The 72,089-nt window shown below is 41.8% G+C and overlaps 1 protein-coding gene and 1 pseudogene across 1 annotated transcript; both read left to right on the top strand.

Moving 5' to 3' along the window:
• Nucleotides 1-11,918, top strand: part of LOC142863114 (polynucleotide 5'-hydroxyl-kinase NOL9 pseudogene) — a 13,650-nt pseudogene extending 1,732 nt beyond the window's left edge.
• Nucleotides 11,919-22,729: 10,811 nt separating this feature from the next.
• On the top strand, nt 22,730-34,436 carry LOC142863113 (MAP/microtubule affinity-regulating kinase 4-like). Its single transcript, XM_075996299.1, has 2 exons — nt 22,730-33,766; nt 34,197-34,436. Exon 1 carries the CDS (start codon nt 32,607-32,609, stop codon nt 33,750-33,752), a length of 1,146 nt encoding a protein of 381 aa, XP_075852414.1. The 5' UTR covers nt 22,730-32,606; the 3' UTR covers nt 33,753-33,766; nt 34,197-34,436.
• Nucleotides 34,437-72,089: the final 37,653 nt, after the last annotated feature.

Genomic DNA, 72,089 nt, shown 5'->3' with positions numbered 1-72,089 from the left:
AAGGAGGTCTCCGGTGATTCCCTCAGCTGCCCTGCAGAACTACTGCTACCACCACCACCACCACTATGGCAGTGATTTACATGAAGTGATACTGTCTTCATTCTAAGAGGATTGTGAAAAGTTAGATATGTCAATTATAATACATAGGGCAACCACAACGAATAAATGAACAAGATATTGCCACAATTCCAGTTGATAAAGTGAAGCACTAAAATGATTCAAATAATTCAAAAGAAAGCAAGAGAGGTACACAAAACCAGAAAACAACAAATGGCAGATCTCAATCCAGCCATATCAATATATACATTGAAAAGGCAAAATTAACAGCATGTATATAAAACCAAGACCCTACTATATGTTGCCTTAAAGGGAACACTTTATATATGGAGTGAAAGACATACATCATGTTAAGGGTGAGTCTATGAAGTTTCATGGGGCTTTATGAATATTAGATAAAATAGACTTTAAGACAAAGCATTGCCACAGGAAAAGATAAGCATGTCTAGTGATAAAAGCAAAAAAATGATCAGAAGATGCAACAAAGATGTATGTAGCTGTGACCATAGAGGCTGAAAATTTATGGATCAAAAATTGGCAAAATTAAAGAAGAAGAATAATTTCACACTCATGAGATTTTAAAATGCATCAGTCGATAGAAATGGAGAAAAAAATCAGTAAACTCCTGAAAATTTGAACGATCAGTCACTTTGTTCTAATTGAAATTTATGAAGCAGTGCATTCTCCAAACTACAGGATACACATTCTTAAAAGTGTACTTTAAACACATGGTACACAAAGATTGTATTCTGAGACATAAAACAAGTGTCAATAAATTTAAGAGGATAAAATTATATGGAGTGTTTTTTTTACTAAACAAATAAGTGGAATACCATGAAGTTAAAAAAACTTACTCATAAATAATTGGGGAGCCAAAGACAAAATACCAGCAAAATTATAAAATATTTTAAACTATAACATAACAAATTCAACCCAAGAAAGTTGATAGAATGCAAATAAAGCAGTAATTATGGGGACAGTTACATCCTTAAATTCCAATATTAGAAAAGAAAAAAAAATCTTAAATTTCCCCATGAAGCCAGGGGAATAAGAGTATAGTTATTTTGAATTAGAAGGAAGAAAATCATAAGGACAGTAGAATGAATCAAGAAAAAGTCGGACAATTGACGTAACCAACAAACCGAAGCTGTTTTTTTTTTTTTTTTTCTGAAGCTGTTTTTTTCAAAAGATCATCACAAATGACAAATCGTTAGGTATACTGCTGAATAGAGAAAGAGAAAACACAAAATGCCAGTATGAGAAACTAAAAGTGGATTATCATCACAGATGCCACAGAAATTAAGGATATTAAAATAATAATACTATGTCATGAATTTAACATCTTAGGTAAAATAGATAAATTTCTTTAAAATATGATTTACCAAAATTGACATAAAAAGAAATGGAAAATCTGAATAACCCTATGAATTTTTAAAAATTGAATGTATAAAGTTATTCCATAAGAGAAAACCCTGGCACTGTATGTTTTCACTGGCAAAAAGTATCAAATATTCAGAGGAGATACATCAGTAATTCTACACATACTTTTCTGAAAATAAAGAAAAGAAGGATCACTTCCTATCTCACTGTATGAGGCCAGAATAATCCTAAGACTAAAACCTGAAAGTGATATTATCCCCCCAAAAAGACTAATATTTTGTAAATACAGACACAGAATTCCTTAGTAAATATCAGTAAATTGAGCCCAAGAATATATGAAAAACATAATACATTATGTGAGAGTGTGGTTCCTTTGTGTCATCTAATTTGGTGTATTTGTTTAGTTGTTTTATATCTTAAGCGTATTTGTTTTAAAGTATAGTAATAGAAAATGCAAAGAACTAAGGAAATCAGAAAAAATTGTATACTAACAAAAATGAGAATATAAAAAAGGAGAAACAATTAGAAATACTAAACAAGTTCAGCAGCGTTGCAGTATACATGATCAACATATAAAAATCAGCTTTAATTCTACATTGTTGTTGCAATGAACAATTAGAAATTGAAATTTTTAAATTCCCTTTACCGTAGTATAAAAAGAATAAGACATTTAGAAATGCACTTAACAAAACAAGTGTAAGACTTGTACATTGAGCCCTCAAAAACTGTTCAAAGAAATTAAATAACAGAAAGACATGCTTTTTTTCTTAGGATGGAGTAATTGTAAAGATCCCTCAGCTGATCAATAGATTTAATGCAAACCATATCAAAATTCCAACTGCTTATTTTCATAAATGGAAATGCTGTTCCTAAAATTCATATGGAATGGCAAGTGATCCTACATAGCAAAACAGTCTTTAAAAATGCAAAGTTGGAAGACTTGCACTTTCTAATCTCAAAACTTACTACAAATCTACATTATCTACCTTAACCAAAAGTGAAGTACTGACACAGTGACACACATATAGATCAATGAAATAAAATTGAGTGTTGTCACATACCTATACATTTATGAAAGTTCCTCACAAGGTGAAATAGGATTACCATATCACTGCATGGTCCAATGCTAGGTGTGTACGCAAGTGATTTGAAAATAGATGATCAATGAAACTTTGTACATGACTGTTCATAGTCCCATTAGTCACAGTAGCCAAAAAGTGGAAAAAAACCAAATGTCCATTAACTTAAAAATGAATAAATAAAACATGCTCTGTCCATACAATGAAATATCCAACCTTAAAAAGGTGTTCGGCTTGTGTGACCGCTGCAGGTGAACCTGCATGGCAGACGCACGCTGCTGCACGAGCGGGGTCCTGCTGCTCCACGTGGCTACAGGCCGCAAGGCCCAGCCCCAACTCATGCTTAGCTGCAGGTCCTACGGCTGCCTCTGGAACCTGCGCTGGTGTGGCCTGCGGCGCCTGGGGCGGTGGTTGTTGCAGGCGCAGGTGGCTGGCGAGAACTGGAGGGAGGGTGTCTGCCAAGTGTAGCACATGGGTGAGGCCCGAGGCCCAAGACCGCGGCCTTTAACCCGACGACGCCCCACGCCCCCCCCCCCAACTTGCTCTGTGCCTCTCTTCATCCTACCCCTGCGACCCGTGGGTCCGAGCTGCGCATTGCTTCTGCTGCCAGTCCAGCAGGGTTATACTTTTAGCAGGATCTGCCGTGTGACTTGCCTCTATGGCCAGGTACGGGTGTTTGGTTTTAACATCAGCCAAGGCCTGCCCAAGATGTCTTCTCTACCTAGACCACTCCCACCTGACAGTCAAGGCAGTTCGTTACTCTATGCCTGAGAAAAGCAAGAAGGAAATCCAAAGGGAAGCCTGGACTTTGCACAAATTTCTTCTTAACCTGGATGACAGATGTTGTTCCATGCAGAATTGTTCTCCTCTGTGTTCTTTTGTGTTGCTAGAACCTCTGAAAACCTCCACTGTAAAGTTCATAACCAGCTATCCAGGTTTATCCTACATTTTTACACAAGAGAGTCCAACTTTCCAGATTAATTCTGAATGTTTAGCTTTGAGGTCTGTTGGCATCAAAAGAGAGAAGAGAGAAAAAAGGCCTTCTTTTATATAAGAGTAACCTTTCAACACTGGAAGAGTTAGTCAGTGTTTCTTGTGAAGAAGTAGATGGCTGCCCTATCATTCTAGTTTGTGGGTCTGAGGATGTTGGAAAGTCAACATTTAATAGATACCTGATCGACCAGTTCTTAAATAATGTTTCCTGTGTTGACTATTTGGAATGTGATCTGGGACAGAATATATTCCTCCTGGTTGCATTTCTTAACCTTACAGAACCAATTCTGAGACCACCTTTCACCCACCAGAGAACACCACAGAAGATGGTATATTATGGGAAAACTTGTAGAAACGACTATGAAAATTACATTGAGATAATAAAATATGTGTTCAGCTCTTACAATAGTCTCCTCTCAACATCAACACAATGGGCTGAGCGTTACACAAAGGGATTTTGCTTCTCATTGATCTGATCTGATTGCCGTTCAGTTTGGTTCTGCCCACAGTAAACACATGCCAACCCTCACTGTGGGCTATGTAGATGACAAGGGTGGCTTATACACAAAAAGCAAGTCCAAGATAAGAAATCAAGGCTTCAAACTTGCAGAATTTGCAGAGAATTTGGAATTTGCTGATGAAGATAAAGAGTCTGGTTGTGTTTACTGGACATAAACTAATGTGCATTCGTTCGGAGTTTGCATTCAGAATAACTCCAAGAGATAGAGAATTATATAACAAAATTCTTCGAGTCCTGAGTGTGCTAGGTTACCTTGGCCAGCTGCAGCCCCCCTTGCCAAAGCCACTCAGTCCTTTATATGGTCTGACACACTATCAGGTCCCCTTCAATGCAGTCACACTCAGTATGACACACTCTGATGTCACCCCTACCCACATCCTATACCCTGTCAGTGCCAGCTGGGTTGGACTTTGCAGGATCCTGGATGACGTCAGAGGGTACACCAATGGGCCTATCCTGCTTGCCCAGACTCCTTTCTGTGATTGTGTGGGGTTTGGCATCTGTTGAGGCATTGACATGGAGAAGCAGCTGTACCACATCCTCACCCCTGTGCCCCTGGAAGAGCCAAGAACTGAATTGTCTGCTTGTTGGAGCTGTTTCTGTTCCTCACTGTCTTCAAGAGCCAGCATGGGCTTCAAGGGACAATACCTTACATCATAACAGATTACAATTTTAAACTTCCTGGAGCATCAGAGAAAGTTGGAGCAAGAGAAGCTAAGGAAAGACATAGAGGGAAAACACCCGAAACCTAGGCTCTATTGAAAATAAACTGATGCTGATGTTTTTAGTGAGAGAAGACACTTTTCTACGGGAAAGCTTTGTCTCAAGCCTGACAACAAGAGACTTGAAGGGGTTTAGTGGTCGTGAATGGTGCTCTTATGTAGCAAGAGTGGTCAGTGTAACTTGTGTGATAGTTTCAAGTTTCACTTTTAAAGCTACATGAGCTAGAATTTTCCCTAGTCTTCTGCGTGGTCGCTCATGCTTGCTGTCTGGTGTGCTTTCTAAAGGGATTTAATGCAGCAGTGGAAGTTTGTATGCCATTGAAACCAGAATATAGTTGGAAAACAAGGTGTTCAGAAACGATACGTGCTTCAGCGTGAGTCATCCTTGAAAGCAGTATGCTAAATGAAGAAGTCAAACAAAAAGGCTGCATGCTATGTGATTCCATTTTTATGGCATGTCCAGAATAGGCAAACCCACATAGACATAAAGCAGATGAGTGTGACAGCATCTGGGGAAAAGGAACAGTGGAGAATGACTGCTTTCCTTTTGGGGTGTTGAAAATGCTCTGGAACTGGAAAGTGCTGATGGATGCAAAAAAATTGTTAATGTGAAAATTACCACTGAATTGTGCCTTTAAAATAGTTAAAAGAGTACATTTATGTCATGTGAATTTTACCTCAAACAAAGCAAAACAAAAAAATCTGAGCATAAGAATTGAGAAGACACATGTGCAAATGATCCCTGAGTATGTAATAAGATGTTCGATATCATGAATCATAAAGGACATGCAAATTAAATTTTAGTGGAATGCCACTACATAACCACTACACACATGTTGGTGGGAATGCACATTAGTATAGCCAGTACTTGTCTCAAGTAACTAAAAATAGAATTGCCATGTGATCCAGCAATCCCACTTCTAGGTATTTACCCAAAAGATTTGAAATAAGTGTGTTTAAGAGATGTCTGCACTCCCACATTTACTGAAACACTATTCATAATAGCCAAGTTACGGACTCGGCCTACATGTTGTGTCCATCAGCAGATCAGTGGATAAAAGAAAATGTGATATTGATACATATTTTTTAATTGTGTGTGTGTATATATACACAATGAAATACTATTCCGCCTTAAAAAAGAAAGAATTCTTGTCATTTCTCAACAACATGGATGGAATTGCACAATGGTACGCTAAGTGAAATAAGCCAAGCACAGAAGAAAGGCAAATACCACATGATCTTACTTATAAGTGGAGTGTAAAATCATCACACAGGTTACCAGAGGATAGGAGGTTGTGGGCAATGGAAAGATGATAGTTGAAGACTACAAAGGTTCAACTAGGCAGGAGGAATAAGTTCTTTTTCCTTTGAGATAAATTGCACAGAGCGATGTATGTATTAGGTAACGGTGTATACTGTAAAATCTCTGAGTAAATTTCAAATGTTCTCATCACAATAAGTATTTGAGGAGTGATGAATATGTTAATCAGCTTTAAATATTTCACATTGTATTCATAAATCATAACATCACTTTGTACCTCATAAATATATATAACTATAATTTGTTAATTTATAATTAAAGATAAATAAAATAATAAAATTAACTATTAAAAGAACAAATGTTGGTGAGGTTTGGGAGATTATGTACTATCCGCTGAATACCCCAATGAAGATATTTTACACCTGATTATAAGTAACTATCAGTGGTATACACATATTTACCTTAATTTATGTTAATATTTTGTTTTAGAGTGAAACATACTGGAATTTATAAGAATTAGGTGAAATAAAGTAGAAATTTTATCAGTGTCTTCTCACACCCTTTTATCATTATAAAATGTCCCAGCTCATTCCAAGTAATGTTTTCTTTCCGGACTTTTGCTCTTTAATTGGAGTGTTTATACTATTGCATTGAGACTGTGGCTGTCAGTGGCTATCAGTCTTAACACTTTGCTAGTTTTCTTTTACATGTCCTGTCTGGATTTTTTTATTTGTGTATTTGTTTTTGCTTCTTCACTTTTTAAATTCACATTTAAAAAGGCATAATTGAGTGATTTTTAGTATATGCACTATTTTGCACAACCATTCCAGCTATCTAATTCCAGAACATTTTCCGTAACCCCAAAAGTACCTATAATCTGTGGATCTTCACCACCTCACTCCACTCCCCACATATACCATAGCAGTGAAGAATCTACTGTCTGTCTCTATGGATTTCCTAATTCAGGAGATTTCATACAAATGGATTTATACACCACGTGTCCTTTGTCTGGGATCTTTCCCTTAGTGTAACGTTTTCAAGGATCATTTGTGTTGTTGCATAATCAGTACCTCATTGTTTTTTATGGCTGTATAGTAATATTTCATTGTACGGATATACTATTAATACTACCTTTTATTCATCGCCTCACCAGTAGGAAGACATTTGGACTGTTTCTACTCTGTGATCATTATAAATAATGTTGCTAAGAACATGTGTGTGCAAGTTTTTGTTGGAACAACTGTTTAAAATGCTGTTGACTGTATACCTAGGATTGGAATTGCTGGGTCATTTGGTAATTTCTTAATTTTTGGAGGAACCTCCAAAGTGTTTACCACAGTGGTTGCATCATTTTCCATTCCCTTCAGCAATGAATGTGGTTTCACATTTCTCTACATCCTTTCCAACACTTGTTATTTTCTATTCTCTTGAGTACGGCCATCCTAGTGATTTTGAAGTGATGTCTCCTTGTGTCTTTGCTTTGCACTTCTCTAATGGTTAATGATTTTTTGTATCTTTTCGTAGGCACGTTGGCAATGTGCATATATTCTTTAGCATAATGTATTTTTAAATAATTTTCACATTTTAAAATTTGATTATTTATCTTACTATTGTAATTGGCCATAGATATGTAGATTTAGTTTTGGACTGTCAATTCTATTCCATTGGTGTATATATCTACCTACTATTATGCCAGCACCACACTGTTCTGATTATTGCAGCTTTGTAATAAGCTTTGATATCACGAAGCATGAATCTGCTTTTCACACTATGCAAGCACATGTTAATATTCAAGAAAGACACAAAGGAGTCTGGTACAAATTTCTAACAAACTCTTTTTTTCTGTATAGTTACATCTTTGCCCACTTGGACTCTTAGTTGGCACCTGTGTCCCTTTAAACGTGGGCCTGTTATGATCTTTATTTTTTAGTACTTTGTTACGTTTGGCCTTCAGAGATGTTCCAGGCTCATCTTGTATATGTCCCGCCCCAGGGCTAGAATAAACCATTTTTCCAAGGACACTTTTATTAGTTGATGATGAGAACCCCAAACTCTGGGTTCTCTGTGTTCTTGTTGCTTTTGGTGTGTGTTTGCTTATAGATACTAAATAGACTGAATAAGGAAATCTATGTATTGATATTTACCTGTGTATATAAACCTTTTTATAATTATTTCTGTATGTATCCATCTATATATATTAAATCTGGGTTTGTGCTGATGTGTCTGATTCTAATGAAGTACTGTATCATATTTGTTTTAAATTTCATTTCCTAAGTGTTCCTTGTAAAGTCACAATTATTTTGGAACCTTGGTTACTGTATACATTATTTTTAGCATTTTGAACTATATCCCTTTATATTTTCTAAATACATGATTATGTTGTCTGTGAATAATGAGTGTATCAGTTCTTATCCAGCATTTATTTGTTTTATTTCTTTTTCATTCCTCTTTGTGCTGGACGAGACCACCAGTACCATATTGCATTAAAGTGATGAGAACTGAAACCCTTGATATTTTTCTTTAATGTAAGAAGGTAAGCTTTCAATACTTCACCAATGAACATGCTTTTAAATAGTTGTTTATCTATTGGGATATTCATTTTCAGGTTGAGGAAGTTCCCATCTCAGTCTGGTGTATTGGGGGTCATTTTTTACAATCATAAATTGGTGTTTTTTTGACTGCATAGACATCTCCTGACAAGATCATATGGTTTTACTTATTTATTATGTTCTTGGTGAATTATATTGATTTCCAATGTTAACTCAAAGTTGCCTTTCTGAAGTAAGTACCACTTATGATTTGTTATCCTTTTTCTATAATTCTGGATTGTGTTTTTAATATTTTGTTAATGATTTTTGCTTCTAAGTTAATGGGGATAGAGACCTCTACTTCACTTGTAATGTCATCGTCAGGTTTCGTGTCAAGATTTTACAGTCCTTGTGACAAGTGTCAACCGAAACAAACCAAACTGTAAAATTATTTTAAAGAGATTTATTCTGAGCCCAATTTGAGGATCATGACCCGGAGCCATTCCCAGGAGGCCTTGAGCAAGTGGACTCGATGTGGTAGGTGACAGTTGGTTTTATACATTTCAGGGAGACAGGGGTTACAGGTACAGTGATTAAGTCAATACATGGGAGGGATACATTGGTTTGCCCCAAAAAGGTGTGACATCTTGAAGGGGGGATGGTTACAGGTTATAGGTGGGTTTAAAGATTCTTTGGGTTGTAATTGGTCAAAGATATGAAGCTTTGTCTAAAGGCTTGGGATGTTTCAACATAAGGAGCTGTTATCAGAGATAAGTCACCGGACATACATTTGTTATATAAGTTGAGGACCTGCAGGTTTGTCTTGCATATGCTTAGGCCTGTTAATGGTTTACAACGGATTTCTCCAAGGAGAGAGGGGGGCATGGTAAGGCATGCCTGACCTCGTTCCTCTTGGCAGGCAATTTAGTTTTAGGATATTCCTTTGGCCACGAGGGGGTCCATTTAGTCAGCCGGTGGGGGGGAGGGCGCGTAAGCCTTAAAATTTTACTTTAGTTCACACAGGATTTGGCAAGTGAGCCTTCCTCCTCTGTTTTCTGAAGGAGTTTATGTAGATTTGGTAGTATCTTAGGAACATTTCATCTAAACTGTCAAATTTACTTATGAAATTGTTCATATTACCTATTTAATGTCTATATACTGTTTTCTCTCTTATTTCTCATATTGGTCATTTGTGCTTTCTCTTTATTTTTGACTCATTTTTCTAAAGGATTATCAATGTCATTAATCTGTTCCAAGAACCATCTTCATGCCTTATGAGTTTCCTTTGTTGTCTTTCTTCCTTTTCTATTTTATCGGTTTCCAATTTTAATCTTCTACTTTGTTCTACATATTTTTATTCAGTTTTGTTGCATTTTTATCTCTTCTTTATGTGGAAACATACATCACTTATTTTATTCTTTTCTCTGATACAAGCACTTAAAAATATTTTCCTTCCCACAGCTTTACTGAGTAGCTGCATCTATTGCACATTTTCACATTTCCTTCAGTTTCAAATGTTTTCTAAGTGCTTTTGTGATTGTTTTATTTGAAAAACAGTTATTTTGAAGTGTGGTCCTTAATATTTTAGCATTTGAATGTTTTCTAGACATTTGGTATCATGTATTTCTTCTTTGATTCTATATAGTTCATGAATAAAATAAGGATAATTTTAGTTTTTTGATATTGTGGGTAATGTTCAATGGCCCAGCTTATGAATATCTTGCTAAAGGTTTAATGTGCATTTAAAAAGGATGTACATTTGGCAGTTGTTGGCTGGAGTGTTAAATACCAAATAGGTAATGTTGGTTAATGTATCATTCAACATTTTGTTATCTTACTGAATTTTTGGCCAGTCGTTCTATAAATGATAAAGAAATGGCTTTTAAAATCTATGATTGTAGATTTGTCATTTTGTTAATTTTGTTTTGTCATATTCTTCATGTGGTTTAGAGTTCTGTAATTGTAGACATAATCAGTATAGTAGTTCCCCTTATCCCCTTACCCCAGGGGATGGACTCCAAGACCTCCAGGAAATGACTGAAACCATGGATAGTCCTACACCTGATTGCCATCAACCAGGACATGTTTCTGTTTCTGTTTATGTCTTATACCTACACATTTAATGCCCTTTTCTTCTTACCTAAGCACTTATTATGCACTGTGGCTATAAATTTTAGTTTGTGGTGCCACAGCAAAACTAGCATAAATTTCTGTTTTCCTCTTCATGATTTCACGGATAGAAGATTTATTCTTACCATAGGTCTTAGGAATCTCAGCATATGATTTTTTTTTCTTCCCTTATTAAGGCTAGAACTTACTATTTTACTTAAAGGAAGCACTTACTTAAAGCTTCTCTTTGGCATATCAGAAGTGCCAGCATCACTGTTCTTGAGCTTAGAGGCCATTGTTAACTAAAATAAAGATTACTGAACAGAGCACTGAGGTACCGTGATAGTGGATCTGATAACTGAAATGACTAATAATGACTGACAGGGTAGCACAGATAGTGCGAGATTCTAAACAAAGGATGATTCACATTCTTTGGGGGACAGTGCAAGATTTTACTGTGCTACTCAGAAGAGCACACAATTTCAAACTTATGGGTTGTTGATTTCTGCATTTTCCCATGTAATATTTTCAGATCTCATTTGCGCATAACTGAAGCATAGGAAAGGAAACCATGGGTAAGGGGCGACTACTATAGTCAAATCCGGATTCTGATACTGTAATGATGGTGTATAAATGACTTATGTCTCTAGTATAAAGGTTACTAGACAAAATGGTTAAAAATAACTATAGTCACAATAATTTGTTAAGCGATACACAAGTTATAAAGGTACAAACTGTAACACTAAAAATGTAAAATGGGGGCAGGAGTAACAATGTAGCATTTCTATGTGTGGCCAAAATTAAGTTGCTGTCAGCTTAAAATAACCTGTTATGAGATGTGTTATGTGAGCCTCATGGTGAGCAAAAACTTCTAGTGGAAGAAAAAAGAGAGGAATCAAAGTGAATCACGGCCGGGCGCTGTGGCTCACGCCTGTAATCCTAGCTCTTGGGAGGCCGAGGCGGGCGGATTGCTCAAGGTCAGGAGTTCAAAACCAGCCTGAGCAAGAGCGAGACCCCGTCTCTACTATAAACAGAAAGAAATTAATTGGCCAACTGATATATATATATATATAAAAAAAAAAAAAATTAGCCGGGCATGGTGGCACATGCCTGTAGTCCCAGCTACTCGGGAGGCTGAGGCAGAAGGATCACTCGAGCCCAGGAGTTTGAGGTTGCTGTGAGCTAGGCTGACGCCACGGCACTCACTCTAGCCTGGACAACAAAGTGAGACTCTGTCTCAAAAAAAAAAAAAAAAAAAAAAAAAAAAAATTATTTTCTTACACGGAGTTGTTCTAAAAAAAAAAAAAAAAAAAAAAAAAAAAGAACAAAGTGAATCACTACCGGAAGAAACTACAAAGAAAGATAGTAAGAGAGGAAGAAAGGATCTAGAAAACAACTAGAAAACAATTAACAACTGGTGATAGTTACTTCTTACCTATTATCTTGAATATAAATGGATTAAATATTTTAATCAAAAGAGACGGTGGCTAAATGGATTAAAACACACACACACACACAAGACCCAACTATCTGCTGCCTACATGAGGCTCGCTGCAGCTTTATGGACATACATAGACTGAAAGTGAAGAGATGGAAAATGATACTCCATGAAATTAAAACCCAAAAGAGAACTGCGGTAGCTAAACTTCTATCAATCATAATAGACCTTACCTCAAAAACTGTAAGAAGAGATAAAGAAGATCACTGTAATGGTAGTGTGTCCAATTTGTTAAGAGGATATAACAGTTATGCATATATATATATGGCTAAACTGGGGGCACCTAAATATATAAAGCAGATAGGAATAGATCTGAAGGGAGGAAAAGGATGTAATACCATAGTAGTAGGGGACTAAATAATGTGTCAGATGAAGAAACTGAGTCTGTGAAGCTGTCCAAGGTCACACAGAGCCTGGGGCAGGGATAGGGGGGAGATCTGGGTGTATGTGACACAGACCATGGAGCATTAGTCACTTATGAGGTCTGCCCCCTCCCCTGAAGCACCTTCTGCGGCAGGTTGGGGCTCCACGCTCTTCCTACTGGACTTGGATTCAGGTGTCCATTTCTTCCTTATCCTCATGGGTGGTGCCTTATTGACAGCCCCTTGGTTGTGGGCACTACAGTGACACTCCACAGAGCCCCCAGCCCCCTTGGCACTTGGCCGGGCCCCCACCTAGGGTGGGGAGGACACCTCTGCTCTTGCTCCGTCTAGGCTCTTTCTTTGCTAACCAGCTTTGTTGATTGGTTTTCAGCTCCCTGTTTTCTGAGCACCTACTAAGTGCCATGCTCTGGGTGTTCCCTGGCAAGTGAGAGTGATAGAGAGACAGACGTAGTCACTCTCTTTGTGGCGCTTCTGGGCTAGCAAGACAGGGTATCACAGGCCGTGCAGTGCCCATGATAAAGCATGCTGTGGGTGAGCAGGCCCAGGTGCTATGAGCGCAAGCCCACTCCTAGGAACTAATTGGCAGTATGGTCCCCAGGAGAACTGTACAGAAGACAGGTAGCTAAGCCAGTTTTGGGGTATCTGGGAGGCTGCTTAGGGGAAGCGTTAGGGGACATATGCATTGTCAGAACTTGGGGAATGATCCCCTTAAGATGTGTACATGTCTTGAGTGTAAATCTGAGCTTAGGAAAAAATAACCATGAGTAAATATTGAATTGTAGATAATTATCCGTGTGCTCAAACATTTAGAATGAAGTGTGCTGATGTCTGCAACTTACTTTCAAATGCATAAGAAATAAGATCAATTGATGGATGAGTACAGGGAAGGGAAGGCAGTAAGAGAAACAACACAGTATCATTTGTAGCATCTAGGTGACAGGTCAGTGAGTATTCACAGCCTAATTCTTTTTTTTTTTTAATTTGAATTTTTTAGCTAGCAAGTGCATGTATTACTTTAATAAAGACAAAAGGTTTTTATTCAGCATATAATGGGGGTACTAATGTTAAGGTAATGTATATTGCACTTGCCTCCCCAACCCCTCGAGTCAGAACTTGAAGCGTGTCCTTCCCCCAGTTGGTGCTCATCATACACAGTATGTATGTGTATACCCACCCACCCCCCAACTGCCAGACACCCGATAGATGTTATTCCTATATGTCCACTTAGGTGTTGATCAGTTAATATCAATTTGCTGGTTAGTACATGTAGTGCTTCTTTTTTCATTCTAGGGATACTTCACTTAATAGAATGGGTTCCAGCTCTAGGCAGGAAAATACAAGAGGTGCTATATCACCATTGTTTCTTATAGCTGAATAGTACTCTATGGTGTGTGTGTGTGTGTGTGTGTGTGTGTGTGTGTGTGTGTGTGTGTGACATTTTATTAGTCCCTCATGTATTGATGGACACTTCGGTTGTTTCCACATCTTTGCAATTGTGAATTGTGCTGCTATAAACATTCAAGTGCAGGTGTCTTTTTCATAGTGACTTTCGTTCTTTTGGGTAGATACCCAGGAATGGGATTGCTGGATCAAATGTTACATCCAGTTGTATCACTTTAAGATATCTCCAAATTGCTTTCCACAGAGGTTGAACTAGTTTGCAGTCCCACCAGCAACTTAGGAGTGTTCCTATCTCTCCGCATCCATGCCAACATTTGTTGTTTGGGGACTTGTTAATAAAGGCCTTTCTCTCTGGAGATAAGTGATATCTCATTGTGGTTTTGATTTGCATTTCCCTGATGATTAGAGATGATGAGCATTTTTTCATGTGTTTTTTGTCCATTATTCTGTCTCCTTCGGGAAACTTCCTGTTCACATCCTTTGCCCACTTTTTGATAGAGTTGTTTGATTTTTCCCTGCTGATTTTCCTGAGTTACAAATAGAGTCAAATAGAGTCTATTTATCAGCCCTGTATAGTATATGTAGTTTGTGAAAATTTTCTCCCATACGGTGGGTTCTCTGTTTGCTCTCTTGACAGTTTCTTTGGCTGTGCAGAAGCTTTTTAATTTGGTCATGTCCCATTGGTTTATTTTTGTTGCTGCTGTGATTGCCTTTGGGGTCTTCATAAATTCTTTGCCTAACCCAGTGTCTGGAAAACTATTTCGAACATTTTCCTCTACAATTCCAATAGTTTCACACCTAAGATTAAAGTGTGTTACCCAGCGTGAGTTGATTATTGTGAGAGGTGAAGGGTGTGGGTCCTGTTTTAGTCTTTTTCATGAGGCTATAAAGTTTTCCCAACACCATTTATTTAAGAAGGATTCTTTTCACCAGTGTATGTTTTTGTCTGCTTTGTCAAAGATTAGTTGGCTGTATGAGGATGGTTTTATATCTGGGTTCTCGGTTCTGTTCCACTGGTCAATGTGTCTGTTCTTGTGCTATACCCAAGCTGTTTTAATTACTATAGCCTTGTAGTATAGTTTGAAGTCTGGTAAGTTGGTACCTCCCATTTTATTGTTATTGTCTAGGTTTGCTTTTGCTATATGGGGTCTTCTCTGGTTCCATATGAAGCATCATATAATTTTTTCTGTATCTGTGAAAAATGATGATGGTATTTTGATAGGGATTTCATTGACCCTGTAAGTCACTTTGGGTACTACAGACATTTTAACAATGTGGATTCTGTGGATCCATGAGCGTGGTATGGTCTTCCACCTGTTTATATCCTCTGCTATTTCATTCTTCAGTGTTTCATAGTTCTCCCTTTAAAGCTCTTTTACCTTCTTGGTTAAATATGTTGTTAGGTACTTTATTTTCTTAGTTGCTGTTTTTAAGGAAATTGAGTCTTTGATTTCGTTCTTACTTTGACTGTTGTTGACGTATATGAATGCCTCTGATTTCTGTGTATTCATTTAGTATCCTGAGACTTTAGTGAATTCATTTCTCAATTGAAGGAGTCTCTTGGATGAACCCTTGGGGGTTTCTAGGTATAATATCATATCAGCAAAGAGTGAGAGTCTGACCTCTTCTGTTCCCATTTGGGCGCCCTTAATTCCGCTCTCTTGTCTGATTGCTGTAGCAAGGACTTCCAGCACTATGTTGAATAAAAGTGGAGATAGTGGGCAACCTTGTCTTGTTCCAGTTCTAAGTGGGAATGCTTCCAATTATTCCCCATTCTGTATAATGTTGCCTGTAGGTTTGTCATATATGGCTTATATCACTTTTAGGTAAGCCCTGTCCATGCCTATTTTGTTGAGCATTCTTGTCATAAAAGCATGTTGAATTGTGTCAAATGCTTTTTCTGCATCTATTGAGAGGATCATATGGTCTTTGTTTTTCACTTCTGTTTTATGGTGAATTACATTTATGGATTTGCATATGTTGAACCATCCCAGCATCCCTGGGATGAAGACCACGTGTTTGTGATGGATTATTTTCTTGATAAACACCTAGATTCGATTAGCTAGAATTTTGTTGAGAATTTTTACATCTATATCCGTAAGGGATATTGGTCTATAGTTTTCTTTTTTTGTGGCATCCTTTTCTGGTTTTGGTATCAGGGTTATATTCTCTTCATAAAATGTGTTGGGGAGGATTCCATCCTTATGGATGTTATGGAATAATTTCTGCAGGATAGGCACCAGATTCTTAGTAGGTGTGGTAAAATTCTGGTGTGAAACCATCTGGTCCAGGACTTTTCCTTTTAGGAAGGTTTTTTTTTTTTTTTTGCCCATTATTGGATAAAATTTTTTTTTTTATTTTTTTTATTTTTTAATTTTTTTTTATTTTGGCATATTATGGGGGTACAGATTTTAAGATTTCAATAAATGCCGATTTCCCCCCCTCCCCCCAAAAGTCTGAGTCTCCATCATGACCATCCCCCAGATGGTGCACATCTCACTCATTATGTATGTATATACCCGCCCCCCTCCCCCCTCCCACCTCCCCAATACCCTATTACTGTAGCACCTATGTGTCCACTTAGATGCTACTCAGTTAATACCAGTTTGCTGGAGAATATATCTGGTGCTTGTTTTTCCATTCTTGGGATACTTCACTTAGTAGTATGGGTTCCAGCTCTAACCAGGAAAATATAAGATGTGCTATATCACCATTGTTTCTTAGAGCTGAATAGTACTCCATGGTATACATATACCACATTTTATTAATCCATTCTTGGATTGATGGGCACTTGGGCTGTTTCCACAGCCTTGCAATTATGAATTGTGCTGCTATAAACATTCAAGTGCAGGTGTCTTTTTTGTAGAGTGTCACTGGATCATTTGGATAGATGCCCAGCAATGGGATTGCTGGATCAAATGGTAGATTCACTTGTATCGCTTTAAGGTATCTCCATATTGCTTTCCACAGAGGTTGAACTAGTTTGCAGTCCCACCAGCAGTGTAGCAGTGTTCCTCTCTCTCCGCAACCACGCCAGCATTTATTGTTTGGAGACTTTTTGATAAAGGCCATTCTCACTGGGGTTAAGTGATATCTCATTGTGGTTTTGATTTGCATTTCCCTGATGATTAGAGATGTTGAGCATTTCTTCATATGTTTGTTGGCCATTCTTCTGTCTTCTTTAGAAAAATTTCTGTTCAAGTCCTTTGCCCTCTTTTTAATGGGGTTATTTGATTTTTTCTTCCTAATTTTCGTGAGTTCTAAGTATATTCTAGTTATCAGTCCCTTATCGGATGCATAGGATGGAAAAATTTTCTCCCATTCTGTAGGTTGTCTGTTTACTTTCATGACTATTTCTTTGGCTGTGCAGAAGCTTTGTAGTTTGATCATGTCCCATTTATTTATTTTTGTTGCTGCTGTGATTGCCTTTGGGCAATAAACTCTTTGCCCAGGCCGATGTCTAGGAGAGTGTTTCCAAATTTTTCCTCTAGAGTTCTAATAGTTTCATATCTTAGGTTTAAGTCTGTTATCCAGCGTGAGTTGGTTTTTGTGAGAGGTGAAAGGTGTGGGTCCTGTTTTAGCCTTCTACAGGTGGCTATCCAGTTTTCCCAGCACCATTTATTGAAGAGAGATTCTTTTCCCCAGCGTATGTTTTTGTCTGCTTTGTCAAAGATGAGATGGCTATATGAGGATGGTTTTATATCAGGATTTTCACATCTGTTCCACTGGTCAATATTCCTATTTTTGTGCCAATACCATATTGTTTTAATTACTACAGCTTTGTAGTATAGTTTGATATCTGGCATATTAATGCCTCCCATTTTGTTTTTGTTGCCTAGAATTGCTCTTGATATTCGGGGTCTTCTTTGGTTCCATACGAAGCGTAAAATTATTTTTTCTATATCTGTGAAGAATGCTGATGGGATTTTAATAGGTATTGCATTGAATCTGTAGATCAGTTTGGGTAGTATAGACATTTTGATGATATTGAGTCTGCCGATCCACGAGCATGGTATGGATTTCCATCTGTTTACATCCTCTGCTATTTCCTTCCTCAGTGTTTCATAGTTCTCCCTGTAGAGGTCTTTTACCTCTTTGGTTAAATATATTCCTAGGTACTTTAATTTCTTTGTTGCTATTGTGAAGGGAATTGAGTCTTTGATTTGGTTCTCAATTAGATTGTTGTTGGCGTATATGAATGCCTCTGATTTCTGTGTATTAATTTTGTATCCTGAGACTTTACTAAATTCATTGATCAGTTCCAGGAGTTTCTTGGTTGAATCCTTGGGGTTTTCTAGATACAATATCATATCATCAGCAAACAGTGAAAGTTTGATATCTTCTGCCCCTATTTGGATACCTTTGATTCCATTTTCCTGTCTGATTGCTGTAGCCAAGACTTCCAGCACTATGTTGAACAGAAGTGGAGATAGTGGGCAGCCTTGTCTGGTTCCAGTTCTAAGTGGGAATGATTTCAATCTTTCCCCATTCAGTATGATGTTGGCTATGGGTCTGTCATATATGGCTTGTATCATTTTTAGGTATGTCCCTTCTATGCCTATTTTCTTAAGTGTTCGTATCATGAAAGGGTGTTGAATTTTGTCAAAAGCTTTTTCTGGATCTATTGAAAGAATCATGTGGTCTTTGTTTTTGCTTCTGTTGATGTGGTGAATTGCATTTATAGATTTACGTATGTTGAACCATCCCCGCATCCCTGGGATGAAGCCCACTTGGTCGTGGTGGATTATTTTTTTGATAAGTGTCTGGATTCGGTTAGCTAAGATTTTGTTGAAAATTTTTGCATCTATATTCATTAGGGATATTGGTCTGTAGTTTTCTTTTTTTGTTGCATCCTTTCCTGGTTTTGGTATCAGAGTAATATTCGCTTCATAAAAGGTGTCGGGGAGGTTTCCGTTCTTCTCGATGTTGTGGAATAGTTTCTGCAAGATAGGTACTAGTTCTTCTTTGTAAGTATGGTAAAATTCAGGTGTGAAGCCATCTGGACCGGGACTTTTCTTTTTAGGGAGATTTTTAATTGCTGTTTCTATTTCAGCTCTTGAGATTGGTCTGTTCAGGGAATCTATTTCTTCCTGGTTGAGCCTAGGGAGGCTGTGTGTTTCTAGAAATTTGTCCATTTCCTCCACATTTTCCAGTTTGTGTGCATAAAGATTTTTGTAGTATTCATAAATTGTATCTTGTATCTCTTTGGGATCAGTTGTGATATCTCCTTTTTTATTCCTGATGGAGCTTATTAGAGATTTCTCTTTTCTGCTTTTCGTTAGCTTAGCCAATGGCGTGTCAATTTTGTTTATTTTTTCAAAGAACCAACTTTTTGTTTTATTAATCTCCTGAATAGCTTTCCTGTTTTCAATTTCGTTTAGTTCTGATTTGATCTTGTTGATTTCACTTCTTATGCTGGGTTTGGGGTTGGTCTGTTCTTCTTTTTCCAGCTCTTTGAGTCGTTTCATTAGATTGTCTATTTGTGATCTTCTTGCCTTTTGGTTATAGGCATTTATGGAGATAAACTTTCCTCTCAGAACTGCTTTAGCTGTGTCCCAGAGGAGTTGATAACTTGTCTCTCCATTGTCGTTTTCTTCATAGAAGTTTTTTATTTCCGTCTTGATTTCTTCATTTACGAAGTAATCATTTAGTAGGAGGTTGTTTAATTTCCACGTTTTTGTGTAGAAATGTGAGTTTCTGTTAGGGTTGATTTCTAGTTTTATTCCACTGTGATCTGAGAAGGTACATGGTATGATTTCTATTTTTTTAAATTTCTTGAGATTTTCTTTGTGTCCTAGGATATGGTCAATCTTAGAGAATGTCCCGTGAGCTGATGAGAAGAACGTATATTCAGTGGATATTGGGTAGAATGTTCTGTAGATGTCTGTCAGACCCAATAGTTCTAGAGTTTTGTTTAAGTCCATTATTTCTTTATTAATTTTCTGTTTGGAGGATCTGTCTCGTGCCATCAGTGGGGTGTTGAAATCTCCGGTGATTATGGAGTTGCTATTAATCCATTTGCTTAGCTCCAGTAAGGTTTGCTTTATGAATCTGGGTGCACCTAAGTTGGGTGCATATATATTTAAAATTGTTATCTCTTCTTGTTGGACTGTGCCCTTCACCATTATATAATGACCCTCTTTGTCTTTCACTACTTTTGTTGGTTTAAAAACTAAATCGTCTGAAATTAGAACTGCCACACCAGCCTTCTTTTGGCTTCTATTTGCTTGGAATATTGATCTCCACCCTTTTATTTTTAGTCTATATGCATCCTTGCAGGTTAGATGTGTTTCCTGAAGACAGCATATACTTGGCCTGTATTTTCTTACCCATTCAGCCAGCCTATGTCTCTTGAGTGGAGAGTTTAAGCCATTCACATTTATTGAGAGAACTGATAGGTAAGGTAGATTACTGATCATTCTGTTGGGTTGGATGTTGTTGCTATGATTTCTGTCTTGAGCCATTGTAATATCTGGCCTTTAATATCTTTGGGTTTTGGTTGTTTTTATATTCGTGGGTTATTATTATGATGTTCCGTGTATAACGCTGTTTTGAGTACTTCTTGTAGAGCTGGTCTTGTCTTGGTGAATTCTCTGAGCCTTTGCTTGTCTGAGAATGTTTTTATTTCTCCTTCATATACGAAGCTTAGTTTTGCAGGGAATAATATTCTAGGCTGGGCACTGTTTTGTTTCAAAAGAGTGAGAATGGGGCCCCAGTCTCTCCTTGCTTGTAAAGTCTCATTAGGGAAGTCTGATGTTATTCGAATTGGCTTTCCCTTGTATGTTACTTGCTTCTTTTGTCTTACAGCTCTTAGAAGGGCCTCTTTAGTTGATACTTTGGTCAGTCTGATGACTGCATGTCGTGACGTCTTCCTGTTTGCGTTGAATCTCCCAGGGGTCCTCTGAGCTTCTTGAACTTGTATATCAAGATTTTGAGCAAGGCCTGGGAAATTTTCCTTTATTATATCTTCAAACAGCTTGTCCAACCCTTGAGTGTTGTCTTCTTCCCCTTCTTGTAACCCTATGACCCTCACATTAGGTGTCGTCACATAATCCCACAGCTCTTGTAGGCTTTGCTCTTTTCTCTTGTTTCTCTGCTCTATTTCTGTGACTGATTTATTTAATTGGAGGGTGTTATCTTCAAGCTCTGAGATTCTTTCTTCTGTTTCATCTACCCTGTTCTTGAGACTTTCCACTGTATTTTGTAGTTCCTTGAATTGATTCTTCATTTCCAGGAGTTCGGTTACACTTTTCTTCAATGTGTCTATTTCTTTTCTCATATCCTGGAGACTTTTTGTGGTTTCTTGGTGTTGGTTATTGAGTTGTTGTTGCAGCTGGGTGAGTGTTCTTATGTTCCACATACGAAATTCCTCTTCTGTCATATTGGTTGCCTGATTTTGGTCGGTGTCCGTTTCTAGGGGGCTGGTGCTCCTCTTTGGGGGTGTGTTTTCCGTTTGGTTCTTCATATTTCCTGAGTTCTTTCGCTGATTTCTTCCCATGTCGATCAGTTGTTGTTTCTTTCCTTAGGTTATTGTTTGGGTATTCACACACCTTGTCTAGTTTCTGAGGCGTTAGGTGGTGCCTGTGGGTGAAATTGGACCACTCCCTGTATATTGAGTCAGTGGGTGCCGTGGAAAGGCTGTGCAAGATGCCGTCCCTGTCAGTAGGTGGCGTTTGCTTGGAGGAACAGGCTATGGTGTTGATTTTGAGTCCTGTTATCAGCTCTCGTTCTGGGCGGAGCTGGGTTGGGTAAGCCTGCCCTCAGGCCGTTAGCAGGGGTCAAAGTTCTGTCATCTGCTTCCAGGGAAAGCTGTCAGGGCGGGGCTGGAATGGTCCCGCTCAGCCAGAAAGTCTGGGTGTGGGGGTGGGGCTGTCTGAGACCCGCAGTCTGCAGCAGGCCTCACTTCTTTCCACCCTCCCCAACTCCGCAGCTACTCCTGGGCCTCTGCCAGCAGGCCAGACCACAAGCCACCAGGCCTCCCCGGACTGTGATGCCGGCGGGGAGGTTCCTTGCAAAGGAACGCCACCTGGGTTGGGCGTACGGCCTCCTCCTTGGAGGAGGGTTGTCCTCTAGGACGCCTATCCGCCCCTGGAGGCACACAGACCTCAGTAGGCTGTTCACGTATAACCCTTCTGTGCCCCGGGCAATGCTAGCCCTCGGTGCAGGGGATCTGGTCTGCACGTCCGACCTCTGGGTCCCAGAGTTCAAACTGTATTCCCACCAGGGAGAGGATTTCCGGTCCTAATTCACCCACAGGGAGCCCAAGCTGGGTCTATGTCTCTCAGCCTCTGAGTCGGCACCGTTTTCCTGGGAACACGGTGCCAGCAGCACTTAGGAGGGCGGGCGGAGTCCCAAACGGGAAGGTCTGGTTCCCTGGAGGTGCCTCCGGCTGGTGGCTGTATTGTCTCTCTGGGCAGCCGCGGGTAGGGTCGGCGGAGGGGAGGAGGAGGCAATATGGTGCCTGCCGCAAGGCTCGGGTCTGTGCACACGGAGGTGCCCGGAGGAAGTTGGGAACCTGGTGCCACGTCTGCTACAGGCTCACCGTTGGCAGGCGGCGGCAGTCTCTGGGCTGGTGTCCGCAGGTCTCTCCACCCGCTGGGGAGCCCACCAGCAGTCCCGAATGCAGGGGAGGGGAAACGGCAAATCCACCTAACCTTGCTGCTGGTCTCCGGGCTGCTCCGGTGGTCTCAGCCTCCAGTTCTCCTTCGCAGCCTCCTCCCGTTGAGTCTCCCGGGGTCTCAGGTACCCCTCCTTCGGGCCCTTGTCCGCTGTATGCTCGTCTTCTTGCTTCTTTCCTCTAGTTTCTGCTAGAATCTGTCTTTTCTGCAGAGACCCTCTGTCTGGCGGTGTTATTCGTCCGCCATCTTGCTCCGCCCCCCAGGAAGGTTTTTTTATTGCTGTTTCAGTTTCAGTACTTGTGATTGGTCTGTTCAGGAATTCTATTTCTTCCTGGTTACGCCTAGGGAGGCTGTGTGTTTCTAAGAAATTGTCCATTCCTACACATTTTCCAGTTTGGGTGCATAAAGGTTTTTGTAGTATTCATGAATTATATCTTATTTGTCCGTGACATCAGTTGTTATTTCTCCTTTATTGTTCCTGGTGGAGCTTATTAGAGATTTTTCTTTTCTGCTTTTTGTTAGTCTAGCCAAAGGCGTGTAAATTTTGTTTAATTTTTCAAGGAACGAACTTTTTGTTTTTTAATCTTCCATATAGTTACACTGTTGTCAATTTCATTTAGATCTGATTTGACCTCAATGATTTCACTTCTTCTGCTGGGTGTGGGGTCGGTCTGTTCTTCTTTCTCCAGCTCTTTGAGACGATTCATTAGGTTGTCTATTTATGGTCTTTCTGACTTTTGGATATAGGCATTTATGGAAATAAACTTTCCACTCAAGACTGCTTTAGCTGTGTCCCACAGGTTTTCATAACTTGCGTCTCCTTTGTCATTAGGTTCAAAGACTGTTTTAATTTCTGTCTTGATTTCCTCATTTATGAAGTGCTCATTCAGCAGAAGGTTGTTCGGTTTCCACGACTTTGTGTAGAAATGAGACTTCCATTTAGGGTTGATTTCTACTTTTATTCCAGTGTTATATGAAAAGATACATAGTATAATTTGTATTTTTTAAAATTGTTTGAGACATGCTTCGTGTCCTAGGATATGGTCAATCTTAGAGAATGTGCCTTGAGCGTATGAGAAGAACATATATATTCAGTGGTTTTGGGGTAGTGTCCTGTAAATGTCAGTCAGGCCCATTTGTTCAAGAGTTTTGTTTAAGTTCATCATATCTTTGTTAATTTTCTGTTTGGAGTGTATGTCCTGTGCTATCAGCGGGGTGTTAAAGTCGCCTGCTAATATGGTGTTGTTGTTGATCCATTTGTTAAGATCAAGTAGAGTTTGCTTTATGAATCTGTGTGCACCTAAGTTGGGTGCATACATATTTAAAATTGCTATGTCTTCTTGTTGAACTCTACCCTTCACCATTATATAGTGACCTTCTTTGTCTTTTATTACTTTTTTCTTTATTTAACCCTTTGTACTCGGATGTCGAGTGTGTATAATGTCGAGTGGATAATGAGAAGAAAGCAAGTGAGTGCAAAGGGATAAAAAGTAAGTTATCTCAAATGAAAACTGCTACACCAGCCTTCTTTTGGCTTCCGTTTGCTTTAAATATAGTTCTCCACCCCTTTACCTTTAATCTAAATGCATCCTTGCAGGTTAGATGTGTTTCCTTAAAGCAGCAGATACTTGGCTTGTATTTTTTTCTCCATTCAGACAGCCTGTGTCTCTCGAGTGGGGAGTTCAGCCATTCACATTTATGGAGAGAACTGATAGGTGGGGCAGATTTCTGTTCATTCTGATGGGTTGAACTTTTTTCCTTTATTTCTCTCTTGAGCCATCATGGTATCTGCCCTTTGATCTTTAGCTTTTGAGTGGATTCACATTCGTGAGTGTTTATTATGCTGATCCGTGGGTAACACTGTTTTGAGTACTTCTAGGAGGGCTGGTGTTGTCTTGGTGAATTCCCTCAGTCTTTGCTTATCTGAGAATGTCTTTATTGATCCTTCGTGTACAAAACTTAGTTCTGCAGGGTACAAGATTCTAGGCTGGCCGTTATTGTGTTTCAAAAGAGTGAGAATGGGGCCCCAGTCTCTCCTGGCTTGTAAGGTTTCAGTAGAGAAATCTGGTGTCATTCGGATTGGCTTTCCTTTGTATGTTACTTGCTTCTTTCGGCTTACATCTCATAGAAGGGCCTCTTTAGTTGATATTTTGGTCAGTCTGATGACTGCATTTCGTGGCGTCTTCCTGTTTGCATTGAATCTCCCAGGGGTCCTTTGAGCTTCTTGGACTTGGATATCTAGATTTTTAGCAAGGCCTGGGAAATTTTCCTCAATTATGTCTTGAAATAGCTTATCCAACCCTTGCGTGTTTTCTTCTTCCCCTTCTGGCATCCCTATAATCATCACATTAGGTTGATTCACATAATCCCACCTTTGTTCTAGGCTTTGCTCTTTTCTCTTATTGCTCTGCACTATCTCTGTGACTGATTTATTTAATTGGAAGGTATTATCTTCAATCTCTGAGATTCTTTCTTCTGTTTGATCTACCCTGGTCTTGAGGCTTTCCGCTTGTTATGTAGTTCCCTAAATAGATCCTTCATTTCCAGGAGTAAAGGGTTATCCTGGCAACAAAGGGGCTGGACCAATTCCCAGTCCCAAGCCACATTGCCACCTCTTCCCTGGGTGCCCCAGTTACTCTGGCTTGCTATTTCCCAGAACGCCTCCTGGCCATTTTCTGTGGTCACACCCAGACGATGGACCCTACGAGACACACATCCTGCAGAAGCTGCCTGTGATCCCTAAGTAGCAGGTGGGCGTGGACAGCATTGTGCATGTCCCTCCTTTGTGCCTGTGAACTCGTGGCTGTACTGTGGCTAGTTAGGTCCCTGTCACATCTCCCCAGCTGGGCAGCAAGGTCTTCACAGTGTGGACATCTGTGTCTGCTCCATCTCTGTGAACCCAGCAGAGCTTGGCCAGGTAGCTGGCATAGAGGCTTCCCAGAAGGAAACCCAGAGTGCAAAGGCACAGAGGTGTGATGGCATCTGTGGCAAATGGGATGATTCACTGTGTTCAGTATGAAGGCCAGGCTGGGGTGGATGATGAGTCAGCAGGGGGACAGATCACTGAAGGACCCCAAATTCCACTGAGATCCTGGAACTTGCCCTGCTACTATTTAATCATCTTCGACCTGTCCCCCTGGGACTCACTACCTCTACCACTCATTGCAGTTGTCAGAGAGCCAGCCTTCCCCACAGGCTGGCAGCCTGCCAGGGCAGAGGGTGGGGCTTCTCCCTAGATCCTGTCTCCCAAGCCTGAGCCTGCAACCAACAGTATCCACGAGTGTCTGCAGAGTGAACTGACATGTGAACTAGCAAATACAGGTTGCAGCAATGACTGTTAGCTGTCCTCCAAGTTCCCACACTCCCCTGTCCCCTAGGCAAAGAAACCCTGTTTTTCATAGGGTGGTAAACTGCACAGAGAAAATATTTCTCAGGTTCTCTTAGAGCTAGAAGTGGCCAATGGGCAACCCTCAGATCAATGAAACTTAGCTGGAAATTGTTCTTCTCAACTTCTGGTAAGGCTAATAAAGGACACTAGGTCAGCTGAGAGCCCACTGCATTCTCCTTCAGGGTATGTGGAATGCAGCTGTGAAAGTTAGAGCTGCAGCAACCACTTTGGACTGTGGGGCGACCTAGAGGATACAAGCCACAGAATAGGATGCTGATGTGAAAGACAGAAACCTGCATCCCTTATGAATATAGGGCAGCCAGACCAGCCCTGTAGGAAACCTCATGTGTGACAGGCAAATAAACTTCCCTGTTGGTTAAGCCCCTGTGATGTTGGGTTTTGTTCCCTGTGAATATCCTTGATCTTAACTGCTATCAGCCTAGCGAGAACAGCTAAAAGATATGAGACGCACACTAACCTTCCTCTACCATTTGTCCAATCAGGAAGCCACCCTGCTAAGGGACGTGTGTACCATTTCTTCACCCTAACCTTCCAGCTCATGACAGTGAGCTCAAACATTGGCCTTTGCTGTTCCAGCCCAGCAGCCAGAGAGGGCCCTGAAGAACCTCCTCCCCAGGTTCCTGGTGCAATGCTTCCTCTCTTGGAAGGTGTGGCAGGGCATCCCCCAAAATGCCTGCTGTCTACTTGGGGATTTCTGTCACCTTCAGTCTGCTCTCAAAACACTCACACCTAGTCCAACACTCTGCTCACGGAGGGGATCTAGGACTCCTCATTTTAAACTAACTCCCCCATCACCCCTTCATGCTTTCCTCTGTCGGTGGCCAGCAGAGACAAAATACATTACTTCTTCCCATACTTTATGGAATATCTCTCTCTCTCCCTCTGCTTGAATGTCAGGTCATGGGGACAAAGCTTTCTGTGTGTTTTCTGCTCTGCGGCATCCCAGGCCTGGAGCAGGCGCTGGCATAGGAAGGTGTTAGTGGATAGGTGCCACATGGCTGGATGGCTGGAGCAGGAGGGACAGGGCCGACACCTGCAAGGGTTGGGTATTTGCTCTGGGGGTCAGGAGGCCTCGGTTTCTGCCCTGGCTGGGTGACCCTGGACACATTTCCTCACTCGTTCACTCTAAATAAAACCACACGGGGTTGGTGTCTCCTTTGTATCAGGCACTATGCCCAGGGCTAGAGGGGCAGAGTTGGAAGATCCTAAGGTCACTGAGCATGCTTCTCATGAGAGTGGGACAAAAAAAACAACATATTAGAAACCATAAAGAGCACCACTGTCTGTGAGGATGACCCTGGGTGGCAGGAAGTGCAAGGGCTTCCTGGCCCAGCGTGGGAGGATGGGGGCTCCTCCAGGGACAGGAACTCTCCCCACCAGCTAACCCTCTCTGGGCCTCTTGTGGATGAGGCGGGGTTCAAACACAGCAACAGGTGAGTTCACCAGCCCACTGTGTGCAGCCCTTGTGTGACACCTTCTCAGCCACCCTCGGAGGAACGCCCGGTTGTTTTCATTCATGTTTACTAACTAGGCCTTGCTGAGCGCTTACTTCCACCCAGGCTGCTTTCTAAGCCCATTCCATTTATTAGCTCAGCTCATCCTCATTACCAGCCTACCGGGTAGGTGCTGTCTGGCCCCATTTCACAGGCGGGAATGAGAGGCGAGAGAAATTAAATGAGCAGAGTACAGAGCTGCTGCGCGGCACACCTGGACGCGGCCTCGGGAGGCTGTTGTGGAGGTTGGAGCCGTGTGCTCTGCGTGCGCGCGCCACGACCGCCTCCCTCCTCAGGTGGGAAGAGGGAATCACAGCCATCAGGCAAGTGGCAGAATCCACCTGGGACCCAGGTGCCGGGAGGGCCTGGAATCTTACACACCAAAGGCCACTGTCCCAAAGCTGGGGACCGGTAGGGACCCTGAAGGGTAATGCTGGAGTGGACCAGAAGCTCCCCTGTGTTCGGACCCCTGTTGGAAACATTTCGAAGCCTTTGGAGCCCACAATCCTGCCTTGGTCAGGAGAGCCTGGCAGGTCGGCACCCTGCCAAGCCTGCCAAGAGCTGTCTTGCGTGATCACGTGATTGTCGGCAACCAGTGTCGGGGCTCTGCTCCTTCTATACCAATTCCTGCTTTCAGCCAGAAAATCACAGGGACACCGAGCTAGGCCAAAAGCTATTCTGAGCAATTAGGTTCTCACACACATTTGTCAGAGCAAGTGAGTAATTCCCACCAGGGAAGGACTGGGCAGGGTGCGTGGTGAAGGGCAGAGCCCTTGGCTCACCTTGGGGGGCAGGGAGGCAGCGACCTGGCCCTGTTTGTAGCTCACCAGTAGCCTGATGGAGCCCTGGGCCTCGGGTGTCACTCTGAGGATGCTGCACTGCTTAGACCCTGGTGGAAGCCTCTCCACACAAAGAGGACCACACGGTCACCGTGAACTTGCTTTTGCTGGGAAAAGCACGACAGGCTGAGGGTCTCTCATCCTGGGCTTGATATGCCATCTGATGATTGATTGATTGATTGATTTTAAGACAAAGTCTCACTTTCTTGCCCAGGCTAGAGTGAGTGCTGTGGTGTCAGCCTAGCTCACAGCAACCTCAAACTCCTGGGCTCAAGCAATCCTTCTGCCTCAGCCTCCCGAGTAGCTGGGACTACAGGCATGCGCCACCCTGCCCGGCTAATTTTTTCTATATATATTAGTTGACCTATTAATTTCTTTCTATTTATAGTAGAGATGGGGTCTCGCTCTTGCTCAGGCTGGTTTCGAACTCCTGACCTCGCGCAATCTGCCCGCCTCTGCCTCCCAGAGTGCTAGGATTACAGGTGTGAGCCACCCTGCCCGGCCTGATCTGGTGTTTTTAAATTAAAATTTTTAAATTTCAGCATAGTTCACATGAATATCCAATTTACGGTGTTTTTTCCACATATTGAACATACCCTGTATCCAGTACTCAGACCAAGAAACAGGCTATTGGCACCCCAGAATCTCCTCGAGACCCATCCGATGTCTAGCCCCTGACAAAGGAAACCACTACCCTGACTTCTACCAACGAACTCAGTTTTCCTTGATGGTGCATTTTATATAAAGGGAATTACTGAGCGTGAACTCTTCTGTATCTGGCTTCCTCCGCTCAGTGTTGTTCATGAGATTCCGCAATTGTTGCACATTGTACATCCTTTACCCACATTTCTACACATTATGCCGCTGTGGGAATACGGAGCAATGGATTTACCCGTACTACTGTGCACACTTCGGCTCCTTCCAGTTTGGGGCTCTGATCCACAGGGCTGCTAAGAACATATGTGCACCTTCGTTTTTGGGAACACACTTAGGCACTTCTTTCGGGCGTGTCCCTAACAGTGAGACTGCTAGGCCATCGGACACACATGATTATTGCCAAATATGTTTCTCAAAGTGGTTCCATCAATTGAAACTGCTACTAACAGTTTCCCTACATGCCTGCCTTTATTTTCTATTAATGTGTTTTAATTAAAGTTTTAAAACCTTATTTGTTTTGATTCTCATAAAATACGCATAGCAAGAAAACCTCCCACCTTTGCACTTTTACATGGAGAGTTCGGTGGCGTGAAGCACACGCACATCCTTGTGTGAGCGTCACCACCGTGTGTCCACACAACTCACCTTATAACCTCAACTCTGTACCCAAGAAGCAATAACTTTCTAATTCCCGTGCCCCCTCGGCACCCACCCTTCTACTTCCCATCTCCATGAATTTGATTACTGTGGTTACCTCCTATCAGTGGAATTAGACAGTATTTACCTTTTGCGACTGGCGTATTCACTCAGCACAATGTCCCCAGGTTAATCCACGTGGTAGCATGTGTCAGAATCTCTGTTCTGTGTAAGGCTGAATAACAGTCCACTGTATGTATTGAACATATTTGGTTCATCATTCATCACTGGTAAACACTTGGGTTGCTTCCCCCTTTTGGCTATTCTGAAGAACACTGCTATGAACGTGGGTGGACAAATACATCTTTTAGATTTTGCTTTCGGTATATACTGAGAGGTGGGATTGGTGGATCACATAATATTTCTGTTTAATTTTCCGGGAAATGAGCATAGTTTTTTCAAGAACAGTGACACCATTTTCCATTCCCTCTACCATTGCACAAGAGTTCCAGTTTCTGCACATCTCTGCCAACACTTACTGTTTGTCTGTTTTGTTTTGAGAAAGAGGCTCACTCTCTTGCCCAGGCTAGAGTGCCCTGGTGTCGGCCTAGCTCACAGCAACCTCAAACTCCTGGGCTCAAGGGATCCTCCTGCTGCCTCAGCGTCATGAGCTGTTGGAACTATACGCATTCACTACGGTCCCTGGCTATTTCTTTTTGGTTGGTTGTTTCTGTTTCTAATTGCTGGATATTTTTTTCCTATTTTCAGTAGAGACAGGGTCTCCTACTTGCTCAAGGTGGTCTCGAACTCCTCACCTCGAGAGATTCTCCTGCCTCGGCCTCCCAGAGTGCTAGAATTACAGGCATCGGCCACCATGCCCGGCCACCAACACTTAGTATTTTCTGTTGTTTTTGATAGTAGCCATCCTAAGGAACGGGAAGTGGTTTTTCATTCTGGTTTTTATTTGCGTTATTCTGATGACTAGTGAGGCTCAGCATGTTTTCATGATTATGTGGGCATTTGCATATCATCTTTGGAGAAATATATTCAAGTCTATGTTTTAATCGGGTTGTGTGTTTTATTGTTATCAACATGTATGAGTTCTTTACGTATTTTCAATGAGAACCCCCTATCAAGTGTATGATTTGCAGGTATTTTCTCCCATTCCATAGGTTGCCTTTGGCTCTGCTGTGTTCTTTGATGCACAGGATTTTTAAATTTTGATGTAATCGAGTTTAACTACTTTTAATTTGTAGCCTGTGCTCTGGGGGTTATATCCAAATCATCAGTGCCAAACCCATTGTCTGAAGCTTTCCTCCTATGTTTTGTTCCAGGAGTTTTATAGTTTTAGTCCCTAACATTTAGATCTTCAATTTGCTGTGAGTTAATTTTTGTGTATGGTGTTATGTCAGCGTCCAACTTGATTCTCTTGAATGTGAATGTTTAGTTTCCCAGCACCGTTTGCTGAAGAGACTGTCCTGTCCCCACTGCACAGTCCTGGCAATCTTGTCAAAAACCACTTAGCCACCCATGGTGGTTATTTCTGGGCTCAGTGTTCTACCTCATTGCTCTGCAAGTCTGTCCGTGCCAGGAACACCCTGTTTTGTTTACCGGAGCTTGTAGAGTTTTGAAAACAGGAAGTGTAAAGACCTCCAAATTTGTTCTTTTTCAAGATTGTTTTGTTTATTTGGGGTCTTCTGAGATTGTATATGCCTGATACTTTGCTAACTTCCTTTAACTCTTAGAGTTCTTTTTGGGAATCTCGTGTTTTGTACATATAGGATCATGTCCTTTGCAACCTGGTAACTTTACATCTTCCTTTTCAATTTGAGTGTCTTGTATTTCTTTGTCTTGCCTAATTGCTCTTTCAGTTGTTGGCATCACCACATTACGTGTGTTTTCATTGTGTGTGTAAAACCATCAACTCATCATAGGATTTTTTGACACATTAGTGTATTAGATCATGTCCAAAACAAAAGTAGTACTAGCTTTTATAACTGTCCAAGTATTTACCTTTACAGAGGTCTTTATTTTTTCATAACGCTTTGAGTTCCCATCTAGTGCCCTTTCTTTTTAAGCGGAAGGACTCCTTTCATGGCAGGCAGGGCTGGTGATACTCAGCTTCTGGTTAAGGCGGTGTCTTAATTTCTTGGAAATTTTGAAGCACAGTTTGTGTGATTTGGGCTCTTGGTAGATAGGCTTTTTTTTTTTTTTTTTCTTCTAAGACTTTGAATATTTCAACTCCCTCACTGCTGGCCTCTGAAGTCTTTGGTGACGTATCTGATGATGATCGTGGGGGAAATTATGACAACATTTGTCTTTCTGGCAGCTCTACAGATGTTAACAATGGACTTTATTTATTGTGTATCACACAGTACAGAACCCGTTTTTATATTATGATGATGTCTGCTGTGTTGTGGCATCACCTTGACACCAATCAGAATTTAACGAAAAGAAATTGAATATTTCCAGGATGCATACACACGATGAGGTCTTTCACAGCCTAAGTTATTATAGATTTTCAAACTCTAAATGGGAAGTTCCCGGAAGCATTGTACGGATTTAAATTTCTAATAACATAACTATCAATGTCTATAACCATGGAAACAAAAACAGTTGTTTTCTTTAAAGAGGAAAATGTTCTTGGCACCAAAAAATGAAAAAGCTACTGTAAGTTTTACCCAGCCATGATTGGCCCATTTCTTGCTCTGACCTCATAAAGAAGCATTGTTCCCAAATTCCCAGCACCTATATAATCCTGTGGCTGGGCCAAGGATTTCGGTCCTTGTTGCCTGGGAAGCTGCTTTTTGGTGACGGGTGGAATGAGACTGTAGTGCTATTGGCTTTTCCTCATTAGTGAGCATTAATATAATTAGTATTAATGGCCTATTTAGCATTATTTATTAATATCATTAATGTAGTTCATATAGTTAACACTATTATGACCCTTAACCCAGTTAGTATAGTTGGAGCATGCATTAGTTAGTAATCACAGTTAGTGCATACTTTGCGTAGAGGGGACCATGCCGCGGGCCTTGGCCTCCAGTCTACCCGTGAAGAAGGTCGGCAATTATAAGCTCATCAGGCAAATCGGCTCCGGCAGGTACAGCCAGGTGTTCAAGGGCATACACACTCCCACGCTGACCAAGGTGGCGGTGAAAATCATCTCCAAGAAGAACCACCCCAGGCCGGAAAGTCTCGAAACAGAGACCGACGCCATGAGGGGCCTGACTCATGAGAACGTCATCATGCTTCTCTATATCATCGAGGATGAAGACAGGTTCTGCTTGGTGATGGGGTACTCCAACGGTGGGAACCTTTCCGAGTACATAAGGAGTCGTCAGCGCCTGAGCGAGGAGGAGGCCCGTCCCATATTCCGCCAGCTGCTGTCCGCTGTGCGATACTGCCACACAAAGCACATCGCCCACCGCGACCTACAGCCCAACAACATCCTACTGGACAAGCGCGGGAACGTCAAATTAGCCGACTTTGGGGACGCGACAACTTTTAATGAGGGGGATTACCTGGACACATATTGTGGAAGCCCCGCGTTTATGGCCCCGGAACTATTACTGCAGGAGAAATACGTGGGACCGGAAGCAGACGTCTGGAGTTTGGGCATCGTCCTGTACAATATGGTGGCTGGGCGTGTTCCGTTTGCTGGTGACAACTGGGAAGAACTGAAAACGAATGTCACCCAGGGTACCTATGAGACACCTGATTACTTTTCTGCAGAATTAACAGCACTTCTGGGGAAATTTCTCACCATTGATAGCCGGTTGAGGCCCACCATCCCGGAACTCATTGAAGATCCCTGGTTCCAGGGCCAGGAGACACCGAAGCCAAAAAGGAAAGCCGCAGTGCCCGTGAGTCCTCTGCACACCTGGTGGTTGAGACCCGGTATCCCCCAGCCTAGGCCGCCGCCCTCCGTGTCCACCACAAGCAGCAGCAGTGATGAGGACCTGGAGGCATTATACAACTCTCTCGAGTCTGTGCCGCCACATGAGAAGAGCTCGCCCTCTCTGGAGGAAGGGGGCCAGGGCCTGATGGGGCTCGCTAGGAGGCTGGGAAACTTCCTGTTGAGAGTCTGCTGCATCCTGCTAGCGAGAAACATCTGCTGCGGACGAAGACCGCTGAACAAGGTGGTGCCAGAGACTCAGGACCACTGAAGCGGCGTGGACAGGTATGTGGGGTGGTCCAGCCCCACTTTCTGCACCTTCTGTTATTTCATATGGTCTTGCTGGCGTTATTTTTAACAGACAAGTCATAGATGTACGCATGTCTGCGGTACAGTGTAAAGTTTAGGTATACGTGCGCTATGTGGAATGGTGACATAAAGCTAATTAATATATCCGTCACCTCAGAAAGGCAAACGCACTGTGATATCACTTGTTGAATGGGCAAAGCTGACCTCATGGAAGTAGAGCAGCTTGCTGGTGATGAGACGGTGGGGGGTGGCAGAGGGAGGGCACTGGTAATTGGTCACCAGACAGAGTTTCACACAGACGGGATGCCCTGAGGTGTGTTGCACAGCAGGGTGCAAGAGTCCGTGAGAATGTCTTTCACATTTCAAAATACCTGAGAGTCACCTTCACATGTCTTCTTGCCTTTAGAATGGAGAGCAAGAGGACCCTGAGCTGCTCGGATCTTGACAACAGGGAGTGGGAGGTCGGCCAGGCGAGGACTCACAGCTCCGGGTGGGAGCCGGCCAGAAGCAGCTCGTGGCTGTCAGAGGCATCCAAGCACATAATTGTGATCTGTAGCGCGGCCTGCAGCCCTGGAGAGAAGAGGGCCCCTCCACCCACACCAGGTCCCCTTGTTCCCCAGTGTAGATTAAATGTATGCTTAGTCGCCCAGTGAGTGGTCACGCAGTGCTGCTGTTCTTAAAATCCATCCCTAGGTCGGACGCTGTGGCTCACACCTATAATCCTAGCACTCTGGGAGGCCGAGGCTGGTGAGCTCAAGTGTTCCAGACCAGCCTGAGCCAGTGTAAGACCCCGTCTCTACTGAAAAAAAACTAGAAAGAAATTAACTGGACAACTAAAAATATGGAAAGCATTATCCGGACATGGTGGTGCATGCCTGTAGTTCCAGCTGCTCCGGCAGGTGAGGCAGAAGGATTGCTTGAGCCCAGGAGTTTGAGGTTGCTGTGAGCTAGGCTGACACCATGGCACTCTAGCCCCGGCAACAGAGTGAGACTCTGTCTCAAAAAAAAAAAAAAAAATCCATCCCTGGCTCTCACTCCTTCGGCAATGCCTGTTTTGATTTTTTTGTTTGTTTATTTATTTTGTTTTTTAATGTCAGCACACATTACAATCCAAATATGGGAGATTCGAATACATTTGAAATGTTTTGTGAAGTAACTTCATGTCTAGGGACCCATAGTTCCAATTCTCTGGAAGCTTTTTTCCTTCTGAGCGCTTCTGAACTTGCAAGTTCCTCATTAGGTTGGCTGACCTATGTTCCTGGCTCATTTTTACCTCAAAGTCTCAATGGATCATTTTGTTAAGGAGGTAGAATGTTCCAGATTGGTATTCTATTATAGCCTTTCAGTTCTTTCTTGAGATCAGATGGATGTTGAAGGATCAGTCAAACCTGTCCTATCTCGTTAGTTGACTTTTTGCAGTTTCCAGAGCAGAAGACAAAAGGGGAAACTGAATAGCACTGTCCTGGATTCTGAAGTTTGTAGTTATGAATCCATCTTGTGCCAACCAGGAGAAAGAGGTGAGGGGAGAACTGGCCGCATTTTAATCTGTTGCTTTCTTTTATATTGCTTCAATTCACAGAACACTTTTGAAGGCCATATTCTGTTTGATTCAGTGAGAAGTAGTGTGAGCATTCCCTTTTGTGTAGGGTGATAACAGATTTGTTCAGAGGGTCATCCCTGTGAAATCTTGCATCATTGCTGTTGGTTTTTCTGATTACAAAATAGGCAGAGGGAAGATTTGGAGGAGGAGAACTTAAATCTTGCAAACGATAACTTTTTCTGTTGTTTTGGCTCTGGTTTTAAGTTAGAGGTCGTATAGGTGAAGAAAAGTGTGTGCAAAATAATGGCATAGAACATGACAATAAGGGCTTCCTTAGGTAAGATAAGAAAGAACTATAGTGGATGATGAGATTTACTTTTATTTCCTGTTGCAAACTTTATTGTGATAGAAAATTGTAACATTTTTTTCAAGAGTAATAGTGGTGTACTTAAAATCAGGAGAAACCCAGAGAACGGGATTAACAAAAAGGCAAAATGAGAATTTCCTCAAGGCTTAGTCTGATTGATTAGTCCAGTTGATTTTGATACCACTGCAGGGTGATTTATGGTGTTTGTCTCTTTTTTAAAAGAGCAACTGAAATGAACAGAATGTGACTTTCTAGACTTTGGATATTGGGCTCTATAGATTCTTAGATTCAGCAGGTCTAAGTCTTTAAAAAGTCAAAATACGTGAAAACAAAACAGGGACCATGAGATGCAGATATTTAGCTCATTTGTCCTGCAGATGCATGATTGATTTGGAGTAGGTGAGTTCTGGCTTTATCCATCACACATCACAGTACATATAAAATATAGCGAGAACAGTTATAATAGCAAAAAATAATAGCTATCTAAATTTGTCCCAGAAGTCAGAATTGAACTATTGTCTTGGTTCCCTCCTATCCATGTGTTTATAGAGAAGCTGGGAATATTTTACTGGTAACCAATTTGATTTTCACCCTGGGTTATCTTTTGTATTTTAAATGTTCCCCTGGCAGTTGTATTCTATATGGGAATAGCTGCTTGAAGGACAGACCCTTTACTGCCTTGAAATCAGACTGGCTGTCAGTGCTGCTACTTACGAACATGAGCAGGTGGCTTAGTCTCCGATTTCTGAAACAGGGGAGTTATAGCTGTCCTACTTGAGTAAGGTAATGCTTGGGAAATCACTGTGGAAACTTACAGAAGTGGTAGGGATTCTTTTGAAGGGCAGCATTTGAAAATAAAGGAAGAGAGAAGAAATTGCACTGGACTACGTACTAAATGCCAAAGCTTTGTCAGGCACTTAACATATATATGTTAGCTCCTTTAATGCTCTGATTGTGGTCTTTGTTCCATGAATGAGAAAACTGTGCTGCTAAGATGTACCCTCTGACGTGTGTGATGTTCAGCTCTAGTAAATGGTGGCACCTGGATTTCAATTCGAGTTTCATTCCAAAGCTTATACCTTGTCCACTACCATGTGCTGTCTGATTTATTATAAAACATTTGATACAAGTTAGATTTCTGTTATCCAGTGGTCTGAAATACAGGTTGGAAGTTAGGCTTTGAGAAACCTTTAAAGTGGCCCTTCAAAGGTTATAAGGGATGGCAAATGTGTGCCTTCTGTGACAGATATCCACAGACTTCTGGCCCCCAAATAAACCTCATGGCTGTGTCTTTGGGGGTTCTGTCACATCCAGAAGTTCCCTTATTTGTTCGATGAGAGGGCTAGATGAAACGATTTCTGAAGATTTACCGAGCTCCAGCATTCTGATGGTAAGAAGGAAATCAAACACGCATATAAATTCTTCCCTCCTATCCTCCCTCCCCCTCTTGGAAACCAGGCACTAAGCACGTCATCAAGCTCAAGAAATATATTTGCTAGATCAATTTTCTTCATTCATTTTTCTAATGCGAAATACATTTAAGAGCCTGGAGTAGCAGAACTTCTTAGAAGAAGAGAGAATTACTTTCCCATTTAACCCTTCCGCCAACCCTCATGAACTTGCTTCTAAACATATTATGAAATTAAGTTTACAGTTATGAATCTAAAGTTTAAAAAAGGAAATGAAATATGAATGAGGACGATCAAGGAAGAAATTTTAATAAAATGTGAGTGTTATGGATATTAGCATGATCGTGCTGGTAATCTTCTGAAATTTCAGATCTTACAAATGCAGAATTCCTCCTGTCACAGCCTTTCTCCAGCTGTATAAGCCATCAACACTTAGAACTAGTTTTGTCTCCATTATTCATGGGTTCGTAGTATAGAACCAAATTGTGTTCTGGCAACGGAAAACCAAATATACACTACTATGGTATTGCGTTTCTTGATAGAGTAAAACAAAACAAGCCCCCTGAACATTTTGTTTGTCTTTTTGGAAAAATAATATCCTGAAGCATGTTAAACAGAGGAAAACCATGTGAAAGCCAGTGTTTTCCAATATGCACAAAGCCTGCATCTGTGCCGGTTTCCAAAGCAAACTCCTAACCTGTTTTGCTGCCTTTGTGGAGTTTGATTAGTATGATTAAATAGAGTGGGCTTTCAAGAACACTGAAAACCTCCCAGATGGATGCCACACAGCACAGCTAATATGTTTCTTCCAGGTGTAGTCTCAGAAGAGGGTTTCTGTTTACAAGTAACACTGGCCTGAATGACCAAGGAGAAAGTGTGCTTTTAACAAGACCGAGTGGTGATCCTGATATTTTGCTCTTTAGTTAATGATGTGGATCTTATTACTCAATGGGCTTTTTGTAAATGAGATGCTCATTTAAAAGTCATTTCACTTGCAGGGCTTTCTCTCTCTTTGAGAGGTTTGCTTTCTCTGACTTTGAAATGCAGTGAAACCCCTTTAGGAGAAAAAGCCCTCTCATCGAAGATTTCAGATACACCTGGACCGTATCATGCCCCTGAATCCTAACCACTGCATAGAAAAGGCCTGGGGTGGCACCATTAGCCTTTCAGGTCAATAGCCTCCTCCCCTCGGCCCCACCTACCACCCCATTCCCATCACAGAGAATTTCTGGCTTCCTCGTGTGTGTGATTTACTACTGGGTAAACTGCAATCTTACGGTTGCTCCCAAAGTTTCAGTCAGATGGTGCTTCTGGACTAGAGAATTTTGTACTCGTATAACTAACTCACTGTGCACCATCCAAACGCTTTCTTCAGAGCTTCATTCTGAAGGTGACGAATGTCATGGAATATTTGGATTTTCTGAACCTTGTGTGAGCAGGAACTAACGTGAACAGACTTTCCCTCACGGGTTTCATCTTGTCAGCAGTGAAGGAATATCCCTGGCAGGCACTGCCAAGTACCTGGATGACTCCTCCAGGGGGTGTTATTTTCCAGATGAAACCAGAGTAAGGAAAGTCATCAAGCTAAAATGGCAGAGCAGGAATTTGAACCTAAGCTTTCCAGAGTAGAGTCTGTGGTCCCTCAGACCCTCCTTCTCTCCGTGCAGCAACGCTCTGAAAGACGGTGCGACTCTCTGGGCACTCCTGGCTTTCACGTCACTCGTGCTCATGTGACCGGAGTAAGACAGTTGTACTAACGACCGACAGTAAGTGCTTCCTCTTAGGAGCCACTGAAAAGTAGTAAGCAACAATTCATAGTACCCGAATCTGACGGTTAGATGGAGCTCCTAAAGGCTACCAGGTTTTCTTTTGTTTGGGAAAGTTAGCTGAATCGGTGACGATCTGAGTCTCCTAAAATATTTTCTGTGGTAGCAAATGCTTGTGTTCTAAGGGGGTAACGTTGTGAAGTGGGTGGGAGCAGTCATGAGAGTCAGCTAGAGCTCGGTGCAAATCCCAGGTCTACCACCCACCTGTCTGCTGTGTGACTTTGACTTGTGTATGTAACCTGTGTAAAACTTAGTTGTTCATCTGCAAAACAAGAGAAATAACTCCCCTCACTTGATAAGGCGGCTGTGAGGATTAAAGCAACACAAGACTGACTTAGCCCAGTGCCTGGGCTATTTTTAATGCTCAATAAATGTGAGCTAACTTTACAACCTTACAGACTCTGGGTTAATCCACGGAACCTGTGACACAGTAATGCCGAAGATGATATTTGGTGAGAAAGCTTGTGGCTTATTTTCTTGCACCTATTACCTCCCTGTCTGTCCATAACTGTCATCTATATCCATCTATTTTTTACTGAGCAGATGGAAAAGAGAAAGAGGAAAGTTTCATTTGGCAGTGCAGACACTTAAAACATGTTATTTTAGTGTCCCTGTACCAAGTGCCCACTGGCTGCTACCCCAGATAACAAAAGTAAAAGGCAAAGCAAGTTATTTTGGCTCAGGTTACTTTGTGTTGATGTAGCCTTGGGAAGATTCGCATACACAGAACAATATGTATTACGTTTTCTTTATCCTGAAAGTATAAACACATGCTTTCCTAGAAGGTAAATATGGGTGGGGTGGGGGTGGGGAGTGATGTGTTTTCCTTGTGTTGAGGGATTGGAGTAGGGGTGACCAAATAGGAAAAGCTAATTAGTAATGCTTGATAGACACTGTTGAACTTTGATTCAAAAGGGAAAAACAACTGTGCTACCAAAAAAATCCTGTGAAGTAAAGCAATGAAACAAATTCTCCAGGTAATTGGAAATATATTCATGTCAGGTCTGTGTTGAGTGTGGAACTATAGTTCATAATGTATATTTTGAATTAATTATACTGTTGTAGACACTCATAGTTTCCATGTCTTGAAGGAGCACTAATGATTTCTGCCAGCCTTTTCTTCCTCTGCTTTAGGTGAACTGATTGACAGGTGATTGCTTTTTGCAAGAAACAGGAAATTGACCAAGTAAAAGTCCAAATATTTTTTTATTTTGAATCACAAGTAGATTGCTTATGTGTTCCTTTTTACATTCAGGTTTGCTTTTGGCTGCCAATATAGGTTACAAGCGCTTCGTGACGTGAAAAGCAACACATCAACATTAATTTTTGTACCTTGAGTTGTGAAATGGAAAGAAACTCTTAATCATTTGAAAGACATTAATTTCCTAAAATACTAATTTATGTAATTATGGAATGTGGTGATAATTCTCTTATCATGGGCAGAAATAAAAGCAAAGTAGCTTTTTAAAAAGCATTTTCATACATTTCAGATGAGATCTCCCCAGGGTAGCCTTTCAGTGCCAGGGGTTACATAGAGAGCTCTTTATATCATGCAGTGGAAAAACAATAGGGAAGAAGAATCTACTCACAAATGCAGAAGAAGATGAGCCTTAGAGGAGAAAAAGGTTGTGAAAATAATTTAGATACCTCACCTGCAAGCCAGAAATTTCTTACTTGAAACGTGTCCTGTAGTGCAGTACTTACAAGTAATGTCAGGTAAGAAACCCTAATGACTTTGTTTTTGTTTTTGTTTTTTTTTTTGCAGCAAGTGATATGTAAGGAACCCTAATGACTTTGTTTTTCATGTTGCAAAAAGCAGAAGCCATTAGAGAGCAATGGCCAAGAGGCAGACCTAACTGGGTGAGGAATAAGATGTCATTTATATATGTTCTTTTTTGTAAAGAAAAAGTTCTGGGTTTTTTAATGAGAAAAGTTGGATTCATTAATTACATGAATTTCTATCTTCTGGTTCGATGAATCTTTGGAAAGGTTAAGGTAAGTGACAAAGTCTCACCACTGCTTACCCCTGGGCTCCAGGTTTTCACTCACAACACTTTCCTCTCCTGAGGTGACTCCTTTTTTTTTTTCTCTTATCAACATCTAAAGAGTCTCCACTCTTCCTTCTGCTGGAGCAACAATGAAATGGCTTGTTTAGTAGGTTGAATAACTAAAGTTGATGGGTGCTAAGAAGCCTTGGAAATTGATTACAAATGGTGATAAAATTCAGATGACATATGTATGAGACAACTGTATAATGTTTTCTTTCTCCCCTTCCCGATGGCTTTGTTTTGGACACATGTAATTTTCTAGGTGGCTTCTGTTTCCTTTCTCACATTGGCTTTTTTAGGAGACAGGAGTTTAATTGGCAGTTTCTCTTGGTTCCTTCAGTAATCCTTTAGTGATCTGTATGTAGTGACATCGGAGACATCCAGGAAAGTGCACGTAGTCCCATAGGCACACAGATCCTGCATCTTTTGAGGACAGAAATTCAGTGATGGCTGCACCACTTCACTAATTGTACCACTTGAACCTTGTTCCCTTTGTTGCTAAATGATCCACATTCTTCTGGTCTATCTTTTCCACTGATAGAGGAGAAAAGTTTTAGAAATGAGTAAAACATTTCAGAAGAAGTGTAAAGACATCCTCTGTGCCCACTGTTGTCCGTGACGGGTTCTTTTTTTTCTTTTCTATTTTCCTTATCCGCAGTTTACTCTTGATGCTTTATTGTTTGTAAAGTTTCTTTCCTGCTATGTTGGTTTATATTTACCTGTTAGTTTGCCATTCTTTTCTCCTCTAGAGTTCTGTGTCACTTTCTTTGTCACTTTCTTTTATGCTTCTTGTTGTTTCCCTCTGCTTGACATGTTTTGGGGTTAGTCTTAGCACAAGGAACTGGGATGATCTTTAGATTAAAAACATCTCCACTTTACAGTCTAACCTTAAAGTAAGGGTATTTTACTCAACCTTCTACTCGATAAATGAATTCTCTACAAACGTACTCACCAGGTAATGATCGTCTAGCCTTAACCCACTACCTACTAAGGCTGCATCTTCCTTCATGGAAAGCTCTGAACATTACAAAATTCTTCTTTCTGACTCCCTTGTAAGTTCTACTCACCGTCTCTAGGCCTCCCTGGCTGGGAACGTACAGATTAATTCTTTTCACTTTCACTCCTGATGGCCCTTCAAATATTTGAGGATGATTAACATATACTTTTTGTTGTCTTTTCTGGTTAACAGAATATAAGCCAAAATCTGTAAAATAATTTAAAGAGGTTTATTTTGAGTCCAATTTGAGGAGTAGAACCCAGGAGCCACACCCAAGAAGCCTTGAGCAAGTAGACTCAGTGTGGTTGTGTTACACTTTGGTTTTATATATTTCAGGAAGACAGGAGTGTTAACTAAAATAAAACCTTAAGGCCTCCCACCCATAGGCTGACTGAATGGACCCCCTGTGGGCCAATGAGATATCCTGAAACTAAATCGCCTGCCACAAGGAGGGAGGTCAGATATGCCTCATCATGCCCCCCTCCCTTCTTGGAGACAGCCTTGGCAACGCATTAACAGGGCTAAGGCTTTGCAAAACAAACCTGGATGATCTCAGTTTACATATATGTGCAATTTACAATATATGTCCATTGGCTTGTCTCTGAATTTACAGGCTTACTTATCTTAACATTCCATCCTTTACACAAAAACTTCATGCCTTTAACAAGTGAAAGAGTGTTTAAACCCACCTATCACTTGTAAGCCGCCCCCTTTGAAATGGCCCACATTTGAGGCCCGAAACAAATGTATGCCTTCCACATACTGATTTATGACTTTACCTGTAACCCCTTTCCCCCTGAAACGTATAAAACTAGACTGTTACCCAGCTATAGCAAGTTCACTTACTCAAGGTTCCTTGGGGGGGGGGGTGCTCTAGGTCATGGTCCTCAAATTTGGCTGAGAATGAATGTCGTTTGGCTTCTTTCCTGTTAATGGGTTACAGGTGAAGTCATAAATCGGTACATGGAAGGAATACATTGGTTTTGCCCAGAAAGGTGGACCAACTCAAAGGGAGGGGGAGATGGTTACAGGTTATAGGTGAGTTTAAAGATTCTTTGACCTGTAATTGGTTAAAGACATGAAGCTTTGTCTAAAGGCCGAAATGTTTTAAGATAAGGTCTGTTAACCAGAGGCAAGCCACCTGACATCTATTTGTTGTATATATTGAGGACCTCCAGGTTTGTCTTTCATAGCCCCAGGCCTATTAATGAGTTGCAAAGGATGTCTCCAAGAAGGGAGGGGAGCATGATGAGGCATGTCTGACCTCCTTCCCTGTGGCAGGCAATTTAGTTTTAGGATGTCCCTGTGGCCAAGAGGGGGTCCATTCAGTCAGTCAGTGTGGGGTAGCCTTAACATTTATTTCAGTTCACAAGTCTGCCAGAGGCAGCATCTGTGGCCAAGCTCTTATTTTGTCCCATTGGTTGCTGGGGTGCTGTGGCCATCTGCTCCAGGTGCATTCAAGCCTTCAGTGGACCCTTGTGGCTAGGAGGACTGAATAGCCCAAAGCACTTATAGCCAATTAATGTTTTAGGCCAGACAGGACTGGAGATAGACAGGCACTCATTAATCCTTTAAAACATTTTAGATAATAATAGAGTAAAAACCAAAATGTCAAAGGCAAGGCTATAAAATTAATTTATCTGCAAGTATTGAACTACTGCATCTTTTGTGTGTGTGTGTGTAATTTCAGCATATTATGGGGGTACAATATTAAGGGTACGTATATTGCCCATGCCCCTGCTCTCCCCTTGAGTCAGAGCTTCAAGTGTGACCATCCCCCAAACCTTGCACATCTCGCTCATTGTGTCTGTATATACCCATCCCCTCCTCCCCCCTCCCACCTGCCCAACACCCAATATATGTTATTCCTGTATGTCTACTTAGGGGTTGATCTGTTAGTAGCAATTTGCTAGTGAGTACATGTGATGCTTGTTTACCCATTCTTGAGATACTTCACTTAGTAGAATGGGTTCCAGCTCTAGGAAATTACAAGAGGTGCTATATCACCATTGTTTCTTAAAGCTGAATAGTACTCCATGGTATATATATACCTCATTTTATTAATCCACTCATGAATTGGTGGGCACTTGGGTTGTTTCCACAACTTTGCAATTGTGAATTGTGCTGCTATGAACATTCTAATGCAGGTGTCCCTTTTGTAGAGTGTCATTTGATCTTTTGGGTAGATGCCCAGTAGTGGAATTGCTGGATCAAATGGTAGATCCACTTGTATCGCTTCCGGGTATCTCCATATTGCTTTCCACAGAGGTTGAACTAGTTTGCAGTCCCACCAGCGCAGTGTAGGAGTGTTCCTCTCTCTCCGCATCCATGCCAACATTTATTGTTTGGGGACTTTTTGATAAATGCCATTGTTACTGTAGATAGGTGATATCTCATTATAGTTTTGATTTGTATTTCCCTGAAGATTAGAGATGTTGAGCATTTTTTCATATGTTTGTTGGCCATTATTCTGTCTTCTTTTGGAAAGTTTCTGTTCATGTCCTTTGCCCATTTTTGATAGGGTTGTTTGATTTTTCTCTGCTGGGTTTCCTCAGTTCTAAATAAATTCTAGTTATTTGCCCTTTAATCAGATGTGTAGCTTGTGATAATTTTCCCCCATTCTGTGGGTAGTCTGTTTGCTCTCTTGACAGTTTCTTTGCCTGTGCAGAAGCTTTTAATTTGATCAGGTCCCTTTTATTTATTTTTGTTGCTGCTGTGATTGCCTTTAGGGTCTTCTTCATAAATTCTTTGCCTAACCCAATGTCTAGAAGAGGATTTCCAACGTTTTCCTCTAGAATTCTAATGGGTTCACACCTAAGGTTCAAGTCTTTTACCCAGCGTGAGTTGATTTTTGTGAGAGCTGAAAGGTGTGTGTGTGTTGTTTCAGTCTTCCACATGTGGGTTTCCAGTTTTCCCAGCACCATTTATTGAAAAGGGATTCTTTTCCCCAGTGTATGTTTTTGTCTGCTTTGTTGAAGATTAGTTGGCTATATGAGGATGGTTTTATATCTGAGTTCTCGGTTCTGTTCCACTGGTCAATGTCCCTGTTCTTGTGCCATCCCAAAGCTGTTTGAATTAGTATAGCCTTGTAGTATAGTTTTAAGTCTGGTAAATTGATACTTCCTATTTTGTTTTTATCGCCCAGGATTGATTTTGCTATACGGGGTCTTCTCTGGTTCCATAGGAAGTGTAAAATTATTTTTTCTAGATCGCGATAAATGATGATGATATTTTGATAGGGATTGCATTGACTCTATAGGTCACTTTGGGTAGTATATAAATCAACAAAAGTAATAAAAGACAAAGTAAATCACTATTAATGGTGAAGGGTACAGTTCAACAAGAAGACATAACAGGTGAAGTATATATGCACCCAACCTTGGTGCACCCAGATTCATAAAGCAAACTCTACTTGATCTAAACAAATGGATAAACAACAACACCATGATAGTCGGAGACTTTAACACCCCACTGACAGCACAGGACAGATCCTCCAAACTGAAAATCAACAAAGAAATAATGGAATTAAACAGAACTCTAGAACAAACTGGCCTGATTGACATTTACAGGACATTCTTCCAAAAACCACGGAATATACCTTCTTCTCATCAGCTCATGGGTCATTCTCTAAGATTGACCATATCCTAGGACATAAAGCATGTCTCAAACAATTTTAAAAAATAGAAATTATACCATGTATCTCCTGAGATCCTAATGAATAAAAGTAGAAATCCACCCTAACAGGAGCTCTCATTTCCACACAAAGTGATGGAAACTAAACAATCTTCTGCTGAATGATCATTTCATAAACGAGGAAATCAAGATGGAAATCAAAAGATTCGTTGAACTAAATGACAAAGGAGACACAAGTTATCAAAACCTGTGGGACACATTCTGAGTGTCTGAGTGGAAAAGTTTAGCAGTCTGAATGGAAAGTGTATTTCCATAAATGCCTATATCCAAAAGTCGAAAAAATGACAAATAGGCAACCTTATGAATTCTCTCAAAGAGCAGGAGAAAGAAGAACAGACTGACCCCAAACCCAGCAGAAGAAGTGAAATCATGAAGATCAAATCAGAACTCAACAAAATTGACAACAGGGAAACCATACAGAAGATTAACAAAATAAAAAGTTGGTTCTCTGAAAAAATAAAATTGACACACCTTTGGTTAGACTAACAAAAAGCAGAAAAGAAAAATCTCTAATAAGCTCCATCAGGAACAATAATGGAGAAATTACAACGGATGGCATGGAGATACAAGATATAATTTATGAATACTACAAAAACCTCTGTGCACCCAAACTAGAAAATGTGGAGGAAATGGACAATTTCTTAGAAACACACAGCCTCCCTAGGCGTAACCAGGAAGAAATAGAATTCCTGAACAGACCAATATCAAGTACTAAAATTGAAACAGCAATAAAAAACCTTCCTAAAAAGAAAAGTCCTGGACCAGGTGATTTCACACCCGCATTTTCCCACACCTACAAAGAAGAACGGGTGCCTATCCTGCAGAAATTATTCCATAACACCGAGAAGGATGGAAACCTCCCCAACACATTATATGAAGCGAACATAACCCTGATACCAAAACCAGGAAAGGATGCAACAAAAAAAGAAAACTACAGACCAGTATGCCTTATGAATATAGATGCCAAAATTCTTAACAAAATCCTCGCCATTCGAATCCAGGTGCTTGTCAAGAAGATAATCCATCAGAACCAAGTGGCTTCATCCCAGGGATGCAGGGATGGTTCAACATATGCAAATCTATAAATGTCATTCACCATAGAAACAGAAGCAAAACAAAGACCATATGGTCCTCTCAATATATGCAGAAAAAGCATTTGACACAATTCAACGCCCTTTTATGAGAAGAACGCTCAACAAAATAGGCATAGACAGGGCTTTACCTAAAAATGATATAAGCCATGCATGACAAACCCACAGCCAATATCATACTGAATGGGGAAGAATTGAAAGCGTTCCCACTTCGAACTGGAACAAAACAAGGTTGCCCACTATCTCCACTTCTATTCAACATAGTGCTGGAATTCCTTGCTACAGCAATCAGACAAGAGAGTGGAATTAAGGGCATCCAAATGGGAGCAGAAGAGTTCAGACTCTCACTCTTTGCTGATGATATGATATTATACCTAGAAAACCCCAAGGATTCAACCAAGAGACTCCTGGAATTGAGAAATGAATTCACTAAGGTCTCAGGATACTGAATGAATACACAGAAATCAGAGGCATTCATATATGCCAACAACAGTCAAAGTGAGAACCAAATCAAAGGCTCAATTCCCTTCAAAATAGCAACAAAGAAAGTAGAGTACTTTTTTAATTAAAGTCTTAACTACTTTAATTAAAAGTAGTTTTTTAATTAAAGTCCTGGAAGCTTTTTTGGTTTTAGTGCAATGGTATATTATCTCCAAATGTATTAGAATCCTATATTTAAGAGAACTTGTCAGTTCTTTCCATGATTTTCCTTGAAGTAAACTTTGGACTTAGCTAGTTTAGAAAAAAATAAAACAATTTTTGAGATGATTTAAAGTAAAATAAATGTCTTAGGCTAGTTATGGTTAAAGAGACAATTGACAGAGCTGCTATTTTTCTGGCATACAGTTATGTAACATAATCACTATCATCATTACTGATTACATACACTCAGACATATCAATATTATAATTATTATAATATTATAATTTATAATACCGGTATATATATATTAATCATAACCCTATACAAATATAACCGAAAGAAAGTTAAACACCATTTTATATTTGACAGTGTTTTCTGTATGGTTTTAACATACCACATAAAGGTAATATATTAGTCTTAGACTTTCAGTGTCCCTAATATATGAAAAAGTTAGTTTCAGGTCAAAAGGCTGGCTTTAGCATTTGGGGTATGGAATGTTTGTAAAATATTAGAGGCTTATTAAAACATTTGTTCAAATATAATCACAAGGCACTATCAACTAAGGGTCATTTATTTAACCAAGAGAGATAGTCATCAAAAATTCTAAAGGTGATGAAATAAGTAATGTGGGTGTAACTTTAAACCCTTTAAAATTTAGTTTTTGTAGTTAGTCAAAACCTAGTAAAGAGAGTACCCAGATAATCTTGATACAGTATACAATTTTTGTGGGGTTTCTTTTAGGCCAGTTGCCAAAAAATGAAAAATAACATTCTGTTTGTGTTTGGTTTTTTTTTTTTAACTTAGAGGAAACAGGTTATGGAATTAAAATGACTACATTATATACTTTTATTAAGAGCTAATTCATGTTTACAGAACACTTTGTGTTAACCAAAATTTCTTTTTTAGTTGTAACTAAATGGGCCAGATACAAAATTCCTCAATAAATTCGCTTTATAAACTTTATCCCAACCTGCATGGATTGCACACTAGCTATAAAATATGCCTAAAAACTTTCTGCTTAACCATTCTTATCAAAAAAAATATTTTTATATTCATTACCTTTTTTGTATTTTTGTTTTGTTCACAAGTTACTTTTCATTTTGTTTTATTTTGGTTCTAAATCCATATTTTGATTTAACCTTCAATGAACCATGGAATTAGACAAAAATATATATATTAATAAGAACACATTTTATGCTTCTTTTATCATCTTTCTTATTAAAAACATTTTATTCTTTGGTACACTTTATAGAATCACATGTATTGACTAGAATTTTTAGTTGTAGTAACTTTAAATGTTAGTGAACGCTTAAAGAGCAGAAAATTATGAATTATTTATCATAAGACACTTGTCATGAAACAAGATTGTATGTTATTATAAAATTATAGACATTTCCTTAGCCAAACTGATAATTTTAATCTTTTTAAAATTCAAAAATCCTATTCTTTGGTAGAAAGGAGACTCTGTTTCTCAAACAAGTGTTAAGACCTAGTAGACAGACTGAAGCAGAAGGGAATGAAGAGGCTGAATCTGTCTCTTTTTCTCCTCCCCCACCTTTTTGTAGTTTATTCCAAAGATGAAAAAAAAATTTGTTATTCCTAAAATTTTTTGTTATTGCTATTAATATCATGTGAAAATCTAGGTCAAAAGAGAAAACTGAACTTTTTATTGTATTAGTGTATTCATGATCAAGTTAATTTTCATGAAATCTTATATACAAATCCATCTATTTTTAAACAGTCTGACTGTAAGTTAAGATTTTTATAAATCTTTTATGACCTTTAACTTTTATAGCCATTTAATTTTAATTATTATTTGCTTATTTAATTTAAAGCAGTTTTAAAACCAATAAAGGAGACAGAATTATCATTTTTTAACAAAACTGTTAGTATTTTTGTCCTATAACCTTCTTGTTAAAAAATTTTATATAGAATTGTTTCCCTTCACTGTGATAGTGCCAATTGGCTTTCGTGACATTTTAATAAGTAGAAATCATTTTTCAAAATTTTGAGCATATTGAGTACTTTTGTGACAGTCATGCTTGTAGTAACGTAGGTATGAAATAACGATGATGTATTCTAAAGGGAAAACTGTGGAAAGAGATAGGAAGGGCCTGACCTCTTTGAAGCAGTGGTTGCATGGTGGTACCAGAGCCACGTGAAAGTCAAAACTTCTCGACATCCTGGTTCTCTCCCTTTCTATGGAACCTTCCAACATTATTTATTTTTAAAAAATTGAATTGTTTCCCTTCCATCTAAAATTTTAGTTACGTATATTAATTATAATATCAATACTTAGAAAAACGTAGGAAGTTAGAGTAACTTTGAAGTGTTGTCAGTCACCAATTTTATTAGGATTCCTAAATATATTTAAAAATAAGATATCAAGGTATATAAACTTATGTTTGAAATGGTTTAGTATCGCATGTATGACTCAGACATTTCATGATCATCTTAACATAACATGACTTTAAGATTTTAAATTATATGAAAATTTCATTTGTGTTTTCCCATTCATATTTCTCTAATTCATTTATTTATTCTAGTAGTTCACTTAGTTATTACCTTAAGTTATATTTTGCTGACTATTTTTATACCCTGTAAATTCGATATATAATACAGAATAGGGATCAATATATTTTTACTTGTTTTTGTAAACTCATAAATATTTACCAAGAGAAAGATGAGTATTTCAATAAGACCTGTTATTTTAAACAATGTAATATCATTGTTAAATTATATAAACATAGTATACATTTTAGACTGTATTGTGTATTAGTTAATTAGATCCTTCCAAAGCACCACATCCCCAAACCAAATATATTGACATCATAGGGATCAAAGAGTTCCTGGCCCCCAAAGTTAAGTCAAACTGTAGGGAGCAATGGCCTCTGTTCCTATAAAGAATTGTGGAAAACTTTACTGACATTAAGATTAGTAGGACAAATCTAAAATTTATACATAGACACCTTGGAAATGAACACTCAAAGCGGCAGGAGAAATGATCCATTTTTGTTTTTAAAATATGGACAGTCAAGTAGAAATGCGATTGGACAAAAAGGGTGTGAGCTCATTCAAACAGGCTGAGTGGGGAACCCAGCAAGGCCTCTCTGTGTAGATTCTGTTGGGCATCTTCTGAGTGCCGCTGCCTTCCTTGTAGCAAGGGCCCTTCCTGGAATGGGGGTTTTATGGTAACACAAAGTAGGTCAGATAATTACTTCATGGCCAGTTTTTACAAACAAGAATTTTAGGTTTTATGGCGAGGTTTCAGACAAGGGCTTGTGGCCTTTACGTCCTGCCTTGGCATTTTGATTTCTATGGACAGCTTCAGGGAAGAATTGGAAGAAGAGAGAGTCAGACAAGGCAAGGCTAGAGAATCTTTGCTTCTGAAGCCTTCATTTTAGGAGAATTTTCTGATAGCCATCAACATGATATTACTTGATTAAGACAGAAAAAAATTCAGCACCAATTTGTAACAACTCAAACAATGACACAAAGTTGTAACACCTTTTTCTTTTGTATGAGGATCAAGATTAAGTTGTTTTTAAAACAATCTAAGTAGTCTCAAAACATTATTTCTCAACTTGGATATAAACTTGAGTATATGCACTATTTCTAAAGAGCAAGACTGTTTTGAGATTCTCATCAGATGTTAACAATCATTTCCTTTTTTTTTTTTTTCTTAAATCACTGTGCAAAAGTTAACAGTGTAGGCATTTTTTTCCTAGCCTAAAATTTTGTCATAACCACATAATGTACACATAACCGGCTAGCTTGTAAAGAGTAGGACAAAAGTGGACAAGACTAAGGGAAATCTAAAGCTTCCAGTTTAACCTCTTGCAACTACAACTTTTAGGACAGCTTTGAATCCCTAAGGGCAGTGTTAATCTCTGATGGCAGAAAGAATCAGTAAGAAACACATTGTGTACCTTTCCGCAGACACTGATACCAAGGGAAATAAACTGTATCTGCAGTTGGGATTAAGAGACCAAAACCAAAATATTTTCATGAAGCTTTGACCATAAGTTTCTGCTTTTGTGCTGTGTCTACTTGGTATTTTATTTATTCTAATTTGCTGACACTTAGGCATGTCTATATTTTTACCTTATAGTTAAACACATAGGTATTTTTTTGGTAAGTCAGGAAATTTAGTTGTTATTAGACCAATAATATTAAATTTACCATTCTTATTTTGTCTGAGTTTATATATAGTTTTATAAACTTTATGTCATATCTCAACACCTCAAGAACATACAAATGCCTGTTAAAACCCAGGCAAAAACAAACATATGGTGACATTTTGAAAATATTTTTTTATTACTTTACAAATAATACCCTTTTATTAAAATAATAAGAACCCAACTCATTTGCCAAGGATTACTAAGTTCACATGAACCATTTGGGTTTGTTTCATTAATTTATGAACACTCCCTTACATTTAAGCCAGTCTGGAACCATGTAAACACAAACATAATACAAGGACATACACAAAACATACCTAAACACACGCACACACAGACAGAGAATTCTAATAGGTTTTACCCTAGAACTCTAGCCATGAGATGGTAACACAACTCACCAGTTTGAAAACAAGACAATTGGATCCAAATTTCTTCTGACAAAACTGGAACTTGTTTACGTGGCAAACTATAGTTGCCCTGATCAGTAACCTAATTAGGCCTGTGGGTCAAAGTTGAAAAAGCTTGAGAGGCATATTAACTCTATAGCAGTAGGTCGACCATTTGAGCTCTGAATTTTCTGTCATGTTCTTTGTCCTTTGGTAAAGACTTGTGCACAAGAATGGACTATAACCAGCTTCAGCCCTAGAAATCCTGGCATGCCTCTGAACCTTTCCATTTACTCAAATACTTGAAAGTAGAGGTGCCATAAACTAACTGGGGTGCCTCAGGGGGTCATTCTGTTTGTCTTTCCTCATTTTTAAAGGACGTGTTTCCCATTTTTCATCAAAAGAAGCAAGGGAACTGTGGTGTAGGGTTGGGTGTCATGGATGAGAGTGTGCTGATTGTGGGTGGGTCTCCTCAGTGTTTCACCAGTGAGTCGGTCCCACCTTCTTACATGTCTTAGTTTTTCTCTTTTGGGGTCTAGTGCCCCCGAGAGGTCTCAAAATGCTGATTGACCAGCTCTTACCTGTGTTTCCTGGAGGAGCCAAACTGTAAAATAATTTAAAGAGGTTTATTCTGAGTCAGATTTGAGGACCATGACCCAGAACCACACCCAAGAAGCTTTGAGCAAGTAGACTTGCTGTGGGTGGGTTACAGTTTGGTTTTATACATTTCAGGGAGACGGGTTACAGGTGAAGTCATAGATCAATCCATGGAAAGTGTACATTGGTTTTTTTCCCAAGAAAATGGACCAACCGGAAGCACGGCCTTATAGGTGATAGTTGGGTTTAAAGATTCTTTGACTAATAATTGGTTAAAGACATGAAGCTCTGTCTAAAGGTTTGGAAAGTTTTAAGATAAGGAGGTCTGTTAATCAGAGACAAGTCAGTGGACATATATTTGTTGTCAGTTGAGGACCTGCAGGTTTGTTTTACATAGCCCTTAGGCCTGCCAGTGAGTTACAAAGGATGTCTCCAAGAAGGGAGAAGGCATAATGAGGCATGTCTGACCTCCCTCCCTGTGGCAGGTAATTTAGTTTTAGGATAGCCCCTCAGTCAGGAGGGCGTCTGTTCAGCCAGCCAGTGCAGGGAGGGGGGGGAGCCTTAATATTTTATTTTAGTTCACAATTACCTTCAGTCTTTTCATTTCTTTTCCTGTAAGGGAATACTCGTTCTTTTCTGAACATGTTTGTATTTTAATCTTTTGATATATGTCTCCCAGAACTAAGTATCAGAGTCCAGGTGTGGCTTCCATAACCAGTGGGTTTATTGCCTGCCTTGTTGGACCTATGGTTTCACTTCTGTCTTCCTGCTTTATCAAACACCTCAGACACTTAATGGTGCAAGCGATCAACTATTTTATTTTATGGCATGGGGCACACATTTTATTTTATGTGTGGACAGGGCAGAGCATCCTGTCTCTGCCCCAGGAATCCTGGAGCCTCAGCTGGGAGGATGCAAGCACCTAGGGATGACTCTGATAGTTGTGTCTAGAATCTGGAAGCTTCTTCACTCGCAGGTCTGGCGCTTTGACAGGATTGGCCGGAAGTCTAGGCGTATCTGGGAGTGTCCACTGGACCACCCACACACGGCCTCTCCAGCTTGGCACCCTCCGGGGACTCAGCCTTCTGTGTGCCTTCGGGGCTCCCAGGGAGACCGTTCTGGTGACTGAGGAAGCGGGAAGGCCTTTCGGTACTTAGTCTCAGAAGTCAAAAAGCGCTGCTTCCAGTATACTCTAGTGATCACACTGTTGACTCAACTGGTATTGGCATCCATATCAAAGAAAGGTTCTGCTGTTTTCTAAGCATCAGAGTTCTGCAAGGACATCCCATCTCATTCAACGAACCAATGAGAAAGACGTGTTTCATCTTTCTAGTAGGCAATGTAATAGAAAATAGATGAGGTCCTTGAAGTCATTGGATTACTGTGGCTAAAATGAAATAAAATCAATCATAAGCAAATACAGTGACAGCTGATTGCAAAATAACCTTTATCAAGTGGATTCTCTTAACTGTCTGTCTGCTTTTCACTTCTTCTACCTTTGGGATATCCTAGAGCATTCAGCATTTCACTTCCATCAGTTTTACCCATGTCGCCGCTCCTGTCAGAATGTTTTTGTGGCTTCACAGCTGGCCAGTGAGGGAATGTCCACCTGCCCTGGTACTTGAAAGTTGCCACGTTCACACCCAGCTGTCTTTATGGCTGTCCTCCCCACCGCCCCCTCACACCGCTCCCGTCTCAGCTGAGCTGGAGTGAAATATGGCACAATGAAAGGACCTGGTAGGGCTTTTTTTTTTTTTTTTACAGCATATTATCGGGGTACAGATTTTAAGGTTTCAATAAATTCCCCTTCCCCCCCTCCCCCAAGTCTGAGTTTCCAGCATGACCATCCCCCAGATGGTGCACATCTCACTCATTATGTATGTATATACCCGCCCCCCTTCCCCTCGCCCAGTACCCTATTACTGTAGTACCTATGTGTCCACTTAGGTGCTGCTCAGTTAATACCAGTTTGCTGGTGAGTATATGTGGTGCTTGTTTTTCCATTCTTGGGATACTTCACTTAGTAGTATGGGTTCCAGCTCTAACCAGGAAAATATAAGATGTGCTATATCACCATTGTTTCTTAGAGCTGAATAGTACTCCATGGTATACATATACCACATTTTATTAATCCATTCTTGGATTGATGGGCACTTGGGCTGTTTCCACAGCCTTGCAATTATGAATTTTGCTGCTATAAACATTCAAGTACAGGTGTCTTTTTTGTAGAGTGTCATTGGATCTTTTGTGTAGATGCCCAGCAATGGGATGGCTGGATCAAATGGTAGATTCACTTATATCGCTTTAAGGTATCTCCATATTGCTTTCCACAGAGGTTGAACTAGTTTGCAGTCCCACCAGCAGTGTAGGGGTGTTCCTCTCTCCGCATCCACACCAGCATTTGTTATTTGGAGACTTTTTGATACAAGCCATTCTCACTGGAGTTAAGTGATATCTCATTGTGGTTTTGATTTGCATTTCCCTGATGATTAGAGATGTTGAGCATTTTTTCATATGTTTGGTGGCCATTCTTCTGTCTTCTTTAGAAAAGTTTCTGTTCAAGTCCTTTGCCCACTTTTTAATAGGGTTATTTGATTTTTTCTTCCTGATTTTCGTGAGTTCTAAGTATATTCTAGTTATCAGTCCCCTATCGGATGCATAGGATGCAAAAATTTTCTCCCATTCTGTAGGTTTCATGACTATTTCTTTGGCTGTGCAGAAGCTTTGTAGTTTGATCATGTCCCATTTATTTATTTTTGTTGCTGCTGTGATTGCCTTTGGGAACTTCTTCATAAACTCTTTGCCCAGGCCGATGTCTAGGAGAGTGTTTCCAACTTTTTCCTCTAGGGTTCTAATAGTTTTATACCTTAGGTTTAAGTCTGTTATCCAGCGTGAGTTGATTTTTGTGAGAGGTGAAAGGTGTGGGTCCTGTTTTAGCCTTCTACAGGTGGCTATCCAGTTTTCCCAGCACCATTTATTGAAAAGGGATTCTTTTCCCCAGCGTATATTTTTGTCTGCTTTGTCAAAGATTAGATGCTATATGAGGATGGTTTTATATCAGGATTCTCACATCTGTTCCACTGGTCAATATTCCTATTTTTGTGCCAATACCATATTGATTTAATTACTATAGCTTTGTAGTATAGTTTGATATCTGGCATGTTAATGCCTCCCATTTTGTTTTTGTTGCCTAGAATTGCTCTTGATATTCGGGGTCGTCTTTGGTTCCATACGAAGCGTAAAATTATTTTTTCTATATCTGTGAAGAATGCTGATGGGATTTTAATAGGTATTGCATTGAATCTGTAGATCAGTTTGGGTAGTATAGACATTTTGATGATATTGAGTCTGCCGATCCACGAGCATGGTATGGATTTCCATCTGTTTGTATCCTCTGCTATTTCCTTTCTCAGCGTTTCATAGTTCTCCCTGTAGAGGTCTTTGACCTCCTTGGTTAAGTATATTCCTAGGTACTTTAATTTCTTTGTTGCTATTGTGAAGGGAATTGAGTCTTTGATTTGGTTCTCAATTAGATTGTTTTTGGCGTATATGAATGCCTCTGATTTCTGTGTATGGATTTTGTATCCTGAGACTTTACTAAATTAATTGATCAGTTCCAGGAGTTTCTTGGTTGAATCTTTGGGGTTTTCTAAATATAATATCATATCATCAGCAAACAGTGAAAGTTTCATCTCTTTTGCCCCTATTTGGAAACCTTTAATTCCGCTTTCCTGTCTGATTGGTGTAGCCAGGACTTCCAGCACTATGTTGAATAGAAGTGGAGATAGTGGGCAGCCTTGTCTGGTTCCAGTTCTAAGTGGGAATGATTTCGATTTTTCCCCATTCAGTATGATGTTGGCTATGGGTCTGTCATATATGGCTTGTATCATTTTTAGGTATGTTTCTTCTATGCCTATTTTCTTAAGTGTTCGTATCATGAAAGGGTGTTGAATTTTGTCAAAAGCTTTTTCTGGATCTATTGAAAGAATCATGTGGTCTTTGTTTTTGCTTCTGTTTATGTGGTGAATTGCATTTATAGATTTACGTATGTTGAACCATCCCTGCATCCCTGGGATGAAGCCCACTTGGTCGTGATGGATTACTTTTTTGATAATCGTCTGGATTCGGTTAGCTAAGTTTTTGTTGAAAATTTTTGCATCTATATTCATTAGGGATATTGGTCTGTAGTTTTCTTTTTTTGTTGCATCCTTTCCTGGTTTTGGTATCAGAGTAATATTCGCTTCATAAATGGTGTCGGGGAGGTTTCTGTTCTTCTCGATGTTGTGGAATAGTTTCTGCAAGATAGGTACTAGTTCTTCTTTGTAAGTGTGGTAAAATTCAGGTGTGGAACCATCTGGATAGGGACTTTACTTTCTCCGGAGATTTTTAATTGCTGTTTCTATTTTAGCTGTTGAGATTGGTCTGTTCAGGGAATCTATTTCTTCCTGGTTGAGCCTAGGGAGGCTGTGTGTTTTAGAAATTTGTCCGTTTCCTCCACATTTTCCAGTTTGTGTGCATAAAGATTTTTATAGTACTCATAAATTATATCTTGTATCTGTTTAGGATCAGTTATGATATCTCCTTTTTTGTTCCTGATGGAGCTTATTAGAGATGTCTCTTTTCTGCTTTTCGTTAGCTTAGCCAGTGGCATGTCAATTTTGTTTATTTTTTCAAAGAACCAACTTTTTGTTTTATTAATCTTCTGAATAGCTTCCCTGTTTTCAATTTTGTTTAGTTCTGGTTTGATCTTGTTGATTTCACTTCTTCTGCTGGGTTTGGGGCTGGTCTGTTCTTCTTTTTCCAGCTCTTTGAGTCGTTTCGTTAGATTGTCTATTTGTGATCTTTTTGACTTTTGGTTATAGGCATTTATGGAGATAAACTTTCCTCTCAGAACTGCTTTAGCTGTGTCCCAGAGGAGTTGATAACTTGTCTCTCCATTGTCGTTTTCTTCATAGAATTTTTTTATTTCCATCTTGATTTCTTCATTTATGAAGTAATCATTTAGTAGGAGGATGTTTAATTTTCACGTTTTTGTGTAGAAATGTGAGTTTCTGTTAGGGTTGATTTCTACTTTTATTCCACTGTGATCTGAGAAGATACATGGTATGATTTCTATTTTTTTAAATTTCTTGAGGTTTACTTTGTGTCCTAGGATATGGTCAATCTTAGAGAATGCCCCGTGAGTTGATGAGAAGAACGTATATTCAGTGGATTTTGGGTAGAATGTTCCTTAAATGTCAGTCAGACCCAATTATTCTAGAATTTTCTTTAAGTCCATTATTTCTTCATTAATTTTCTGTTTGGAGATCTCTCTTGTGCCGTCAGTGGGGTGTTGAAATCTGTCTTTTCTGCAGAGACACTCTGCCTGGCGGTGTTTGTCATCAGCCATCTGGATTCCCTCCCCTGGTATGGCTTTTTCTTAATAAGTTCTTGCTAATTTGTCGGGGATCTGCAGTCTGGGCATCCGATCTTTGTGGACTGGGCAAGAAACGCATGTTAGGCATTCACCACAGAAACTCTTGCTTTTCTGGGAAGAGTGGGACCATTCTCTTTGACGCTCATAGGTTCTATTGAAATAATAGATCTGAACCCTTATTCAAATCGGGGGAAAACCATGCTTTTGGCTAAGCAGAAATTATGTGTGTCTATGCACGCAGCTGAAAGATGATGACCAACAAGTGGGAAACGTGAGCAGGAATTGTGTGATGGGGACTGAGGGCGTTCCTTCGTGTCTCCCGGGGAGCAGGTGACACAGTGGTGAAGGGACATGGACTCTGAAACCAGACCGTCTGGGGCAAGTCCCAGCTCTGCTGTCCAGCAGCCGTGTCCCCTTAGGCAAATGACTGCAGCTCTCTGCGCTTTGGCTGCCACATCTCTAAAGTGGAGAATACCAACTGTGCCTCACTGCTAGGCTGGTTATGGGAATGGATATATGTAGAGAGCACTTGGTAAGGATTCACTCTCAGTACTGTGTCTCCTGAAGCTTTGCATGGCAAACTGGCATTGCTGTTATAAGCAGAAAGTTTACATGTGAGTATATCTTAAGAGGCCACCAGGAAAGATCTGGAAAGAAGCAATAACTGCTGAGGTGTTTGCCTAGGTGGGAGGAGGGAGTACTAGTGACAACTCATGTTTATTGAGAAAATACTCTGTACCAGGCACTGTTGGATCTACTGCTACCACCATTTTGCAGATGAGGGGTAGGAGGCACAGAGAGGTGAAGGGACTGACCTGATGAGACACAGCCAGTGATGGACTGGCAGAGCCTGGGCTCCCAGGGCAACAGGAGGGCTGAGCAGGTTCTGGAGGGGATGGGGCGCCCCATCTAAGAGCCTGCAGTGGTGAGTCCTGCCTGGCCGCCGGACTCAGGGTCTTCTTGGCCTCCATTCTAAAGGCCAGGAGACATGTGTAGGGGCCTCTCAGGATTTTGAAGTATGTAGGGCAGTCTTGTGGACTCTTGTCACCCTGCTGTGCAGCACACGTCAGAGCTTCTTCCTCCTGTCTGTCTGAAAATCTGAGCCCTGTGAGCAACTTTGCATGCCCTCTCTCTGCCACCCCAGCCACTCCTCACCGTCACACTCCTCTACTTCTGTGAGGTCAGCTTTGCAGAATCAACAGGGAAGTGACATCACTCTGCATTTGCTTTCTGAGGTGATGGATATGTCAGTTAGCTTCGTGTCACCATTCCATGTGGTGCAGGTATACCTACCATTCACATCGAACCGCATACACGTCTGCAGCTAGGACTTGTCTGTTAAAAGTGATACGATTGAAGCTATAATAAATAAAATAAGATGCACGAAGTGTGGCCAGACATACTTGTGTCTCTGCTTCTGCTGTCATGGCATTTGTCTCCTGGTGAGCTTCTACCAGAAGAAGAACTGAAATTTCAGAATATTACCAGCACTGTTATGCTAATATTCACACAAATCATATTTTGTTTCCTTAAAAGTGCTATTTATTTCTTCATTGTCCTCCTTCATATTTGTATTTCACTTTTTAAAGCTTCCAGAGCATCAGAGTTATAGGTCGGTAGAAACAAAGTTACTTCACAAACTAATTCAAATGTATTTGAATCTCCCATATTTGGGGCGTAACGTGTAATGACATGAAAAACAAAACAAATAAATGATAAAACAAGAAAAAAACCCAGGCATTGCTGAAGGGGTGAGAGCCAGGGGCTAGACAGAAGGGCGAAGGGAAGGAAAAGGCGGGAAGGGAGTGAACGGGGAAGGGGAAGGGAAATGGGAAGGGGACTGGAATGGAGGGGAAGGCGGAGGGGAGGGAAGGGATTTTAAGGATAGCAGCACTGGGTGACCACTCACTGGGCTGTTAAGCATCAAGAAAATGGGAAGCCAAGGGGACCCCATGGGTGTGGAGGGGCCCTCTTGTCCCCAGGGCTGGAGGCCCTGCCGCAGCTCACTCTCGTGTGGCTCTGAGGCCTCTGAAGGCAGCGGGCTGCGTGTTCCCGGCTCTCACCCACAGGTGTCACCCGCAGGTGCGGCCGTGTTGCTTGCTCTCTGCACTTCAGCATTGTCCGCCACCACCACCTTGTTTGCCTGTTCGCGGTGGATCCTTTGGGCTGGCAGGAAGGGGTGAAGTTGCGACGTCTCTTGGTAAGCTCCTGTGGCCCAGGCCCCTTCAGAGGGGAGATTGAGGTCTGTCCCTCAGACCACCCAGCCTGGTGGCCGTTGGCTTCCCTGGATGTTTCATGGTGACTCCTCCTGGCTGTCTGCCATGGCAGCAGGGCACAGTGCTCGGACAGGGACTCATGCGCAGGCAGCCACTGTGGTTTCCTGGTCTCCTCTGGCATCTCCTGCCTATTCACCCACATGTCCCTCGTCATTTGAAGGAGGTGGGCTTCTCGTTATGACCTCCATATTGACAAGTTTCAGGCCTTGGAGGCTCTGGTGGGACATTATTTTTATTTATTTTCTTTCTTTTTTTTTTTTTTTTCTGCCATGGCCCATTTATAGGACGGAGGATGAACACAGAACTCAAAAGAAAAACACAGACACACGTATAGACGATTACGTGACTCGAGTATTAATACACCACGTCAGTTTTACTTTTATACTCTAAAAAATTAAAGTTAGTTCCTTATACGTAACCACCCAGACATTGTAGCAATGGCCATATATTCCAGAACATGTAGCCTTAAGGTCACAGATTTCCCCTGACTCAAGGTTTCCAGGTGGTTGCTCTGGGCGCCAGGCATAAATCACAGACCGAGATTAGCAAGGATGGGCAAGGCAGCCACAGGGGCCATTTTTTGTCCGCAGTACCTCTTAGACTGAGCTCCTCTGGCTGTGCTTGGCTTAGGTTGCACTTCCCTTAAGGGTCTTACCCGTCATTGACTAACCACCCATCTTATGGGGCTAAGCAGCAATCACAGAACCAATGTGTTTATCGTGTGGCCTCCACACCCCCGCTGCCCTGGGGCTGGACAGCTCTTGCTTACTTGTAGATCAGGTCCTTTGTTATGCCTCTGGGCAACAACCTCATTTGTCACAGGGATCCTATCCGGAACACATTACTTTTAAACGCTCTGGGCAGAGCAGGTATATTACTCACTCAATTTAATTCTTAAACCAAGAAAGTATAATGTCAGTCCCCAACATTTGTTCCTTGGCCAAGTGTCACTTACTTCTAAAGGAATCATTTAAGTGCCATCTAAGCAGCCCCGGATCTCAACAAGCTAGGTCTTCTCTGGCACTGCCACTAGATCTTTGAGGGCATGGCAAAACACACAGAGGTCCCGGGTCAGTGCCTTCGACATTATTTTCATAGCTACCTTGGCCCCATCTGACACTGCACCAACCACTTTCCTTCAGTAGCTTGTCATTGTTCAGCGCCTCATTGCACACATTGCAGGTGACGCCCTGCTGCTTGGTCACATCAATCTACGCGAACTCTGCCCTAGCTGTGCCAGGTAACTAGCAAACACTGCCAGCTACACAACCTAGGCTAGGAACACTAACAGTAGTGCGATACTAGCTACATGAACCAGGCTAACAGTACCAATAATACTGTCCTAACAATACTGACTGCACTATGCTGTCACTACTGACAGACAATCGACTGTACTATGGTAGCACTTCCAGCAAACCATACTGACTGTGCTCTGCTGACACCACTGACAGGCAGCACTGAGTGTACCATGCTAGCACTACCGTCCACCGACACTAACTGTACTGCCTACACCAACACTGCTAAGTAACGAGGATGAAACAGTGTTGCTATGGCCACACTACCAGTTCTCCAGCAGCTTCCTGATCAATAAGGGAGGGGTGAGGTGGGGGGTATGGGGAGGAGGGGATGAGTGGGTGGGTTAGGGAGTGGAAGGGACTGATGGGGAGGAAAAGGGGTGGGGTGGGGAGGGGAAGTGAAGAGTAGGGGAGGGAGAGGGGAAGAAGCACAACGAGAGGATTCAAAGACTTCATCTCCCAGCAGACAGAGAAGCTGTGGAACACACAGGGGACTTGTGTTTGACCTTTCACTGTGAAGTGGGAGGTAGGAGAGGGAAACAGAGGCCCTGAAAATTCAGGAAGAGCAGAGGACGTGGCTCCAGTGTTGTTACCTGTGCCAGAGAGAGATCCCTAAGGCTGGGCCATCCTAGTGTGACAAAGTTGAGTCTGTCCCAGAGCCAGACATGCCTGTCACACTGAAGCAGGTTCAGAGGGTGCGTGGGTATGGCGGACGACTGTTCAGGATGGGCCAGCCAGTTCCTGATGCCAGTGTGATCTCTCATGTTAGGAAGAGGGCACTTGCTATTCCAGGGCGCTTCTTGTTCAGAGGGGACACGGTCCTGGAAGAGCTCACTTCCTGGGGCATTTTTACTCCAGGGAACCGGAGTTGTGGTGAAGGCAGGGCTCAGCTCCCACAGCAGGGTGTGGTCTTGTCCTATTCTTACCTGGGACCTTTAAAGAAGAGAATGACCTCAGACAGGAAAGGGGTGGCATTCATCCTGACTGCAATGCCTTCTGACCCTGCAGCCTCCTAGAAAGGTAGTTGGGGGTGCAGGCGGGCAGGGGCTCTGAAATGGCTGCTCAGGTGAGGGAAATGGAGACAGAGAGGAAGCAGGAGGAACCATGGATCCAGAAGAGAAGCCTCGTCCAGACAGTGAGGCAGTGAGAGCGATGCAGGCAGCAGAAGTGACATGAGGCAGGCAGAGTGAAGACCAGGAAGTCTAACAAGTTTAAAGAAAGTTTGAAGGTAGAGGACGTTAGACTCTTCACTGCCAGCGGTGATGGAAGTTCAGGTGGCATCTAGCAGAGATCCATTCTCAGGCCCAATTTCCTGGTCTTTTAATTTACTAACCATTTGGGATGCGGGTCGAGGTGTCCCAAAGTTCCAACTGAACGTTGCCATGATGAACATTTTTACGGATGGTCGTATGCTGCCAGAAGTCTGAGAGGGCTACCCCAATGCAGATGACCGTTGAAGGCCTGCTCAGACATCTGGTGTTCCCAAAAATCTAAAGTCAGACTAAAGCCTAGTGATCTGGGCCAGAGAATGAGCGTCCGAAACTGTGACTCAGTTGTGACCTTGAAGTCTTCTCCATAGCCAGGCGTCCCTGGGTCCGGGTGAAGACTGATGGGGGCAGGGCCCCTGCTGGGATCAGTGCTTAGGCAGCATCCCTCCATGACACCCTCCTGAGTGGTGGACCCAGGTGCTGGGGTTTTTTCCTGGACTAAGGAAACCAAACCAAGCTACCAATCTCAAAGTTGTGCCATTCCCAAAGTTTCTGGAGACCCAGTGACTCACCGAATCCTAAACAAATTGAAGGCACTGAGAAGGGATGTCCTAGGAATCGCAGAGGAAGGAGCAGTATCAAGACTGAAGCAACTTTTCTTGTATGAAGGAGAAATAAAGACCATCCCAGACAAGCAAAGACGGAGGGAATTCATCAACACAAGATCTGCCCTCTAGGAAGTAGTCAGGACAGCGTTACACACGGATCAGCACAGTAAACACTCAACCGTGTCAAATCCTCCAAAACGTAAAGGTCAAAGGCCAGGTACCACAGTGGCTCAAGACAGAATACAAAGTTACAAAGCTCAACTCAACAGGATGAACAGAAATCTGCCCCACTTAATAATTTCTTCAATAAATGTGAATGGCTTCATGTGCCCACTAAAGATACATAGGCTGGCCGAATGGATAAATAAATACAAGCCAAGGATCTGCTGTCTTCTGGAAACACATCTAATGCACAAGGATGCATTCAGATTTTACGTAAAGGGATGGAAAAAAATATTCTACATAAATGGAAGCGAAAAGTAAGCCGGCTTAGCAGTTCTGATTTCAGATAACTTAGTCTTCAACAAAAGTATTGAAAGACAAAGATGGTCACTATATAACAATGAAGGGTACAATCCAACAAGAAGATACAGTGATTCTAAATATTTATACACCCTAAGTTAATTGTACCTAGATTCATAAACCACATCCTACTTTATCTAAACAAAATGATAAACAGCAGCACTGTAATAGCCCGGTACTTCAACACACCTTGACAGAACAGGACAGATCCTCCAAATAGAAAATAAACAATGGACTTAAACAGAACTCTAGAACAAATGGGCCTGACTGACCGTTACAGAACATTCTACCCCAAAACCACTGAATGTACGTTTTTCTTATCAGCTCATGGGACATTCTCTAAGATTGACAATATTCTAGGCCACAAGGATTGTCTCAACAAACTAGTAAAAATAGAAGTTATACCATGCATCTTCTCAGACCACAGTGGAATAAATTTAGAAATCAACTCCAACATGAACTCTGATCTCTATACAAAGTCAAGGAAACTAAACAACCTTCTGCTGAAAAATTCTTCAGTTAAGGAGGAAATTAAGATGGAAACCAACTCTTTCAACTAAATGATAAAGACATAGCGTATCAAAATCTGTGTGACATAGCTAAAGCAGTCCTGAGAGGACAATGTATATCCATAAATGCCTACATCCAAAGATGGAAAGGTCACAAAGCAACAATGTAATGAATCATCTCAGAGAACTGCAAGAGAAGGAGCAAAGCAACCACAAGCCCAGCAAAAGAAAAGAAATAACAGAGATCAGAGCAGAACTAAATGACATCGATACAAAAAATAAAAAACAAACAAAACTGTAGGGAAGAGTAATAAAACAAAGGGTTGGTACATTGAAAAGATAAACAAAATTGGCAGCCTCTTGCTAGATTAATGAGAAGCAGAAAAGAAAGGAATCTAATCTCAATCAGAAACGAGAAAGGCTACATTACAACTATTGTCATGGGAGTACAAACTATCATCTATGAATACTATCAAACATCTCTATGCACATACACTTGAAAATGTTGAGGAAATGAACAAACTCTCAGAAACACACAGTTCAGTCAGGAAGAAATAGAATTCCTGAACAGACCAATATCAAGTATCAAAGTGGAAGCAGCAATAACAAACCTTCCTAAAGAGAAAGTTCTTGGATCAGATGGTTTCACACCCAAATTGTATCAGACCTACAGAGAACTGGTGCCTATCCTGCAGAAACTACTCCACAACATCAGGAAGGAAGGAATACTCCCAGCATGTTTTCCGAAACCAACATCACTGTGATACCACAGCCAGGGAAGGACTCAACAAAAGACGAAAACTACAGATCAATATCTGTTATGAATATAGATGCAGAAATTTGCAATAAAATCATAGGAAATATAATTCAGTTCATCAAAAAAAAATCCACCACAACCAAGTTGACTTCCTCCCACAGATGAAGGTATGGTTCAACATAAACAAATCTAGAAATGTCAGTCACCATATAAATAGAAGTAAAAACAAAGACGATAGGATCCTCTCAATAGATGCAGAGAAAGCATTCCACAACATTCAGCACCCTTTTTTGATGGGAAGGCTTAACAAAATCACCATAGATGGAATCTACCTAAAAAGATAAAGGCCATATATAGCAAACCCATAGCCAACATCATGCTGAGCGGGGAAAACTTGAAAGCATTCCGGCGTAGAAGTGGAACCAAAGTTGCTGTCTATCACCACTTGTCTTCAACATAGTACTGGAAGTCGTAGCCAGAGCAATCAGCCAAGACAGGGAAATCAAAGGCATCCAAATGGGGGCAGAAGAGGTCAAACTATCACTTTGCTAATGATATGATTTTGGGGTCTAGAAAACCCCAAAGATTCTGCCATGAGACTATTGGAATTCATAAAGAAACTCAGCAAAGTCTCAGGTTGAAAATCAGTGTACAGGAATCGGCAGCATTCCTATACGCCAACAACAGTCAAACTGAGAACCAAATCAAAGACTCAAAATGCTTCACAAAAGCAACAAAGAAAATAAAATACCTAGTAATATATTTAACTAACAAGATAAAAGACCTCTACAGGGAGAACTCGTAAAACTGTGGAAGGAAATAGCAAAGGATGTGAAGAGGTGGAAAACCATACCATGCTCATGGGTCAGTAGGATCAACATTTTAAAAATGTCTATACTACCCACAGGGATCTACAGATTCAATGCAACCAACATCATTGTTTGCAGATCTAGAAAAAATAATTCTATGCTTCGTATGGAAGCACAGAAGCCCTCGTATAGCAAAAGCAATCTTAAGCAAAAAGAACAAATTGGGAGGCATCAGTTGACCAAACTTCAAGCTATACTACAGGGCTATAGTAACTAAAACAGCATGGCACAGGCACAAGAACGGAGAGATAGACCAATGGAACAGAACTGAGAGCCGTGATAGAAAATCATCCTCATGTAGCCATCTAAACTTTGACAAAGCAGACAAAAACATACAGTGGGGAAAAGAATCCTAATTCAATAGATGGTGCTGGGAAAATTGGATATTCGTATGTAGAAGACTAAAAGAGGATCTGCACCTCTCACGTCTCACAAAAATCAACTCACAGTGGATAAAAGACTTAAACTAAGGAATGAAACTATAAGAATTCCAGAAGAAAATGTTGGAAAAACTCTTATGGACATTGGCTAGGGAAAGAATTTATGAAGAAGACTCCAAGGACAATCCCAGCAACAACAAAAATAAAGAAATGAGACCTGATCAATTAAAAAGCTTCTGCACACTTCTGACTTCATTTCCTCTTCAAAAAAAAAATAAGAAAAAAAAAAAAAAAGCTTCTGCACAGTCAAGGAAACTGTCACAAGAGCAAATTGACAATATACAGAATGGGACAAAATATTCCCGTGCTACACAGGTGATAAAGGGCTGATAACTGGAACCTCTATAGAGCTCAGGAAAACCAGCAACAACAACAAAAATCAAGCGATCCCTTTAATAATTGGAGAACAGATATGAACAGAAATTTTCAAAAGAGGAAAGACAAATGGTCAGAAAACATGAAATAAGGCTCAACATCTCTAATCATCAGGAAGTACAAATCAAAACCACAATGAGATAGCACTTAACTCCAGTGAGAATGGATTTTATCAAAAAAATCCCAAAGCAATAAAGATTGACATGGATAGAGAGAGCTAGGAATGCTCATACACTGCTGGTGGGACTGCAAAGTAGTACAGCCTCTGTGGAAAGTAACACGGAGATACCTCAACGAACTCAAAGTGGAATCGATCCAGCAATGGTCCTACCGGGCATCTACCCGGAGGAAAAAAAGACATTCTGTGAAAACAACTTTTACACTCGAATGTTTATAGTAGCACAATTCACAATTGAAAAGATGTGGAAACAACTCACCTGCCCATCAATACATGAGCAGATTAATAAAATGTGATATATGTATGCCATGCAGTTCTACTCAGTCATAAAAAACAATGGTGATCTAGCACCTCTTGTATTATCCTGCATAGAGCTGGAGCCCATTCTACTAAGCAAAGTATCACAGGAATGGGAAAACAAGCACCAATGTACTCACCATCAAATTGGCATTAGCCGGTCAACACTCTAGTGCACAAATGCTAGTAACATTCATCGAGTGTTGGACAGGTGGGAGGGGGGAGGAGGAATGAGTATATTCAGAACTAATGGGTGCGATGGGCACCATCTGGGGGATGGACATGCTTGAAGCTCTGACTCGGGCAGAGCAAAGGTGATATGTGTAACCTACACATTGATATCTCCGTGATCAGCTGAAATTAAAAAAAAGAGAAAGAAAAATAGAGGCCAGAAGTCAGTGGGATGAAATATTTAAAGTTGTAGAAGAGGGAAAAAAAGCCCTACAACTAAGAACTCTACATACAACAAGCTTTGCTTCAAAAATGATGGAGAAAATAAGGTATTGGCAGATAACCAGAAGCCGAGACCACCAGCCCTGCCAGCAATGAAGGGAGTCCTTCCACTAGAAAAGAAAGGACACTACACGGGAACTCAAAGCATTATGAAAATACAAAGACCTCTGGTGAAGGTAAATACATGGACCATTATAAAGGCTAGTGCTGTTTTTCTTTTGTACATGATGTAATAGAGGAAGGTATCAAACAAGCCTATGATTAGTTGATGTTTTGGGGCACACAGTGCAAACGCATGTAACGTGGTGGTGCCAACAACTGAAAGAGCAATTAGGCAAGAGAAAGAAATGAAAGGCTCTCACATTGAAAAGGAAGATGTGAAGATCCCAGTTTGCAGACGACATGATCCCATATGTACAAAACAGTTAAGATTCCACAAAAGAACTGTCAAAACTAAAGGAAATTTAGCAAACTATCAAGCATATGGAATCCCAGAAGACCCCTGTCCGGGGGCACAGGTGGAGGATGCGCAAAGTCATGGCGGGAGAGCCGGGGCAGGGCCCTGGCTGAGGGGACCTCGAGGCCCTGCGCTGTCCCTGCTCCAGGGGCACAGCTGAGCCTGTGGAGGCTGTCGGGTCAGAGCCGGGGGTTGGGAGCGATGCCGCAGGACTCGGGTGCTCTCCAGCAGCAGCGGGCAGTTGGGGCGGCGCTCGTGTCAGCTCAGCACGCCAGACCCCTGCGGCTGGCGAGGGAGGTGAACGGCACGTCTTGGAAGGCACCTGATACAGGCAGTCAGGACAGAGATGGGCTTCAGATCCCGCGGTTGCTGCCCTGCCTCCCCAAGCCAGACCCACTCCTGACCCCTCCGCGGGCTGGACCATGGGGCACCGCACCGAGCTTGCCGGATACTACTTCCCGCCCCAGTCAGCACCCGCTGTGTGCTGCAGATGTTTGCCATGCTTGTCCCACCTGTGGGTCCCTCTGTGAGCCCGTCAGCACTTGAGTCTGGGGCCACCTGGCTCCTTGATCTCACGGTGTCCCTGTAGACTGTGGGCTTTGACCTGGAGGCTCTGGGACAGTGAGGTGTGAGTGGGGCCCTCAGCCCCGAGTGCCCAGGTCCTCTGGCTCCACTGAGTCATCTAGACTGAACATGAGTGTTGCTGTGAAGAGGCGTGTAGGTTCTGCGTCTTCAACGACCAGCTGCCGACACGGGGGCCTGGGGGTCAGGCCCAGGCTGCTGTTTCGCCACCCGGTCGCCACCCCGAGAGGAAAGGCTTGTCCGAGGCGCCTGGTGTCCCCCTCTTCAGCTGTGCCTGTGGGGACATTTAGGCTTTGACGCCCTCTGGGGGCCTTCACAGCTCCTGAGTGTCCCCCAGTTTCATTGCTGACACTGGCCCACCTCCTGGCACAGGGCTCTGAGACATGTCTGCGCCCGAGAAGTCAGGGAATGAAACAGAGGTGGGAACCGCGGTCCCCCAGGTGTAGTTATCGGTCACGCAGCTCCTGCCCACGACTCTTTCCCTTTGGACTGGCCACGTCTTTCCCAAGATGCGCAGTGGCCTGCTTTGCCCACAGCAGGGTTTCGCTGGTTGTGAGCCAGATTCCGAGGTAAGGGTGGGGAATTTGAGGCCAGAGCGGCCCCAGGCCCACCAGGTGGGCAAAGGGGTTAAATGGCCCCGCTTTGCTGCGATTCTTGCTTTCCATCTGTCAATGGGGAGCGACAGTACCACTAATGAGGACAGTCTACAAAAGCAGGGCCGCTGATGGCACATGCCATCAGGGCTCCCACTTTTGCCCCTTGGACCACAGCAAATCGTACGAGGCAGGAGTCCAAGAGTCTCAATTTCACGGGACCGGGATACTAAGCCTGGCGGACCTCAAGTTGTGTAAGGTCACACAGCCATCGAGGGACAGCTGCATTCTGCTTTCGGGGACAGAGAAGCAGATGCACAAATGGACATGCACGGTGGAGGCAGGTGGAGAGGAGGAGCGTTGCGCGGTGACAGGGGAGGGGAGGTCTGCTTCAGACAGGGTCGCAGGGGAGGCCTGGCGAGGAGGTGACACGACAGGCGAGCCCAGAGTGACCGCAGAAGTGCCGCACCGCTGTCTGGAGAGGCAGCTCCCGAGAGGAGTGGGCTGCGGCCCTGAGTGTGCCCGGCAGCACACCTGCAGGGAAAGGACAGCGCACCTGGGCGTGGGGAAGGTCGAGTCCGGGGTGCCTTTCATGGGGCACTCCAGGCGCTGGGCATGGTGTGTGTGCGCGTGAGCACCCGTGTACGGGGAGGGACTCCCAGAGACAGGCCGTGGCCTTGTCCAAGTCAGAAAAGTGTTCATGCGGAGAAACAAAGCCAAAAGGACAGAGTGCTCGTGTGAAAAGTATCCTCTGTTCAGGCTGCCATAGCGCAACACCCTAGGCCAGGTGGTGGCTTGGGAACTGCAGAAGTTTCTTTCTCACAGTGCTGGAGCTGTGAGGCCAAGGTCAGGGTGCCGGCAGGGTCAGTGATGAGCGAGGGCCCATCTGATGGACGGCCGTAATTTGAATATTTATGTCCCTCCACAATTCCTATGTTGACATCCTAACCACCAAGGTGATGATGTTGGGAGTTGAAGTCTTTTGGGGTGATTAGGTCAAGGGGGCAGAACCTTCGTGACTGGGATTAGTGCCCTTTTACTGGAGAGCCCAGAGAGCTAGCTCGTCCCTTCCACCATAAGGACCCGCCAGGATCCCTCCAGGGCCTCTGTGCTCACCCTCTGTGCCCTGGGCTCCCTGTCACTGGCGTGGCCCAGGCGTTTCTCAGCTTGAGGTCTGTGCTCCCTGAAAGCTCCTCTCCCTCTCTGACCCTCCTTGCCCGGGGCACCCACACTGCACCTGGCACCTCTGTCCTTCCCTCACTCTTCTGTGAGGGCAGCTGCTGCACGCCCAGGACCTTGCACGTGCCTGGGGCCAGTGGGTGTTCAGTTAGTCCAACTGTGCGTGAGTCAGATCTGGGCCGGGTCAGGTAGTCTCCCTCGAATGACATGTGGCAGGAAGCAGAGCCATGCAGAGTGCTACCGAGGCAGTGAAGGCTGCCCTTGTCCTCTTGGGAGCCAGCCATGAGGACTCTTCCATGGGACCCTCCCCCATGGCTCTGCCTGGGAAGCGGCTTTCCTGCCTGCCCTGCCCCCCTCCGCTCCCCCAGCACAGGATCTGCCACATGCTCCGAAGCCGGTCATCTGCTCTGGGGACCTGAGGGTCGGGGTGTGTGTGAGTGGGGCCTGGCAAGGTGGGGTGGGGCTGTCGTCTGAGCAGGACTGTTGCTCACTCAGTCTCTGTCCGGACTGGAGGAGACGGCAACTTGCTCCGTCTTGAGTCAAGGAGGCCTGAAAGGGGACATGGCCATTCAGCTGGGCTCAGGAACACCATGGTTTTATCAGGGTGTATGTCCCAGATGGAATGAGTGAGTGGCCAGGACCTGCGGCTTCTAAGGCTAGCTCTTCCCCCCGGGGTGGGCTGCAGGCAGGCGTTGCCTTGGCCCCTAGTTGGCCATGGCCTTGTGGATCTGACGGTGGCGGTCTTGTCCCTTCAGCACGACTCTCTCGTGCCCATGTCGGCCTCCATAGAGCTCATCCTGGTGGAGGACGTGAGGCTGAGTCCAGAAGAGGGGACCACCTGGCATCCAGGTACCCTGGCATCCAGGTACGGCCCTTGCCCTGCCACTGCCCTATCGGGGTGAGACCCACCAGGGGCGTCTCGCCTCCGACACGCAGCCCAACCCCTCCCTGTCTCTCCCTCCTGCAGGTGGAGCTGCCTGTCAGAGAAGGCTCGAGACACTTTCTCAACACAGCACTGCAGACGTCGTCACGGTGGCCTCCCTGGAGGCCAGGGGAGTCGCCCTGGTGGGTTGGCTTTAGTTTCTCACCCAGGCCGCTGTGTGGTTAGTGGATTGAGTATTGGAAAAGCTGGCACTTAGTCACACCAGCTATAACCAGCAGGGTCTTCAGAATCTCCGCTTCATTCAGCAACTTTGGTCATCGTCGTGCCACCTCTGTGAGTTTCATTCCACATCCACACACTACTCCCACTATTAGTTACCTAATGGTTTCCTTTCAATCCATCTTTTAATGAAGACTAAAGCATCATTTCATAAGCACCACTATGACATCCACAAAGAAAATCGTTTTTAGAAGATGCATCAGGTTTTTGTATTAATATTTTTTCCATGTTTCTTTCCTGGCCCTCTCCCTGTTCTTGCAAGTGCTGACTTAGCTATGCCCCTGGGGGGCAGAATTTAGCATTCTGCCTTTTTTGATTCATTATCCTAAGATTTTATATTTTTCCC

The sequence above is a fragment of the Microcebus murinus genome, chromosome 21, assembly GCF_040939455.1.
Source record: "Microcebus murinus isolate Inina chromosome 21, M.murinus_Inina_mat1.0, whole genome shotgun sequence".
Classification (NCBI taxonomy): Eukaryota; Metazoa; Chordata; class Mammalia; order Primates; family Cheirogaleidae; genus Microcebus; species Microcebus murinus.
This window is presented reverse-complemented; position numbering and strand designations above follow the sequence as displayed.

Coding starts and splice junctions, on each gene's coding strand:
- LOC142863113 (XM_075996299.1), top strand. CDS start 32,607: ATGCCGCGGGCCTTGGCCTCCAGTCTACCCGTGAAGAAGGTCGGCAAT.